General features: G+C 38.6%; 3 protein-coding genes and 1 non-coding gene across 5 annotated transcripts; 2 read left to right on the top strand and 2 right to left on the bottom strand.

Annotated features, from left to right (window-relative positions):
• The first annotated feature begins 419 nt into the window (after positions 1 to 419).
• LOC133880683 (3-hydroxyisobutyryl-CoA hydrolase-like protein 1, mitochondrial) lies at positions 420 to 16,906 on the top strand. 2 transcript variants are annotated; one of them, XM_062319672.1, is made up of 14 exons: positions 427 to 819; positions 905 to 985; positions 1,757 to 1,825; positions 1,937 to 2,000; positions 3,643 to 3,722; positions 4,256 to 4,339; positions 5,060 to 5,144; positions 6,004 to 6,089; positions 6,179 to 6,300; positions 6,737 to 6,797; positions 16,020 to 16,118; positions 16,213 to 16,314; positions 16,407 to 16,448; positions 16,582 to 16,906. In XM_062319672.1, the coding sequence occupies exons 1-14, from the start codon at positions 691 to 693 to the stop codon at positions 16,699 to 16,701; spliced, it is 1,224 nt and encodes a 407-aa protein (XP_062175656.1). In that variant the 5' UTR covers positions 427 to 690; the 3' UTR covers positions 16,702 to 16,906. The 2 variants fall into 2 exon arrangements, with proteins under 2 accessions (XP_062175657.1, XP_062175656.1); XM_062319673.1 differs by lacking the exons at positions 16,020 to 16,118; positions 16,213 to 16,314; positions 16,407 to 16,448; positions 16,582 to 16,906 and adding an exon at positions 14,048 to 15,969 and having other exon boundaries at positions 420 to 819.
• A 475-nt stretch (positions 16,907 to 17,381) lies between these two features.
• On the bottom strand, positions 17,382 to 33,383 carry LOC133880681 (elongation factor G-1, mitochondrial). The gene is made up of 20 exons (XM_062319671.1): positions 32,783 to 33,383; positions 31,591 to 31,812; positions 30,664 to 30,785; positions 30,422 to 30,572; positions 28,940 to 29,011; positions 24,540 to 24,635; positions 24,357 to 24,445; positions 24,157 to 24,223; positions 23,196 to 23,234; positions 22,832 to 22,892; positions 21,129 to 21,238; positions 20,959 to 21,033; positions 20,784 to 20,852; positions 20,520 to 20,641; positions 19,558 to 19,683; positions 19,256 to 19,376; positions 19,012 to 19,112; positions 18,864 to 18,924; positions 17,940 to 17,993; positions 17,382 to 17,842 (listed from the first exon to the last, which is right to left on the bottom strand). Exons 1-20 carry the CDS (start codon positions 33,194 to 33,196, stop codon positions 17,738 to 17,740), a joined length of 2,277 nt encoding a protein of 758 aa, XP_062175655.1. The 5' UTR covers positions 33,197 to 33,383; the 3' UTR covers positions 17,382 to 17,737.
• A 1,436-nt stretch (positions 33,384 to 34,819) lies between these two features.
• Positions 34,820 to 41,264, bottom strand: LOC133880449 (cell number regulator 6). Its single transcript, XM_062319397.1, has 5 exons — positions 41,113 to 41,264; positions 40,908 to 41,015; positions 39,677 to 39,791; positions 36,737 to 36,999; positions 34,820 to 35,297 (listed from the first exon to the last, which is right to left on the bottom strand). The coding sequence occupies exons 2-5, from the start codon at positions 41,013 to 41,015 to the stop codon at positions 35,064 to 35,066; spliced, it is 720 nt and encodes a 239-aa protein (XP_062175381.1). The 5' UTR covers positions 41,113 to 41,264; the 3' UTR covers positions 34,820 to 35,063.
• An 11,799-nt stretch (positions 41,265 to 53,063) lies between these two features.
• On the top strand, positions 53,064 to 53,172 carry LOC133880783 (small nucleolar RNA R71). The gene has a single exon (XR_009902402.1). It is a non-coding gene; the product is annotated as a small nucleolar RNA R71 (small nucleolar RNA).
• The last annotated feature ends 18,623 nt before the right edge of the window (positions 53,173 to 71,795 follow it).

Genomic DNA, 71,795 nt, shown 5'->3' on the forward strand with positions numbered 1-71,795 from the left:
CGGGTGGTCGTGGCGGCTCCGGTGGACAGGCTTTCTCATAAATCAACAATTGATCTCCCTCATCTCACAGTCTCTCTCTCGTTTTCCCTTCTCACTCAATCTCTCTCTCTGTGCTCTCGCTTTATCTCTCTGTGTGTCCTTTGAACGGAAGAGAGGAAAGGAAAACAATAAAGAAGGGGAAAGAAGAGCAGGGTGAAGGGAAGAAGTCTCTGGAGAAACCGAGAAAGTAGGGAAAAAGGAGGAAAATGAGGAAAAGAAAAAAAAATAATAAAAAAAGATTGGGAAATAATATTTAAATGAAAATAAAGAGTTGAATAGTAAATCTGTTGGATTGAATATAGGATAAACAGTAGTTAAAGTAGAGAGTTGGCTTTTTTCAATAGCTATTATAACTTTTATTGCTGGAGATGGCCTTAGAGCCGCGTCATGATGCATTTTTTTTTTAATGTCTGTTTATTCTATTTGTTTTGGAGCTTAATTTTTGGTTTGCCAGCCATTTTTTTGTTATTCTTGGTTGAAGTTTACTTAAATTAAAAAAGAAAAGAAAAGGAAAAGAAAGAGAGAAAAAGGAAAGAAGAATCACCGTTACCAGAGAATCGCCGTTACAGGCTTCAAGCGTAAGAAACGTTGTCTTAGCTTTGTTCACCAGAGACTGGGAGCTTGGCCTTGGGATCGACTAGAATTTGGAAGATGCAGAGGTTTAAGGCAGCCTTATTGCTGAAGCGCAGCCTTCACAGTCGTCGCTTCCTCAACCACTACAGAACCCTCTGCTCTGTTCCGGACAGTGCTCTTAGCGTTAACGATGACATTGACAACCAAGTCAGTTCCTGATCACCCTTTTGTCTGTTTCATTTGTTTAAGCCAAGCCATAACTCTCTCTGTCTCTGTCTATCTCTCTCTGCAGGTATTGGTTGAGGCCAAAGCTTGGTCCAGAACAGCGATTCTGAACAGACCCTCGGTGCTCAATGCTCTCAGTACAGCAATGGTGTGTGCTCTCATTTTACCTTACCATTATACAAGTTTTTTTTTTTTTGGGTGGTATCTTATACTCATGCAGTACTTGAAAATGGGGTTATCTTATTTCAAGTAGTCGGCACCCAAAGTTGAAACCTTGGAATTCAGGTTGTTATCTTATATCCAATTGGATCAATTAACGAATTATAATCTGAGTATTTGTTGTTCTATTGTTTGGTTTCCAACCATTATGTATAATTGGGTTTGGCACCTTCCGTAAGTCTCTGTAACAGTGTTGTTAATACCCTCTAGAATGCCCGATCAATTTCGATGCTAGGGGTGTGGGTTCTAGCAGAGTTAGAGGCAAGAGGTTGGGGGTTTAATGTAGCCTTTCTTCTGTCTTTTGGGTTTTTTCGGGTGTTCTTCCTTTTTTTTTTTCTTTTTTTTTTTTTTTTTTCTTTTTTTTTTTCTTTTTTTTTTTTCTTTTTTTTTTTTTTTCTGTTTTTCTTTTGTTTTGTTGTCCTTCTTGTATACTCCCTGTATGCTTAGGGGTGCATTTACAATTTTTTTAATGCTATTTCCTTTATTACCTATTAAAAAAAAAAATATACCCTCTAGTTGGTTCAATTGAAAGCCTCTGGCATTCTGTTTATGGTGTTTGCTTGACAACTATGATGCATGGTTATTAGCTTGACTTTGCTCCCTAGTGGCCCAATTGTATACTTTTTGTGATATGGGTTTTATGTTGTTCTATGAAACTAACAAGAAAGATATGTCTTAATGAAGCATCTTTGATTTCTAGGGGGCTAGATTACAAAATCTGTACACATGTTGGGAAAATGATCCTGATATCGGTTTTGTGGCAATGAAGGTAAAGATATCTACGCTGTTATTATCAGTTATTGGAGTGCGAATGATAATATTTAGTTGTCATTATTCTTAGCTGAGGAACTTCTCAAACATTTTTTTGCATTGTTTGAAGGGCAGTGGCAGGGGATTTTGTGCTGGTGGTGATATTGTGACACTTTATCATTTGATACATGCAGGTAATAGACTCTTCTAACTTTTCCCTTTAAAGTTTACTAGGAAAAATCTTTACACTAAAAGTAATTTTTACCAAGAAAAAGGCTTTGTTTTTCCTTGTGTATGATATGGAGAATGTTAGCCTTAAATAGAGGGAGGTGGTATGTGGTTGTGAGATACTATTGTTTGGGGTAAACCTATGCTAGAACCATGGATAATATATAGCAGCAAGCCAGTAATGGGATCTGCCATGCCTATAGACAAAAGATGCCGAATTGGAGGAAGTTACTTGTGGCAATCTTAAGGTTAGGATAAGCAAGAGTAAGATAACATATTAATAAATGGAGCTTTAGTAAATTGACAGGTAGATATATATATTTTTTTTTTGTGGGGGTGGTGGGGGGAAAGGACACAGAGAGAGAGTATAATGTATGGCAAGGAAAAGGAGATCCGAAATAGTTGTTTATAGGTGCATTGGGAGGGAAAGGATATAAAGTTTGAAACAGCTCCCTTGTACCATTGATACATTTGTACTATTCCAAAATTTGGTAATGCTGATTAAAGGAGATTTAGACTTTGATGAGCTTTTACAAAGGTTATATGGATATTGATGAAAATATAAGAAGATGAAACACAAAGTATTGTTCTTCATTGCTTTCTTGTCTTTGGGGTACCTTAAAATAGGCTTCCTAACAATGTGACCAAAAATTGTTTAGTTTTAAGCCACACGTAAGATATATACATAATTCCATCTTCTTCTTCTTTTTCTTTTTTTTTTTTTTTTTTTAACTTATCAAAAAAAAAAAAAAAGAAAAGAATTATTTACTGTCCTCCAGTCCTCCATAACAAAGATATTTTCCCGTATCAGTCCTCTTTGTGGTTTGTAGCTGTCTGGCTCTCACTTTGGAACCTAGACCATCACTATAGAATACATGTCCCTAGACTACAACTTGGAATGGATGGCTACATAAGTCTATGCTCCAGTGTAGGAGAGGACAAAGCTCGGCTCAATATGGGCACTGGTGAGTCAGCTTCAGCAGGGAGCGCACATCCATACCTAAATCACTTTAAATGCAAGAAGCCAAGAACACAATTGTGTCACTAGAGGCAGGATAGGCAGGGCAACAACTTACACACACGGGCATAATATAAACGGCTCCCAAGGACAAACGAATTGGTCGAAGGGGTGGAATGAGCTTAGCGCTTTTAGAGAAAGGGGAAAGGGTTTTTTTCTTTTTTCTTTTTTTCTTTTTATTTTTTTTTTCTTTAATTGTTTATAATAGAGGCATAGAGAGCATTCGATAAAATTAAGCAGTTCTTGATGAACCCACCAGTATTGGTCCCACCAACATCGGGAAGGCCTTGATACATGTCCTTGTTATATTAGTAAGAGTCTTTGGTCTTTGTGGTAGTTCCATGAAGTATAAAATTCGAATCCCTTTGGGTGTAAACAATTCTTTGGGGTTAGCCTGCCGGCGAAACCGGAGTATTATCTGATTCATGTAGAGGGGATGCTTTACACAAGTCTAAGGTTTACCTGAGGAGGGTGGATACACAAAGTGGCCTTACCTTGGAGGGGTTCCTCGTCGTTAAAAATAAAAAATAAAAAAATGAAGTCGATGCTTGGTTTTAGACATTTTTTAACCTTTGGTTCATTCTATGCAGGGAAGATGGAAGATTGTAAGGAATTTTTTAGGAAGATATATACTTTCATCTACTTTCTAGGTACATATTTGAAGCCACATGTAAGTGTTATTTTTCCCTCTCTTTTTCTAGTGGTGCATTAGTGGTTAATATGTTGCAGGCTTTTCAGTTTTGTGACTGCTATATTACCATCAATATGCTTTGGAGACTTTTCTTTGAGATACTTGGTTCTTGTTTCACTGTATTGTTATTTTGCTCCTACTTTTTAGTACTTGAAGGTTTCTCTTTCTGCTCTTATCACTGTGGTGTGACATTCCTCTTATTGTTGTTGGTGTTATTGTTATTATTTCCTTCCTTCTAGTAGTCTACTTGGATTTCCTAAATTTTTCCGCAAAATACTGCATTTGAGTTTTCTGTAGTTTTTTCTCTGCAGTTCAAATGAGTCACCGAGCTCTATTTTCTGAATTAAAGTCTATTAAAAAGTCTCATATCTGTTTTCTTCCCTGTTTTTTGGGTGCTGGTGATATTTATTAGTTCTAGTTCCTTTTGTTGGAATGGGACTTGAAATTTTCTGTTTGTTTTAACTACACTAGTCCATATACTCATATTAGTGCGGTAAGTAATCTCCATGCAGGTGGCTCTTTTAAATGGCATTACTATGGGTGGTGGGGCTGGAGTTTCAATCCCTGGGACATTTAGGGTTGCAACTGATAAAACTGTATGTAGCAAGATTGCACGTGCTTTTATTCTTTTCCCCCTTATCTAGTCGTTAGTTTTGATGATTGTTTCAATTCTTGTTCTCACTCACTCTATTTCTTTATGCAAGAAATTTTTTAATTATTTTGCACCCCTACATCAGACTAATTATTATTATTTTTTTATTATTATTATAATAATTATTGTTGTTGTTACAAGACAATCATTTCTGCACCATAGACTTGTCCTGTTTTGGAGAATGGCTCTATTGTGTTTAATGTGGTGTCTATGGAATGAACGAAATGCACGCAGTTTTGAAGATAGTGAGAGTAGTTTACTCAATTTTAAGTTGATGATAAAAACCTTGTATACGTGGAGAGTGACGTTGACTACATTGTCTGATTGTACTTTTTCTGATTTTTTAGGTTTGTGTTCTTTCTCTTTGGTTTAGGGGTTTGCTGTATACATCTTGTGTACTTTGGGTTGCGCTCCTCTGCGCTTTTTTGCAATATACTTTACTTACAAAAAAAAAAAAAGACTTGTCCTGTATTTCAGAAATGTTTTGTTGACTATAATGATGAATGCTTATTTTTTTTTGGATAATGAAGTGTATGACTTCTGCTTTCATTACCATACAATATACAGGAGTGAAAACCATAGTTCTTTTTGGCAGTGATGTGCTTATGAAAATTTGATATTCACTTTTAGATGTTCAAAATTAATTTATTCTTACAAATCACAGGTTTTCGCTACCCCTGAAACTCTAATTGGTTTCCACCCTGATGCTGGTGCATCATTTTACCTCTCACATCTACCTGGTCACCTGGGTATGCTAGCAGTTACATTATAGTTTTTCCCGTGCTATCAACATATTTTTATTACTGATATTCTTGCAGATAATATGTTTTATTTGGAGATATTAATGGAAGTCCCATGTAGTTCTATTTCTGGTCCTCACATAAGTCTGTGATGATAGCAATATGTTAAGTCATTTTTTATGTGATTAACATTCTGCCCCTCGTGAATTTACCTCAATCTTTTATGATTTCCCTGTAAATCTTTTGTATTCTTCCTGTGTTCTAGGGTTGCGCCCCTCTGCGCTTTTTAATGAATTCTTACTTATAAAAAAAAAAAAAAAAAAGGTTCATTAGAATTAATAAAATCTTCTTACTTATCAAAAAAAAAAAAAAGAAATCATTAGAAGAAATTTAAGGGACAGATGAACTTGAAAGCTTAAAAGGTCTCAGTAATTGACATCATACTTGGTTTCAGAAGAATGGAAGTGAATTTCGATGTAGTGCTTCTGCAAAAGATTTTTATTTAAAGTTCTCTTGTTTCTAGAAGCACACAGTGGCAGTGTTGGTTCAGCAATGTTATTGAAGTAAATTGCATTAGGACTCATGAATTATGATGATGTTGTTGTAAGGATATTGCATAGCAAACTCTACCAAAGTTTGTTCATTCATCCTTGAAATTGGCCTAAAGTCTTACTTCATGTGTTGAGGCACCATAATTGCTGGGTGACTTTAGTTCCATGTTGTTTTCCAAGTATTTTATGGGGCTAACTTTTTGGGCCCTTTCTGCACATCATAAAATGTTGACAATATAATTAGGAATTGATAACTAGGTGTTTGTCATTGATGAAGAACTATTTGCTATTGAACTAATGTACATCATTTTTCACAGGGGAGTACTTGGGTCTAACAGGAGAAAAACTCAATGGAGCAGAAATGATTGCTTGTGGGCTTGCTAGTCATTATGCACATACTGCAGTTAAGTTTGTTGGATCCTTATCTCTAGTGTTCCAATCATCTTTCCTGCTCATATAACATTAGTTTGTATTGCTTCTCTTTTGCCGCAGAGGCTTCCATTAATTGAAGAACAACTTGGAAAATTGGTTACTGATGATCCTTCTGTCATTGAGACTTGTTTAGAAAAATATAGTGACCTTGTCTATCCAGATAAGACTAGTGTAGTCAACAGGTATGTTTTATGAAACAGATTTGGATTAGGTTCTGTAAAAAAAACTACAACATATGTGATGTAGTTTTTTCAACGGCCCAGATTTAATTCCAATTTTTTATGAGAAAGAGAGTGTGAAGTTAAATCTGGACTGTTGAAAAAACTATCGCACATATGTTGTAGTTTTTTTACAGCACCTAAACTAAATCTTTATGAAACCGCCTTCTAATAGAGATTTAGTTACATTTTAGAGAACAAAAAGTTTCTCTCTTAAACAATCTCAATTCAAACTATTTAGAATGTCATTAACTTTGGAAGAAACTATCAAGATTAATACTTATTCCATCTTCATGATAATTGAACTTTCAATTGAAGTTTTGATATTAATATTCAATGCTCATTCCATCTGCATGATAATTTAAATTTGCTAATCTTTTTATTCTGCCATTTTGTCTAGATTTGAAACACTTGATAAATGTTTCGGCCGTGACACAGTTGAAGAAATTATTGATGCTTTGGTAAGCATATCTTTCTTTTGCATATATCCTTTTAGTTCAGAAATATTGACCCATTACAATATTTTAGTAGATTTTCATGGTCATATATGCATAGGACAGGATGTTCAACTTGTCTGACTTCATACTTACCTCTTTCTAGTATTATATTGGTTAATTGGAAAGAAAGAAAATAATAGAAAATTAGAGGCATCAGAAACCATACAGCTGGAGAGAAGGGAAAATGAAAGAGAAAAAATATCTATACCAACTCTTATTCAGAGAACTATGGATCATTTTGAAAGTTTTGCTACAGGTAGACAATTTTTTATTTTAGCCAATATTTATCTGAGTACCCTGGAGATGCTTCCTATCATCTTCATCTTTGTGAATTGCTCCAATGACCAAGTCAACCATATAGCCAAACTATTAAATTTAAAAATTACAACTTAATAACATTACCCCCAATGTCTTTAGCTACCTTAGTTTGGATTGAAAAGCATTGTAAAGAGATGCATTTATTTAAGGATAACGGAAGTGTGTCTCCAATTGGTTTACTTTACCATTTTCCTTTTGGCCGAAGTCTTCATATAGTAGTTGTTGGGTCTCTTAAGTTCTTACCTTAATTGATAGGTTTCTTATCTCTCTCAATTAAGAAGAACAATTTCTTGAGGTCTCTCAGAGGAGACTCCCTAGAATCTTATCGGATCACTTCCCCTTGATGCTTGATTGTGGTGTTGCGGTTAGGTGCAATAGGTATTTTAAGTTTGAGAATATGTGGTTGAAGTACGAGAGCTTTGTGAAACGGGTGAAAACACGGTGGATGTTCTACTGTTTTTAGGGCCCCCCCAATCTTATTTTGGCATGGAAGCTGAGAGTCTTGACAATGGATCTGAAAAAATGGAATGAAGAGGCTTTTGGCAAAGTTGGGAAGCAGAAAAAGGATCTTTCGGATAAACTCCATGACCCTGATATTATTGTAGAGGGAAGACCCTTATCTGATGATGAAAGGTTGAGAAAGGAAGAAATTTCTAGGGACTTGGAGAGGATTCTTCTCGAGGAAATGAGCTGGAGGCAAAAGTCAAGAATCTCTTTGGTTAAGAGAGAGACAAAAACACTAATATTTTCACTGGTGGCAAATTTGAATTAGAAGAAATAACACTGTGGATTATTTCATTGTTAATGGGTCCATGTCCTCAGATTCTACAGAAATAAGGGAGCATATTATGCAATTTTACAGTTAGCTTTATCTAGAACAATTTAGTTGGCGGCCAAAATTAGATGGTCTCTCCTTCAATTCCATTGGTGTTGATGAGGGTTTATGGTTGGAAAGAGCTTTTAAGGAGAGTGAGGTTTTTGAGGTGGTGAGAGCCCTGAATAGTGATAATGTTTAGGTCCCTAGTGGTTTTTTCATTTCGTTTTTCCAAACTTGTTGGGAGGTCATTAAAGAGGATACCGTGGATGTTTTCTATAGAAGATATTGATTTGCAGGTTGTTTACCTTGCTAGAATAGAACATAGGCTTGTGTATTTATAATAGAGGAATTACAAGTATATTGAAATACAACTTCTGCATCATGTAGCAGAAGATCTGATAAAGATAAAGTTTAAATTCAAACTATTTAAACCTATCTAGCTAACGAGAGATAGTCGACTATGATAAGACTTATCTCTTAGTGTTTGAGTTTTAGTATATGACTTAAAGATTAGATGTACAAGATCTATCTCTATCTTCAGTTGAGCAGTCGAGAGTCCTAGAGTCTTGAGTCTTTGTATTGGATTTAACTTTATCACTAACACGCCCCTCAAGCTAAACGGTACAGTAGTAATGTTGAGCTTGCTTCTAAGTAGACTGAATCGTGAGGATGAGAGCGGTTTGGTGAAAATGTCAGCAAGCTGGTCTTTGCTGGAAATGAACTTGATGAAGAGAGATATCCTAGCAACCACGTCCTGAACAAAATGAAAATCGATTTCAACATGTTTTGTTCAAGCATGGAATACTGGATTTGAAGTAAGGTAAGTGGCTCCAATATTATCACACCATAATGTTGGAGGTTGAGAGAACCAAATACCAATTTCTGAACATAGGGAGAGTAGCCATGATAATTTTGCAGCTGTGTCGGCTAGGGCCTTGTATTCGGCTTCAGTGCTTGACCTTGCAACAGTTTGTTGTTTCCTGCAACTCCAAGAGATAAGGCTATCACCAAGAAAAATACAATAACCACCAGTGGAGCGATGATCATCGCGACTTCTAGCCCAGTCAGCATCGGAGTAGGCTTGAATGGAGTTGACAGTGGATTTTTGGAAACGAAGACCATGTTGAATGGTTTGCTTGAGATATCTTTGAAGCCATTTTATAGATTGCCAATGGAGATGAGTGGGTTTCTGCATAAACTAGGAGAGTTTATAAACACAATAGGAGATGTCTGGTCGAGTGACGCATAAGTATTGTAGGGCTCCAACTGTGATTCTGTATAAGGTAGGATCATTAAATAGGTCTCCTTCAAAGGCGAAGAGATGAGTGGAAGAAGCCATGGGTGAGTTGACTGGTTTTGCTTCAAGCATCTTGGTACGTTTGAGAATGTCCAAGATGTATTGTTGTTGAGATAGTAATACTCCACGAGAGTAGGGCAGCACCTCTATACCCAAGAAGTTAAAAGATCCTGAATCTTTTACTGCAAAGTCACGGTGAAGAGCAGCAAGAAGATCACAAATAGTAGCATGGTTAGAGCATTAAATAAGTATATCATCAACATAAATGAGAACTAGCATGGTATAGTTGTCCCTTCGAAGAATAAAGAGAGAGCTATCCAACTGGGAGATGCTAAAACCAAGCTGGATCAATGTATTGCTTAAGCGAGAATACCACGCCCTTGGAACCTGTTTCAAACTGTACAAGGCCTTTTGCAATTTGTAAGTGTGAGTTGGGCATTGAGGATGAGCAAACCCGGGTGGTTGGGTCATGTAGACATCTTCGGAGAGGTTGCCATGCAGGAATGCATTTTGGATGTCTATTTGATGGATAGGCCAGCCACTTGAAATTGCAAGAGAGACAATTAATCGTACCGTTGTAGGTTTGATAACCGGGCTGTAGGTCTCACCATAATCAATACCCGGCTGTTGGTGAAATCCCTTGGCAACAAGGCGTGTCTTGTAGCAGTCAACCGACCCATCAGCCTTCCTCTTCAACCGAAATACCCACTTGCAGCCAATAATATTCTGATTTGATGATGGTGGTACGAGTCCAGGTCTGATTTTGTAGAAGTGCATCAAATTCTACATTCATGGCACGTCTCCAATTTGGATCCTTCATGGCTGAAGTATAACAGGTTGGCTCCACATCCTGTGTATTAGATTTAGCAAGAAGAGCATGGGGAAAAGGATAGCGGACAGTGCCATCAGTGAGGTGTCTCACTTTGAAAATATTGTTCTTGGCTCGGGTTACCATGGGGTGAGTAGAAACAGGCGGTTCTGGGTGTGAGGAAGAACTAGGAGTTGAAACAGGAGAGGTGGAAGGAGATAAATTAATTGGAGAGGAGATTGGAGATGATACCTGAATGGTGGGTGCAGGGGCAGGAATGGGACTTGGAGGCTGTGAGCCAGGAGCAGCTTGATGAGGAGAAGAGATCACGATCGATTGCAATGTTGCTGGAGGTTGAATAACCACAGGAGAAGAAATACCACGCACCTGGAGAGGAGAATTACCGTGTACCTGTAGAGGATAATGGGGTTGATCCGAGGGATTGGGAGACATGATTTTTAGTGGAAAAACACCCTCATCAAAGACAACATCCCGTGAGATGTAGAGACGTTTAGTGGGTAGATGTAAACATTTATACCCTTTATGATTAGTGTTGTATCCCAAAAATAAGCATTGTAAGGACCGGGGCTGAAGTTTATTAGAGTTGTAGGGACACAAATTTGGCCAACAAGCGCATCCAAACATACGTAAAAACGTGTAGTCAGGTTTGCAATTGAAGAGGAGTTCAAATGGTGAACGATTTTTGAGTAACGGGGCATATGATTTATTAAGTAGCATGTAGTGGAAAAAGCATCATCCCAATATTGAGGAGGAACGTGTGCATGGGAGAGAATAGCAAGACTTGTTTCTACAATATGGCGGTGCTTGCGCTCAACCGCACCATTTTGTTGGTGCGTGTGAGAACAAGATATGCAATGAGAGATGCCGAGAGAAATCAATAATTTGTTGAGAGGATGATATTCGCCGCCCCCCCCCCCCCCCCCCCCCCCACCCCCGCGAATTAGACTGAACAGATTTAATTTTGGATTCAAAGAACATAAGCTTGAAATTTGGTAAAAACAGTAGTTACATCAGCTTTACAAGAAAGTGGATATAACCACGTGTTGCGACTAAAAGCATCTAGAAATGAAACATAGTACTTAGAACCATTTGTGGAACAAACCGGAGATGGACCCCATACATCCGTGTAAATGAGATCTAAGGGGCACTTAGCTTGAGACTGAGACAAGGAGACGGATAGTTGCTTGCTTTTGGAGCCAAGGCAAGCATGACACAGCTCAGAGTACTTTGTGGAACTGACTGGTAGATTAAAAGAGGAAATGACTTGGTGAACTAGCTTAAAGGCTAGATGGCCTAGCCTAAGGTGCCATTGAGGTAGAGATACGCGCTAACCAACTAGAGCAAAGGAGCACGGTTTATTCGATGCTGATGGAAACTGGTAGAGATCATGGTTATTCGGGCCGCGAAGCAACACTTTCCCGGTCGACGATCCTTCAAGAAAAAATAGTGAGGATGGAACTCAAAGAAAGTATTAGTATCTTTTGTAAATTTGTGGACCGATAACAAATTTGTTGTAATCATAGGGACATGCAGAATATTATGGAGATCAAAATGAAGAGGGGAAAAAAGACGGCCTTTGCCAATGTGGTGTATAGGCAAGCCCTTACCATTGCTGATTTGGATATGATCAGTTCCTGATAGTTAGCAGCTGAGATGTTGAGGTTGGCTAAGTTTGAGGTGAGATGATGAGTAGCACCCGAGTCAGGATACCAAGCTGAATCAGAAGTGGATCTTGGTGTGGAGAGATAGGCCTGCATTGGAGATGAAGTGTCACTGGAGTAGGAGTTATCAAATCGGGAGTAGCAGGTGATGGCTAGATGACCAAGTTTATTGCATATCTGGCACAGTGGGCGGTTGCTGGAGTATCTGGGGCTGGATGAGCCACGGCCAGTGTAGGGAAAACCACGTCCCCTTCCATGATTGAACTGGGGTGAGTGGCGAGGAGGGGAGCCACGACCAGAGGAGTTGGGGGATTGGCTACGTCTGCCACAGTAGCTTCTGAATGAAGATGGTCCCCGAGATGCAACGTTGGCACCTGAAACAGCAAGGTCGATGGTCGTATTGTGGGATTCCAAGTGCAGTTCATGCGCTAGTAGGTGACCGTGAAGTTCCTCAATAGGTAGAGGTTCAACTCGTGTTTGAACCGAGGTGACAAATGGATCGTATTCAGACCCGAGGCCAGCAAGGAGAACATAAACCATCTCAAAATTACTGAGTGGTTTGTTCACGGCAGCCAGCGCATCAGCAATTTGCTGGAAGTGTTGATAATAATCCGTGATGGAGGAACTGCCCTTCTTGAGAGTGGCAAGTTGGAAATGCACGTTCATGGTTCGTGCATGTGATTGGGAAGCAAATAACGTCTCTAGAGTCCCTTTGATATGGGGAACAATATGTGGAATCCAATGATTGTCGTTGCCGGGTGTGAGTTTGAGAGGATTGAAATGGTTGAAGGTGATGAGGGTTGGGAGTGCAGGTGGGTTTGCAACTGGGGGTGGGTTGGCAACAGGTGGTGGGTTAGGAACTAGGGGAGGAATTCCAGTTGGGTTGACAACCATTTGATTGGTAGTAGCGGAAGAAAGATTGACGTTGGTCAGTATTGGCTCTGATACCATATAGAAGATATTGATTTGCAGGTTGTTTGCCTTGCTAGAATAGAGCATAAGCTTGTGTATTTATAATAGAGGAATTACAAGTATACTGAAATACAACTTCTGCATCATGTAGCAGAAGATAGATGATAAAGATAAAGTTTAAATTCAAACTAATTAAACGTATCTAGCTAACAAGAGATAGTCGACTATGATAAGACTTATCTCTTAGTGTTTGAGTTTGAGTATATGACTTAAAGATTAGATGTACAAGACCTATCTCTATCTTCAATTGAGCAGCCGAGACTCCTATAGTCTTGAGTCTTTGTATTGGATTTAACTTATCACTAACATTTTCAAGGAGTTTCATCTTCAAGGGAAGTTTGAAAAGAGCATCAATGCAACTTTTATTTCCCTGATCCCCAAGAAAGTCAGTGTTGTGGATATTAAGGACTTCCATCCTATTAGTCTAGTGGGTGGTGTTTACAAAATCATCTCTAAGGTACTAGCAAACAAGCTGAAAACAGTGTTGGAGAAGATTTTTATTTCTAGGTCTCAAAATGCGTTCATCAAGGGGAGACAAATTCTGGATTTAGTTCTGGTAGCTATTGAATGTCTTGATAAGCGAATTAGATCAGGGGAACCTAGTGTGTTGTGTAAATTAGACTTAGAGAAGGCCTATGATCATGTTAATTGGGAGTTCTTATTGTATTTGTTGAGAAGATGTGGCTTTGGGGAGAAATGGATAGCTTGGATAACTCATTGTATTTCTATGGTACATTTCTCCAGTCTCATTAATGGATCTCTCTCTGAGTTTTTGAATAGTTCGGTGGATTGAGACATGGGGATCCTTTATCTCTTCTATTGTTTGTGGTTTTCATGGAGGCTTTGAGTAGGCTAATGTCTATCATGGTGAATAGAGAGCTCTTATTAAGGTTTTTAGTGGGATCGAGGAATAATGACGAGCTTCTAATGTCTCATCTTTTGTTAGCGAATGATACCTTGATTTTTTGGGATGCAAATCATGAAACCGTCATTTGTGTTGTCTCTTTTTTATGTTTTGAAGTTGTTTCGGGGTTGAAGATCAATTATCTAAGTTAGAGTTAGTTCCCTCTCATTGGCGATGTGGATGATGTAGGAGGTTTGGCTTGTATCGTTGGTTGTAGGGTGGCCTTTTGCCGATGAATTATTTGGGAGCTTTGTATAAGGATAAATCTATATGAGATAGTATTGTTGAAAAGATGGAACGTCATTTAACTGGTTGGAAGATGCTTTATTTGTCTAAGGATGTTAGGTTGGCTTTGATTAAAAGTACTCTATCCACTTTGCCTACTTATTATTTGTGTCTTTTCCCCATTCTTGTAGGTGTGGCAAACCGGATTGAAAAACTTCGGAGGGAATTTTTGTGGGGTGGAGTTGGTGACGAGTTTAAGTTTCATTATTCAATTGGTCGAAGATTTGCTCTCCGATATATTTTGGTGGTTTGAGGATAAGAAATCTGATTTAGCTTATTCGAACTCTCCTGGAGAAATGGTTATGGCGTTAAGTTATGGAGAGAGGTACTCGGTTCCCATGGAAGTGTGTGTGGCGGTCTCAGGCTCCCCCGAGGGCAGCTTTCTTCACTTGGTCTGCAGCTCTAGGCAGAATTTTGACCTTGGACAATCTTAGGAAGAGGAACTTAATTATTGTGGATAGATGCTGTCTTTGCAAGCGGGATGGGGAATCAGTGGACCATATTCTTCTGCATTGCGATCTGGCTTCAGCTCTATGGAACAACATTTTCTCCCGCTTTGGTATTTCGTGGGTCATGCCTAGGAGTGTGCTTGACTTAGTTGCTTGTTGGTGGAAGTCTGGGAGATCTGGGAGAGCTACTTCTTGGAAGATGGTGCCTATTTGCCTTTTTTGGTGTATTTGGAGAGAAAGAAACCTTAGGTGTTTTGAGAATCTAGAAAGCTCCCTAGAGGAGGTGCTAGAGTTGTTTCTCCATACTTTGTATGTCTGGTCGATGGCTTATTTGTACCCTTTATCTATCAGCTTTGCTGAATTTCTTGCTTCTTTTTCGCTTTCTAGTTAGGTGTTTCCTGTTGTATACTTCTAGTGTACGTATGGGCGCCTTACGCTTTCAATAAAACTATCATTACTTATCAAAAAAAAAAGTTATGGAGAGAGGCTTCGTGGAGATTAGCAGTGGAAACCAAATTTGATAGCATGTGGGGAGGTTGGTGTTCCAAGGAGGTAATGGGGGCCTTTTGGAGTGGGAGTGTGGAAATATACTAGGAGGGGGTGGGGAGTTTTTTCTAGATGTAGTAGATATGAGGTGGGAAATAGATCTAAGATTAGGTTTTGACATGATTTGTAGTGTGGGAACTAGCCCCTGAAGGCAACTTTTTTGGAATTGTTTACTGTTGCGTTGTAAGGAGGCATGGGTGGCAGATCATGTGCAGTTCTTTAATGGAAATATTTAGGGGAATATATCATTCCAGATCAGCGCATGATTGGTAGGTGGAATTGGTCACTTCTTTCTTTCATTTTTTTTGCTCTATCAGATTGAGACAAGGCAATGAGGATAAAATCTGTTGGATCCCCTTCAAAAGGTGGAATTTTGAAGTAAGATCTTTTCATTGGGTTGTCCAATCATGTTGGCTCCCCATTTCCTTTGAAGAGCTTTTGGAAAGTTTACACTCCTCCAAGAGTGATGTTCTTTGTGTGGACAACAACTTTAGAGAAGATCTTTAACTTTGGATAACCTAATAAAGAGGAACATCATAGTGGTAGATTGGTGTTGTATGTGTAAGAGAAGTGGAAAGTCCATAGATCTTCTTCACTAAGAAGTGGCAAGAGAATTATAGGTTTCAATCTTTCGTCTTTTTAGTTTAGAGTGAGTCGTGCCTAAAAGGCTGATGAGTTGTTGGCTAGTTGGAGAGGTCAGTTGGGAACCCATGACATTTTAGAAGTTTGGAGGATGACGTCTTTGTGCTGAATGTGGTGCATTTGGAGAGAGCAGAACACAAGGAGCTTTGAAGATTGCGAGATTTCGGTGGTAGAGCTAAAGATTGTTATGTTCAAATCCCGTTTTGCATGGATGGCTGTATAGAAGTCCTCACTTTTCTAGTTTTTTTGAATTTTTGGATAAATTGTCTTCTTTTTCTTCCTAATATTGGGGTGCACTTTTTTGACCTGAAGGCTGGGCCATGCGAGTTGTAGTTGCCGAACACCAACATTATAATCTATATGATAATAATTTAAAACGAATATTTATGGGTATTTCTCTGAATTATGACATCCTATATTTTGGATAAAACTTGTGATTGTCCCATTAAAATAAACACTCTGTCAGGAGAGTGAGGCAAGTAAAACAAACGATGCATGGTGCACTTCCATCCTAAGGAGACTCAAGGAAACCTCACCATTAAGCTTGAAGGTTTCTTTGAAATCTGTAAGTCCCTCGTACTCATGACTTGGCCTTTTTCTTTTTCCTTTTCCTTTTAAGAAACAATTGCATTACGATCTGATCCCCCATACTGGCACAGATACGAGAAGGAAGATTTCAGAGCCTTGATCAGTGCTTAATCCGCGAGTACCGAATGTCCCTACAAGGAATATCTAATTTGATTTCAAGAGACTTTCGCGAGGTATAAAACCCCTTGATTTTCTTCTTAGGAGAACAAACTTTCGTAATCGAAATCGTAATTACTTTAATTTTGTTTTTATATATGTTCTTTAGGGGGTTAGGGCACGGATGATAGACAAGGACTTGTCTCCAAAGGTATCAGCTGCTTATATTCTCTTGTTGATTATCAGATTCATTGGTGGCAATATTGTTTCCTTACATTGTGTTTGAATAACTGTCTATTGATTACTTTTAAATTCTGAAACTTATTTTCTTAAATAATATGCAGTGGGATCCTCCGAGCTTGGAACAAGTGTCTGAAGACATGGTCGAGCGCTATTTTTCCCCGCTTAGCGAATTCGAGCCTGATCTCGAGCTCCCAACAAAACTTAGAGAAGCATTCTCATAGTTCATCTTGTTGCTAGTAATTTTTTTTAGCTTTTATGTTTACAAAAACTAATAAAGGGACAAAGGCAAAAGGCATTTGCCTAAATTGTAGCCTCTCATCATGGATAATTATCCATAGAAAGGGGAGAACTATCCCACCATTTTGTAGTTTATTGGTGACCTTGGGGTGAAAAGATGAATAAACAAAAAGAAACCGTTGGCTTTAAGACTCTTATTTTGCTTTTGTCATCATGGGTCCTTTTATATATGGGGTAATATTAAATACCATATTTTTATTTAACAACTACCCTACAATGCTGATTTGATAGTTTCTTTTTAATCAGGATCGATCTAAAAGTTGACTTAAGGGTTGATTGAAATTATCATATAATTGTTTTAGGATAAAAATATATTTTGTAGCATCACTCTGTTATATGAGAGAAGAAAGTGCCTCCGTGTAGAACATTGCTTGGAGTACATAAAACATGGCTCCAAATGTAATTGAATAAAATAGACTCACATTTGACTATGCAGGCATCACTTCCATGGAGAAGTTACAGCTTACTTGAGTGCTAAAATCTGTCCTCAGCACCCACTCAATTCAAAATAGTCTTTCCAGGCATCGACCAAAATACATGGAAGTAATTGAAACTTGTTTAGAATTTTGAAGTTAGTAGAAAAGAATTGCACAAAACACATGAATAAAGACAAATAGAAGCAGCTTCACTATAGATGCTTTCCCAATATACAAATCCAATATTTCAAGGAACATTATGTCTCTCTATGAAGAGAAACACTTTCAGCTATTATGATACAGATACATGCTTGTATGACTGGAAAGTACAGTAGTTTTATACATCCAGCTAAACCAAAAATGGGGGGAGCTTAAATTTATTTCTGCTTTTCAAAATTCGTTGATCGCCACATGATCAAACTTATCGCCTAAATAATTATCCCAATAAGCTTCTATATTTGAAAGAGAAAAAAATCACTATGACAAGACAAATTTTACACTACCAATGAATATAGGGGGGAAATGCTTCAATTGAAACCCCCATCTAGTCGGTTGCCTTTGTGCCCTTGTGAGCGTTTACTAATTGCGTCTGCACATCATGAGAAACTGCCGAATGCTCTTTGTACTCCATCGTAAATTCCCCTTTTCCCTGCACAGATAAGAGATATCAACAAGACAAATCTTGACACTTGAAACTGGAAAACAAGCAACACTATTTTCTATTTACTGTAGAATTTCTGCTTTACCTGTGTCATTGACCTAAGCGCCGTTGAATACCCAAACATATTGTTCAGAGGAACCTGGAAAGACAACAAAATGATTTCTGAGAAGCTTATTACTGTCAAAACCGCCAAAGATTTCAACTGCTACCAACATCAACAACAAAACTCTTTCAAAAATTTTTAGTCTTGGAATGGCAGCAAAGTGAAAAACACCGGCACAGCGACACACTGATTTGGATTCCTTTTCTACTAGTATAACAATTCCAAAGTTTTGAAGTAAACAATGCTTTGGATAAATTAACTGTTAATGAAACACATCAAGTGAACAGCACAATGGTAAAATAATCCTTCATCTGAAATTAATCAGCATACATTAATAATCCACATGGATGTTATTATGAATTAATAGGTCCCATGAACAGTGATCAGATGCTACAATTCACGGAAAAAATAAAAAATTGATGAGAACGAATAGGAAGAAGCAAAGATAGGAACTAAATACATATGAATTGGGAGAAAATTTGATGAATCCCTATGTTGTCTCACATACAAATATATAGAAAAACAATGTCATGAAAATAGCTAGCAATCTCCTATGAGCAAAAAATAAGCACGCATATTACTTGATGTCAGACTTCTAGAGCACAAAATAAGCACGCATATGCTGCTAAGCAAAGACAGACCTGATGTTTGTGGACCAGACAAGACAAATTATAGTTTGACTTGAACGTCTACAGACCAATCACAGAAACTATTTTCTCTATTCATTCAAGAACATGACTTTGATATTTCAAAATTTAGGTCTATAATAAAAATAAACCTGAGAATTGAAGACATGAAGTAATTAGAAAAAAAAAAAAAAAAAAAAGTTGTACCATCATTTTTTGGAAATATGGCAGGAATGCAAAAAATATGCATACATTTAATATATATATATAAAAAGCTTACGTTGGCAGCAATGACAGAGTCATCTCCATCCTGGTCATTTCCGATGATGACACCTTTTCTCCTATCATATGATAAATGCACAGATATTATCAGTTACAGAAGTCGTAAGAGAAACTTCATAATACTCTGGTCAGAGTTAAACGCTCACTTGTTAATATCACCAGCAACAGTGCCCTGAAATTCTGTAGGAACTTTCAATTCCACCAACATGATAGGCTCCAAGATTACTGGTCTAGCAGCCACATAGCACTGTTTCAAAAAATGGACTTATAAACATATGAAAGTAAACAAAGCCTAGCAGTTAGAAAAGGTAAGAATAGCCCAAAGCATCAAAAGACAGAATAATTTCATTTACAAAGAATTACACCCTGAACACAGGATACGAGAATGACCTGTCTAAATGCATATATTGAAGCTAACTTGAATGCAAGTTCACTGGAATCCACGGCATGGGAAGCACCATCTGTTAAAACAACACGAAGATGTTCGACTGGATGTCCAATTAATGAACCCCTGTACATGAAAGAGGAAACAGGTGCATCACAAAAAGCACATACCAATTCATATTCACAATGAAATTAGGCCCATGATATGATAGAAAACCAATAATACTATTACAAAAAACAATAATAAAGGGCTAAAATAACCTTAAAAAGAATTCCTGCAATATCATAAAAAACATGATAGTACTCACGAATTCGCTGCTTCTTTAAAACCTTTCTCAATTGCTGGAATGAAGTTTGATGGTATAGCTTGTCCAACAATCATGTTATCAAATTCAAACTTAGTTGATGACCCCGGAGGAAGTGGCTCAATGTATCTGGCCAATATATAAAAACAAGGAGAATAAATAACCAAACAACGGAGAAAAGCAAGCTATTTACAGCTACCTCACATCAGAAACAGCTATTCTTGCCAAGGCATTGACTTTATATTATGGTAATTTTGGAATGGTGAAGATGCAAAGGGCCAAAGGCATAGCCCAGGAAAATCTCAGGTTTACCCAGGCATTGGTGTGGGTACAGAATGGCCACCCAATTTATGTGCTCATAAATCATACCAAATATAGTACACCTGGTATTGATATTTTGACCAAATTTAGACGTTAATAAATAAGTTTTTTTTTTTTTTTTACTGAAATTTTTTATGGGCAAACTAATTCAGCATAAGTTCTCTAGCAACAGAAGAGATAACAAGAAACACACTTCATCTCTATTATGCATTGGGGGAACTATCAAGGATATAAATATTTAGTCATTTAAACATCAATTCCATTACAATAAGCAAGGTGATTTTACAATAATTTTGAATCACTCATCAAAGGGAAACTTTTGTTTGCTAAGTATGCTCAGAGAGAGAGAGAGAGAGAGAGAGAGCTTAAGAAGAGAATCCACCACTTCTAATAACAATTATTTTTGGTCTTCAAGTAATGCTGACATTAAGGGGTAATACCCCATGATCAGATAATCCTCTTTGTTACATTAATACCTTGAGATGGATAAAGGTTTATATAACACGCCATGTCTAATATGGGCATTTAACTGGATCAGCCACGGAAAAAGGAAAACATTAAACAAGCTAGACAAATGACAGATAAAAAGAAATGAAATTCACGAAGTGTCTTAAGTATAAGGATAAACCCAAAACAGTTCTTACCCACAAACACGTCCATATTGACCTTGTCCACCAGTTTGCTTCTTATGTAAATAATCAAATTCAGCACGTTGAGTAACAGTTTCTCTGAAATTTACACGTGGCTTACCAACAGTTGCATCAACCTACTCAAGGAAATGTGAAAGAAAAAGATTAGAACCATGAGACAGGACTGCAGAATTCCAGTAATAAACAAAACTGAAAAAAAAAATACTCAATTTCTACATTTAAAAAAAAAAAAAAAAAAAAGACAGAAAGGATGGGCACCTTATACTCTCTTTTAATCCGCTCAACATATATGTCCAAATGCAGCTCTCCCATCCCAGAAATAATTGTCTACTTAGGATAAAAAAAAAAAAAATGCCAAGGTAAGGCATCATAATTGCTGTGTAAGCTCAAATTATAGGGGAAAAATGTGAGAAAACATATTTACAAATTAGACCTGCCCACTCTCAGCATCCAACCCAACTCGGAAAGTAGGATCTTCTCTCTGGAAACGATTCAAAGCCTTCGAAAACTATCAAAAAGAAAAAAAGAAAATTGTCATGTAACGTGGAATACTAACAAATACACATGCATGCATACAGACACACTTAACTAAAAACGACTTACCTGTCCTCCTGAATCTTTTGAAACTGGTTGAACAGCTAAAGACATCACTGGCTCAGGGACATTCATAGAGGTCATGGTGTACTTAACTGACCCATCAGTAAATGTATCTCCTGTTAACACAAGAAAGCATATAAATTAAGGAAAATTTAGAGAGGCGAAACAAAAGAAACAATTAAGAAAATAATATCATAATCATCAGGTTTCAAAGCTTCAAACCCAACTATAAGCAGTATACGCTATTAAACCTACTCCAAATGCCAGTATTTCAAAAGAAGTGTCTTATAGCTACATTAAGGAAATCAATAACTTTTACTTTTTTATGAATAATAATTAATTAAAAGGAAAAAGTAAAGCCTTGTCCCCGAAAAGTATAAAAGAGAGATGACCACCCTAAAGGCATCTAAAATCTAAAAAGTTAACAAGATCTAAAAGATTCAAAGAGGAAAAATTAGGAACAAAGAATATAGCCCAATCTAAGAGAGATCTCAAAAAGATTTTAAATAGAGCAAGTTGGACTTGCAGTCCTCAAAGAGGTAGCAATTTCTTTCTCTCCAAATACTACAAGTTAAGAACGCACAAATAACTTTTCAGATAGTTTTTTTGGGATGTCCCCTCCCTTCAGTCTTCCAACAATATAGTAGCCCTAGGATGTTGCTAGGCATAGCCCACAAAACTCCGAATAGGTTGAGAACCAAGTGCCAAATATCACTAGTAATACTCACAATGCACGAGGAGATGATTTACGGTCTCCTCATTCTTTTACATAGACAACACCAATTTACAAGAGTAAAAGATTATCGACTGTGAGGATTCTACCCAAAGCTGCCATCCATGTCAAGGAAAGCAATGTGGGGCGAGACCTTAACCTTCCCAATGCTTTTATGAGGGAATAGACAAGGCTCTCCAGTCTATAAAGTTTTATAATAGCTTTTCACTTCAAAGCCGTGATTAATAGCTAGGGTCCACAACATTCTATCCGCCTCCACCGAATGAGTTTTTGAATATAACAAATTGAGGAAAGAGTCAAGAGATTCCAGCTCCCAATCCTAAACTGCCCTAATGAAATTCGAATTCCAATGGATAGAAGTGCCAGAGGAATCCAGTAATCCGAAACCAATGCCTCTTTGTCACAAGCTATCGAATAAAGCTTTGGGAATGAAGACTTGAGGGCAGCTTCTTCGCACCAAACATCATGCCAAAAACAAATGTGAGATCCATCCCCAACCTTGAAGGACAGAAAGTTTGAGAAATTACCTCGGCCATTCCTAATATTCCTCTAAAGGCAACACCCTGTAGGGCTCTCGAGCTTCTTCTGAGACCAACCCCCTCTTCGGACCCCATACTTCTCAACAATCATCTGTCTCCATTTTGACATTTCCCTTTATCTTTTAGAAACTTCAACTTGCACTAGTTCCTCAATGTATGGTTCAGAAGGCAGGATATCCCGACCCTACCATCATTATGCCTTTTCAATTTCATTTGGCTCAACTCTATTTGTGACATTTTTCAGATGTGGGACTCCTTATCTTCTTTGGTAGATGATTGTCATTCATTTTGATAGTGAGTAGTTTTTATAATAACAAGTCAAAACAAGAATAATAAGAGAGCTGAGGGAGGCTACCCACATGCTAATCAGACAACTAAGGAAAACAACACAGAACTATAAAATATCATGTGCACATATACAAAGGGATGAGTGGGACCTGATGCACACTCTACACCAAATACAGCAACTATTTGCCCAGCATGCGCCTCTTGAATATCCTGTAAATAAAAAGACCACGAGAAGAAGGAAAAAGAAGAAGAGTAAATTAACTGGAGTTAAAACCATAGAACTCAACAACTCCAATCTATTATCTAATCTAAAAGAGTTTTACTCTGGAAGATTAGAATGAGACCTACCCCATTACCCCAGCCCCACCCCATTACCACCTGAGGCATGGCCCAGGAACTAACAGAAGACATCATATAGATATTTGATTTCTGAAATTTTGATTTCACATATAGAAAGGCCCAATCTTATTATTAGCATTAACTACTAAAATGAATGTCAAAGCAAAAACTAACCTCCATCTCATCAGAATGCATCCGAACCAAGCGAGGAACCTGCAAGAAGAGGATAATACAACCTTATCCAGTAAATTTAATTTAAAAATTCTCTTGAGTGCTGATAGCATGAAAAACAGACATGCCAGAGAATTGAGTAATGAAATCAAATTATTTTCCAAAAGTCAAAGGATTTAGTGCTCCAGCTTATATCATTAACAAATGCAGAAGTCTAAAACACACAAATGACACATCTTACCATAATGAACTATAATTATAAGCCTTGCAATCACATAAAAATAAAAATATCTGAATCACCTTGCATTTCATACTGTAGCGGTCATAATATATGCAAACACCAGACTGTCCTATATACTCTCTCCATCCCACAATGTTAGTCCCTTTCCCATTTTAAGATGTTTCACAATTGATCTCCAATTTCAAATTTCATATGTAAAAATCTTCTAGTTTCTTAGATTACCCACTTGAGGGAAAATTTTAGAATATTTTACAAAAGTTGCTACATATAAAAACAGGGTTATTTTAGGAATTTTGTCATTTTTACACGGGAACATTTATGTTCTCGTAAAAAAGCTGGATTCTTGAAAAGGGACTAGCAAAGTGGGATCAAAGGATTATCATATTAGCTGACTCAACAGAATTCAAATTTTCCCAAAAATTTTCAAAATGATCATAAAAGAATCTCATATTGAAATATTTCAGAAAGGAAATATTCTGGAAGAATGATTAGTTAAACAACATAAACTTGCTCACATTCACATCTCATTTTCTTTCAAATGACTCTGGAATATGTAAAATGGAATAATTGATAGCATATCTGCATCTCATTTTCTTTCCAATGACACTGGTATATGTAAAATGGAATAATTGATAGCATGAATCAGAACAGATGATCTCAAGCCCGTAGGAATAACTTGAATTGGAAACTACCAAGCTAATACATCACATGTCTTGAACTGACCTTAATCTTCTTTCCTGTGTTTATGTTATGTATAAAATCACCCTTCCGAATAACACCCTCGTAGATTCTTCATTAAAAAACAAAAATTGTTAGCATAACCGCACATCTACATGGCTGAGAACTAACACAGCCCAGTACAGGACTGCAATAATAATAAAATTGGACTAGCATAGAATAAAAGTACCATCTCCCACGCATACCTTAGATATGTCAACTGACCAAAGCGCCCTTCCTCCAATTTAAAAGCTAACGCCACAAGAGGTCCATCAGGAGTTCCAGACAATGTAACCTACACGAGAATCAAATATATTAGTTCCCCAGACAGGTTTTATAACAAATAACAGTACACAAAATTCACAACAAAATTTTTATCAACCGAATACCTTCTCTTCATTATTAGTTTGGTCAAGAGCATAGTTACTAACTTCAACTGGACAAGGCAAATAGCTAAGTACACTATTCAGAAGTGGTTGTACTCCCTGTAGTCCAGAAAGAGCAAAAGATGAGGAATATAATAGACAGACATCTGATAGTTGCACAAACAAGTAGTATATATAATTCCGTTACTATGCAAGACCACAAATACCCTAGTAGGGCATTTAGAATAAAATAAAATGCTTGGCTACATCTAATAAGCTTCCACAATAGCAATAACAGCCTCAATCATCGCCCACATAGACTGCAAATAGTCTCCACAAAGGCATGCAAGAAAATATAACTTGACAGGTCACAACGTAATCTATCTAACCAGCATTACTTCATAAAAGAACCAAACAACTATTGAAAGAAAGAAATTTCCCACTATAACAACATCAGAGCTAAAAGACGAGCATAATACAGCTACTGTGTGCACTGCCAACAGCTACTGCTAAATGGAGAGTGAAGGAAGGTGAGCTGTGCTTTGTCATGGGTTAAAGCAAGTCTGGTAAGACGGACGTTTCTCCAACAGTACCACGGCAAGCTGCTGCGAGCACAGTAGCTCAGGTGGGATGTGATGATGGAGCTCCGTCAAGGGTGGTGACCGCTCAGATGAAGATGGCAAAAGCTGCAGGAATTTCTGGGTCTTATATAGACAAGGCTGAAGGAAACAGGTGTGCTGGTGATGAGGGAGTTAGACCAGGGATTTCTTCGGGCTTCAACTCTGATGAGGGTTCAGGAAAGTAATGAAGGGTCAAGGTTGTGGGTGAATGGGTCTTTGGAAGTGGGTATGTTCTTAGGAAGTTCTTAAGTACAGAGGTTAGATTCTTACTCCGTTGAGAGAATTAAGGTGGCTAAACAGTTTATGCAATGGGCGTTAGATTGTGGAGAAGGGGATGGAGTGCCTATTTTGAATTGTTATTCTGAGACCTCCCTGGTTTCTTTGGAGAACAGGAAGGGGGAAGGGTCGTAGTGGAGAAGTTTTTTGCCGTTGTTCCACAGCAGGTAGCCTTGGGTTGCTCTTTAGTTGCTGTTCCGTCGTTTTCTGCAGCTGAGCTCCTCTATCCGCCGCTGATAGATGTGGGTTTCTCGATGGGGTGCTCGTCAAGTGTAGGTTTGGCGCCTTCTGTGCAGTGGAACTCCTTTCTCTCCCCGGAGGAGTTGTCTTCAACGTCCTTGAATGCTTCTCTCAGGTCTAAGGGGTTTTCTCCGGAGCTAGTAGGCATTGTTGGTGTGTCTAAATCTTTCGGAGCCACTTTTTCAAGGTCACCTCCCTTGGGTGAAAGGCTTCACTTGTCTTATCCAGTGATGCCAAAGTGAGGGGCTCCCATCTACCCGTCAGATTCCAAGCAGGTGCAAAGATATTACCGGTAAGCGAAGAAAGGCAGTGTAGCACAGCTGGACGCTTCTCTGATTGCTGAGGCTGTGGCGGTGATCAATGCTCTGATAGCGCAATCTTTGGGTGTTCTTTCTCAGCCTCCTATCAGGGCCGTGGACCAGTCCTTGACGACGCTAGGTGGGGGAGGGTTTTCAATTGCCCAGCCCTTGTCTGATACTGTTGGGCCTACTTTTTTGTATCTGATTGGTGTGGGGGGGTTCCCTCCCTCTTTTCAGTGGGTTTTGTTTCCACCGAGGCCGTTCTCCTCGGTGTATAGGTGTTCTCCCCAGTTTTTACCTGGTATGTCTTGGAGTGACCAGCAGTCTTCTTGGGTCTTCAAGGTGGGTGAATCTTCGAATGGGGATGATCCTAAGGGAGGGGTTATTGCATACCCCAGGGTAGTGCAAGATGCTAGATCGTGTTTTCGCACGATAGGGATTTCTTTCAAGAGGACTAATAAGGGTTTTCTGAATTTCTTGACTTTAATTGATGAGGAGCACACTATGTCTCTGCTCCAAAGAAAAAAGGGAAAAGAGAGATCAAGAATCTAGAATGCTTGATCAATTTCGATGCTTCGGGTGTGGGTTCTAACCGGGTTAGAGGCAAGAAGTTGGGGGTTTAATGTAGCATTTCTTCTGTCTTTTGGGTTTTTTCGGGTGTTCTTCCTTTATTTTCTGTTTTTCTTTTGTTTTAATGTCCTTCTTGTATACTCCATGTATGCTTAGGAACAACTTTACACTTTTTTAATACTATTTCTTTTCTTACCTATCAAAAGAAATATTTTGTGAGGCAAATTGTGAACAACTATGTCATCTACAATGTATATTCTTATGTTTTGAAGCGGTTTGGAGGTTCAAGATTAATTTAGCTAATTCAGAGCTAGTTCATGTTGGAGATGTGGGTGATGTAGAAGGTTTGGCAAGTATTCTTGCTTGTAGAGTGGCATATTTGCCAATAAAGTGTTTAGGTCTTCCCTTGGGAGCTTCTTGTAAGGCTACATCTAGTTTGAATTGTATTATTGAAAAAATGGAACGTCAATTTGCCTACTTAGTATTTGTCTCTCTTCCTATTACTGTAGGCGTGGCTAATAGGCTCAAAAAACTTCATCTCTTCCCTTTTCTTGCAGTGTGGCTAACAGGCTTGGAAAATTTCAGAAGAATTTTTGATGGGGTGGAAATGGAGATGAGTTTAAGTTCCATTTAGTTAAATGGTCAAGAATTTGTACTCCAATGAAATTAGGTCTTTTGGAGGTAAGAAACCTAATTCAATTTAACCGAGCTCTTCTAGGAAATAGTTATGGCATTACGCTATGAAGAGGTAGGCTTTGTAGAGATCAATTGTGGAACCTAAATGTACTAGTTTGAGAGGAAGTTGCCAAGTTGGTGTTCCAAGGAGGGAGTGGGGCCCTTCGCAGTGGGTGTGTCGAAATATGTAAGGCTCTGGTTGGGGAGTTGTTTTTTAGTTTTATTAGATATGAGGTGAGAGATGGGTCTAAGGTTAGGCTTAGGCATGATCTGAGGTGTGGGGAACAGACCCTGAAAATTTCTTTCCCGGAATTGTTTAGTATTGCACATTGTAAGGACACGTGTATGGCCAATCATATGCAATTTTGAAATGGAAATCTTCAATGAAATATATTTTTTATGGCCTATGTATGATTTGGAGGTGGATTTGGTTTCTTCTTTCTTTTAGTTGTTCTATTCTATCGGATTAAGGAAAAGAGGTGATGATAGAACATGTTGGACCCCTTCCAAAAGGCGGAAGTTTGAAGTGAGGTTCTATTATCATATGTTATTCATGCTAGTTCCCATTTTTCTTGGAAGAGTATTTGGATAGCTAATATTATGGTCCGTTTGGGTGTTAGATTTTTGAAATCAGAATTGAATTCTTATTTCATTTATGAATTTCGATGCAAAGAAAATGCATTTGGGTGATGAGTAGAATTTAAATTCTTTTTAAAATTGTGTTTGAGTGTTAAATTTTTTAGATTGAAAAGTAGTGTTTTTTAATGGTAAGAAATGATTGGAAGTATGAAAAGTTGTGTATAATGAGTAGTGTTACGAAAAGTAGAGTGAAATAATGATTGAAATAATAATTATTTATTATAAAAAAAATATTAAAAACTATTATTTAATTTAAATAATTATTATTTAATTATTATTTGTGTGTAGTGGGTGTACTGTGCAGACATGATGTGTGGGACCCACAAGAAATCAAGCAATTTTTGAAAAATGGCTGCATTTCAGATTTTTTCCCGGGTTGGATTCAAGCACCTAGTTGGAAGGAAAAAACCCAAAGAGAATTTAAATTCTCTTTGGTTCCCAAACGAACCATAAAGCTCCTTCGAGAGTGGCATTATTTGTGTGGATAGAGGTATTAGGGAGAATCTTGACTTTGGATAATTAGAGGAAGAGGAACGTCATAGTGGTGGATTGGTTTTGTATGTGCAAGAAGAGTGGGAGTCCATTGATCACCTTTTTTTTTCACTATGATGGCAAGAAATTTTATGGAGTTTCTTTTCCCATCTTTTTAGTGTTAATTGGGTTATGCGTAGAAGGGTAAGAGACTTATTTGTGAGTTAGAGAGGTCATGTGGGAAGCCATAACATTTTGGAAGTTTGGAGGTTGGCTCCTTTGTGTTTTATGAGGTACATTTGGAAAGAGCGGAATGCAAGGAGGTTTGAAGATCTCGAGACTTCGGTAGTAGAGTTAAAAAATAGTGTTCAAGTCCTATTATACATGGACAGCGGCGTATCATAGTCAACAAATTTCTAGTTTTTCTGAATTTTTTGGTCTTTTGTTCTTTTTCTCCCTAATTGGGATTTTCTCTTGTATATTTTTTGTGTATTAGACTTGCGCTCTTCCCCACTTTTTAATGAAATTAAATTACTTATAAAAAAAATTTCCTAGTGGCATTCTTTAATTACCTTGAATTAAAAAATATCATCAAAATACAATATTGAAGTATATAAATATATTCTCATGTTACCTTGTTTTTAAATGCACTACCCATGAATACAGGTACAAATTTCCGTGATATAGTTGCTCTACGAACCGCCTCCTACACAATGAAAAAATAAATTTCCCTTAAACAAACAGTGACAACAAAAAATTGGTAGTATTTAGCAATGAAGTAGGATTATATAAAGAATAATGTTAAAATACAAGGGATATTTTATTTACTTATCATAAATAAAAATAAATTAAATTAAAAAAAAAAAATCCTGAATCCACTTCCAAATTCGATGTTAACTTTTTATTTTTAGCTGATTTCACATTTAACATTTTGAGACAATAACACATCAAGTGATATCATCACTACCGAATAAGTTGGTTTTTGTTTTAATGCACACGTGTCCACCCTGACATGTAAGGGCTATATACTAAGTCTATGAACTATTGCCAACAAAGAATTGCATATAGAATTTTTTTTTTTTTTTTTTATAAGAGCAGATTTTATAAATAATAGCGCAAGGCGCTCCTAGTACACACGGAGAGAATTGCATATGAAATGTTACTGTTTCAAAATCTATTTTTCTGGAAAGCATATCTGATACAGCCATAGAATCAGGTAAAGATGATTCCTCTGATGTGACTTTCAGCATTGACAACTTAGAACTTTTCATGTGTAGCACCAACATGCAAGTCCAGTTGAAGCAAGGACTGTGTGGAGATTAGAACTTTCCAAGATTTTCTAGGTTAGATTAGTTCTTAATAAGGGGCAAATCTACAATTTTTGCAACTCCTGCAATTAAGATATTTTGAATTTGTGTGGGGTCTGGAACTCTCTAAGAGTTCTCTAAGCGTTTTGGGCTTATTTTCATTCAGTCCAAGTTATTCTTTATTTGCAATCTATTAGCTTTTTAGTTTACTAGCCAAATCAGGGGTCCTAAGTCCTAGTAGGTTGAGTAATCAATCAGTACATAGTATTCAAAGAATTCAGACTTTGATAATACAACATTGATTTTGCATGTTAAGGAAAGATTGCCAAAAGTGTTCTCTTCTTTTTCTTCCTACAACTAACTGCTCTCTTTTATTCTTCTTTTATAACCCCAAATCAGATCCCTTTTCCTATACCCTTTGAAACCTTAATATCCTAAAATTCTTCAAACCTTCAGATCACAAAACATCCCCCTAAACATCCTTAAAAGCACAAACTTTTATTGCTGCCAGAAAATTCTAGCAAGTTGTTTCCCTAGTTTCCAGCTTCTTTTTACCCATCAAAACTCAATTTTCTTTTTCTTTTTTCTTTTTCTTTTTTTCTTTTATCTCTGTTCTTTTTTATTCTTTTTATTCTTTTCTTTTTTTTTTCTTTTTTTTTTGAACCAATCTAGTCTAGAAACCCTAAACCTTTGTTCTAAAATCCTAGATCCTACACTCACAAGTTCTCCTCACCCTAAGTCCACCACAAGAACATGCACGGATTTCCTAAATCTGTCTTATGTCAATATCATAAAGTGTACTGACACACCTCAAGTTCAGTAGATGATATAGGCTCATCATTAAGAAATGCTTCAGCAAGTTTATCATCAACTTCAGAAACAGTCTCTATTAGTTCACGTCTCTTTTCTGCAACTAAAGCCTCCATATTGGCAGGTATTTCTTCAGTAACCACGTTTTCACTGCAATATGCAACAAGATAATAAGCGGTAAATATTGGGAGAAAAAAGACAATTTCCATTAGAAAAAAGAACACCAGTCTTAGAAACAGACCCACTGGAACCATGAAAATAATATGCTTTTTGTTGCACAAGGTCAACAAGACCCTTAAAATCATCCTCCAACCCAATTGGAACTTGCATGGCAGCACTGTGATGCCGGAGCTTAGACCGTGCCTACAAGATAAATCAATCTAATCAGCATATTGTTAGTGAAGATTCAAATTTATGATCATTGAAAACCAGCTTGACTAAATTCCAGAGTAAAACGGTAACACTCCTGTCCCACATTGGGAAGATGAGGAGTAGCCCACATAGAATGTGTGGTTTATAAAAATAGTCATGAGTGCTAAGTCTCACATTGCCTAATTATTATGTGAAACTGAGCTTTATAAGTGATTCTAAAAAAGCTTCAAATTGAATAGTCATTTTGGAGTGATAACACATGTGGCTAGCGCTTTTCCCCGGGTCGTTACAGAAACAAGGGCAATCTACTATGTTGCAGATTATTGACCAAAACTGTCTTTTGAGAATGTTGAGTTCCATGTAAGAAAAATGAAAATTAATTATGTAAAGTCACTAAATAATGTTTGTACAAATAATAACCATGCATAAAGTATCATGCAACAAAATTAGATGATAAAATTATTTTCCCATCCCTAAGAAGGATAATTTTAATTACTACTACAGATTTGTATCCCTGATTCCCACAGGATTTTGTTATCAACATAACTCTAAGCATTCAAGCTCTCGAACATGTTACAGGGAAAGAAACTCATTAAATGAAGTTCTTTCATGAAATTATGGAGGGAAACTAAATACATATCTAGCCAATAAAAACATGCTAAGTCTTCATTATGAATAAATTGTAAACTAGATGCCCCACTTTCTGCTTACAATAAACATTAACTAAAATGAAAAAAGAAAAAAGAAAAAAATTAAAAAAGATATTTTAACGATGTATCATAATTCAAGAACATACCTGGTTCAGAACTTTCCATGGATCTGCTCCCATTCGATCAAGCTTGTTAATAAATGCAAGTCTTGGAACCTCATATCTTCTCATTTGCCGATCAACAGTAATTGACTGACTTTGCACACCACCAACACTACAAAGGACAAGAATGGCACCATCAAGAACACGCAAAGCCCTCTCAACCTCAATGGTGAAATCAACGTGACCAGGGGTGTCAATAATGTTAATCTGCAAATAGTACATTTTCCAGATGCATGAGAAATCCAGCAAAGAGGGCAACAATTTTTTCATGAGCCAGGTATATCAATAATTCACACAAGAACAAACTTGAGGGCATCAACAATTGAAATTCAAACACTTAATTTTAATCCCTCAATTTCACAGCAACCAAAGAATAAAGTCTCTAAATATCTCTTCGACATTTTGTCACGACATGGGGATGCGCTAATAACGTTTGCATGATACCAAAATGACTACTCATGATCGAGACTCCCTATACAATATTCAATACAGGTCCACACAATGCCCTCATGATCCAAAATCCTTGGTATCACCTACCATGACGAGGTACCAAAATCTCCCACTCAAATGCCTAATGTCCTCATCAAGGAAATCCACGCTATGTTGCAGTGCCTGAGCCACTTGGTAGTACCCGGTTAACTCTAATATCGTTTGTCACAACGTGCAAGCTACATTGGCATGATACTTGACAAGACTGGAACCTATTCCTCTATATAAGCCTAACTCAAAACTCAACCTTCAACTTAACATTTTTATACCTATCTAGTGCCTCGGGAATCAGCCATCAGGTCCCAACTAAAGCCAATGGTGGTTAACTGAACAAGACCCAAAATCTCATTCTACTTTCTTTCCCCACATTTTCTCAGCCACCCAAAGTAAACCCTGCGTTACAAATACAATCAGTAGCATTTCAATAACATCTCCTCAAGCTTTACGTAAAAAACTTGTAACTTCCAATTTCATTTCTTTTCCTACATTTCCACGGCAACCAACCAAAACCCTCTTTCCTAATATTAAATAGAAAAATAAAAAGAGCAAAACACAATTGCAGCAACTCCTTACATTTTTTTCCCACCATACAGACCGAAAATTCCACAAATTTCTTTCCAATTCCTTATATTTTCCTACATTTTCTCACCAAACCAAACAGAGAATAACAGCACCGCATATTTGATACCTGATAGTCATTCCAAGTACAGTAAGTGGCGGCGGACTGGATAGTGATCCCCTTCTCCCTCTCCAAATCCATGGAGTCCATTTTCGCACCGACCCCATCTCTCCCTCTGACCTCGTGGATCTCGTGGATGCGACCCGTGTAGTAGAGGACGCGCTCGGTGAGCGTGGTCTTGCCGGAGTCGATGTGCGCCGAGATCCCGATGTTGCGGAGCCGATTCATCGAGTCCTTCCACCAGGGCTCCTCACCTTCCTTCGCGGCGCGTGCCAAGTTCCCCGACGAGAATCGGCGGAGTTGGAGGTTGAGGTTGTGGCTGAGAAGCGCTGCCGTTGGGGACGAGGAGTGGGCCGTCGTCGTTTTGGTGGAGTAGAGAGTGTAGAGAAGGCGTGGTGTGTGGGGTCTAGGGAAGCGAGCCATGGTGGTGGGTTGAGGGGGGTGGTCAGGTTAAACCCTAAACCCTGGGGGGGTTTGTGTTTGTGTTTGTGTGTGTGTGTGTCAGTGCGTGTCTGTTACAGTTGGAGAGTTGGCTCTGGGGTTTTTGATTGGAAGGAGACTCAAAGACAGAAGAAGATGGTGAGTTTGGTCGGGGAAAGTTTTGGCGACTTGTCCGGTACAAGACAATAGAGTTAAATGGAATTAACTCGCTAATTTTATACAAAGTTTGTACTGAATTTATAAGTCGTGTAAAAAATTATCAATAATAAATATCGGTTGTCAGGTTCTAGTCGTATTAAGATATAAATATAAGACTATATATGTCAACTTTAATCCAATTCATTTAACTAAATGAGTCAAACATTTCAACTCTAACTCGCTAATTTTATATTAATTTCATATTGAATTTACAGATTGTGTCAAAAATTACTAGCTTTAGTTAGGGGTGTATAACCGGTTGCGATTATTACCAACCGCCTGTTATTTGGTTATTAATCGGATAACCAGTTTTTATACATTGTTGATTTTTTAAAAAAATAAAAAAATAAAAAAATAAAAAATAATTCAATATTTAATACTACTGGACGTATATAATTTCATTTACCATTCACCATTCATTCATTTCAATAAGCTCACAATCAAGTCCATAAATTAACTAAAATGATTACAAAGAAAATCAAACAAACAAATAACATTAAAATCCAAAATCAGGGAAAATGATTAAATGGAAGAGGGAAGAAATGTCATATTCAATTATTAACATGCGTTTTATTTCTCTGAAGTCTTAAGAATCTGTATTAGGGCTTTTTTGCCGAAACTTCCAACCAAGACAATGAAGACATTGTCATTTTGCCCTGCAGATGGGTTTCTCACGAGCACTGCACAGCTTCATGCTTTCAAGACCCATATTTGTGTTGGATTTGTCTCTCTAGATTGGAGCTGTTGAGCTTCATGTCGTAATGCATTGGTTAAAATATTTGATTAGAGAATCATATAATAATTTTATTAATACTACTACTAGAAGAGAAGAAGAAAAGAATAGAAACTTAGAATTATGTTATATATTTTTAATTATTTACATTTATTTTTTTATTTGTAATATATATATATATATATATAAAAACCCGTTACTAAGTTATTTACCAGTTTCTTAAAACCTTATAACTGGTAACCGCAACCGGAGTACCCAGTTATCCGGTTAAAGTTATTTTTAATTTTTCAGTTTTTCACTTAGCGGTTATCAATTATTTAGCGGTTAATAACCGTCCCGCTTATACGCCCCTAGCTCTAGTTGGAGAACGATCATTAAACTAACATTTGTCTTTGGACACGTGATTCTCACATTTATTTTAAATTGTTGAGATAATTTGATTGGAAACAAATTTTCCTCCAAATTGCATTTGAAAAATATTAAATTTGACATCCGTCTTTAGAAATTGTAAGGACACTGTCTATGCTTTCTCCATGTTGCAAAGATGGGAAGCAAAGGGGCGTTACCTACGGGGAAAGATTGAGAGTTAATTAGACTGCAACCAGAAGAAGAAGAAAAAATGATGACAGATTTGAGGCAAACCAATTGCCTATAACTCTCCCATTCACTAAAGAAGCTGCTAAACTGTGGCTTGATTAATTGATGTTCAAAATCACTTGCCAAATATATATATTGGTGTTACATTGTTGCTACCATGGTAATCCAGTCTCGTTGATGTACAATATTTTTCGAACACCAAAACACTTTGCACTCTGATGTAAGGCTCTGCACAGGTTGATCCACTTCTCACCCACAAAAAGAAATAGAAGTACGGGAAAGAATTTCTTTTGGGTTCTGTATTAAACAAAAGTGAAAATCCTACAAAGGCTGAATTTCCAAATTGGTTTGTTCGCCATTTCCAGACGATGCTGCTGCAGACGGTTCGGTCTCCTTATTCTCACCGGTGCTCATCTCTTGAACTGGTGGAGGGTTAACAACGGTCATGGCCACAGCGGCGTTATCCGATAGATGATTCTTCATCTCCCTGTGCTCCTGACATATGGCACACCAGTGCATGGTGCAGTGCACTAGGCAGGGGTCACATGGTGAGTTCTGCAGACAAGCAACATGATTAGTCAGCACACGGCCAGCAGAACGTCTACAAATGACGCTAGAGAGTAATGCTATATATTATATTTTAATTCTACAATACTGACGTGACAGTTTCAATTAACTCTTAGATTTTTTTAACAATGACTAATCTAAGGATTGGTTGGGATTGTCACGTCAACATTGTGAGATAAAAATGTAGTTTATAGCATAGTAATGCTATAACATTTACAGATGCTGCCATGTGAAATAAAAAGTTCCACTAGCTTTTCTGTGTCATCTAAACGCATAACGGTCAAGAGCAAGTTACTCCTTCAAGTAAGTGATCGCATTAAGCACATCAGGGTGGATATAACTACAAGTTTGTTTGCATATCAATCTATATCTAAAGAGTAACCTGGATATCTTGTTTCCCTCGGGTTGAAATTGGTGAACTTCTTAACTTCAAAGTCTTTGGCCATTTTTTAGAAATAAGCATATTTCCTGACAGGACACTATAAGACATGAAGAGGTCAAATCTATTGTGCCACCAGCGCTGGCAATGGTGGCAACCAGCTCAGGTGCAAGGGCCTAGGCAGCTCCACACACAACCCCAGTAGCTCAGTTTAACCCTCCTCTCACTTGGTTACCACTCCTATGTTCCACATAGGTAACTCAATTGCACTTGATTTAAAAAGTGATGGTTAAATCTTTGCTGAAAATGAGTAATCTTGGTAAAAAGTTGCATACTCCTTAAATGAAAAAGAGATTTCCTTGCTAACAGGATGAAAGTCGCACCCACAGAAAAGTAATTCAACCAACAAACCGGCTTGTTTACACTATTCCACAGCAATAAATTGCAATATTCCTAGACAAATAATTCCAAATGCGCTCACATTTTCCAACAACAGAATCATTATCAAATTGAAAAATATATAGGCAAACTATTATGCTCTATGAATATATTTTAGTTTCAGGAGATCCAAAAAGCATGAAATATCTCATGTCCAAATGCACAAGCAAAAATCTCAAAACCAGTCTTTATGTAGAGAAACTCAAAATTAACTCCCGTTGAACATAAGTCACAAACACGCAGACTTGACAGAGTGATTATTTCAAAGACAAACACCTAAATCAACACTGGTAAAACAATAAATTTCCCATAAATTCATGGTACGTAGAGGAAAAACTCCTAACATATTCTTGCATATCATATCGGATATAAATGATATTTATTGAACTAACAAAAAAATTTCCAGGTATAATGAGAAATAATGAACAGAACCTCATGAATAATGAGAATCAAAATGCTGAAAGATACCATGCCAGCAATAATTACAAAAGAGGAAAAGTGAATCGAATCTTCCAAATGTTCACAGGTGATTTAAAGTTTAAGACCATACCTAATCTGCGCATTTGCAACCAATGCAATCCAAGATAATAATGAGACAAAATGAGATTACCTTAAGATGATATTTCTTCTGCAATGATTGTCGAAACAGACCAGTGTAGATGCCACACATCCACCAAGCAAATAACAGGCCCTCACAAATGAGAAATGATGTCTTAGGATCAATACCATGGAAGAGAGCTGTTGCAGCTGCAAGTGCAATTCCACCTTCAACACACATGCCATGACAAACGCATGCATTGGTCCAAGGAATATCATGCAAAGCTTCAACATTACGCCCAAACAAAACACATGGGCAGAAGAGCCCAGTCCAGCCTGGAACAGAACCACAATGATTTTAGAATGATCAACAATCATGAAAAGAACAGTGACAAACCAAAGAGGTAGTTACATTTCTCTTCTGTTTCTAGTCCTTTTACTTCCTGTTCTGAAATCCAGGCAATCTATGATATAAAACAATTGAGTGGAAATATTAACATCAACAAAATGCCTTTCCGTGGAAATATTAACAATCATGATTTAAGAGCTGTCAAAGATATGCTTGGTGTCCATTAAAAGGGAAGTGGAAAGACGTTTAGTTATACTGGAAGTGGGCCAGATTCCATCTGGGCCCGTAACTAAGCTTAAACCTAACCTGCAAAGTAATGTGACTAAAGGAGGGGGTTATAAGGTTTTGGGCCCATGTGATTCTGGGATTGATATGGGCTTATGTGCTTTAATAAGTCTGACGGGCCGGAGGGAAGGAAGGCCATTGGAGAAGGGGAAATTAATCAAGGGCCGAGAAAGGATGAGTACAACACTAGGAAGCCTAGAGTTTCTCAAAGAACGTTGAAGGGCCTAGCTTGAAAAGGGGGGCTGTTTATCAACGGTGGCTCAAACCAATAGATAACATTATATGGAGAGTGAAGGAAGGTGTGGTGGGTTTGGTCACTGGTTTGTGCAAGTCTAATAAGAAGGAAATTACTCCGACAATAACACAACAAGCCAAGGCGAGCTCAAGAGTTAAGGAGGGATGCGATGATGGAGCAATGTCAAGGTGGTGAATGCTCAGCCTTCTTCAGATAAGGTAGAAGGAAGCACAGGTGTACCGACAAGGGTGGTTAATGCTCAGACGAAGAAGACAAAAGCTGCCAGATCATTTTGTTTTTTTTCAAACAAGGTCAAAGGAAGCATGGGTGCTCTGACAAGGGTGGTTACTGTGTAGAGGAAGTAGAAGTTGCCGAAATAGCTCGGCCTTCTTCATACAAGGTTGAAGGAAGAATGGGTGCACCAACATGGGTGGTTAATGCTCAGGCAAAGACGACAAAAGCTGCCGGATCATTTCTGTCTCTTTCATACAAGGTCGAAAGAAGTATGGGTGACCCGGCGGGGGTGGTTATTTCACAAATGAAGACGGTAGAAGTTGCTGAAACATCTCGGTCTTATACAAACAAGGCCGAAGGAAGCATGGGTGACAGAAATGAAGGAGCAGGCAGGAGAATGGGTTTATGATACTGGGGATTTCTTCGGATGCAGATCCTAAGGATGGGTCAGGGATTAGTAATGGAGAGACTCAGTTGCGGATAAATGGGTGTATGAACGGGACAGAGTTTTCCTCCAAACCAGTATATAAAAATGCTATCTGTCCCTTTTACATGTGAGAAACACATACTTTTTAAATAGCAAGGACAGAATTAAAAGAAATTTTATTAAAAAAGCATGTGTCTCTTCCAACTTTGTCCTCGTTATTTAAAAAGTACGTGCTTCTCACATACAAAGTGGACAAATGACATTTTTATAGATTGGGTTGGAGGAAGTGGAGGAAATCTTTGTCCATATGAATGTGGGATTGTCTTCAAGAAGTTCTTCAGTTCAAAAGAAAGTTTCCTTCTCCGTTGGGGAAGTTAGGATGGTAGATCAGTTTTAGCAACAGATATTAGATAGTGGAGAAGGGGATAAAGTGCCTATATTGAGTTGGTATCCTGGAACCTCCCCGGTTCCTTTAGATAACGAGTTGGGGGAAGGGAGAATAGAGGGTCAGATTTCAAAGGTGGTGCAGGCAAATGATTGGAATGGAAATGAGATGGATAACAATTTGCTTTCCCAGTAAACTAATAGGGAAAAGAGAGATGCAACTTTTGAATCCCTTATCCCAAAGAAGGTCAATGTTGTGGACATTAAGGATTTATGTCCTATAAGTTTAGTGGGTTGTGTTTATAAAATTATTTCCAAGGTCATGGCAAACAGGCTAAAATCAATTTTGGGAAAGATTATTTCATGTCCACAGAATACGTTCATCAGAGGTAGACAAATTATGGATTTAGTTCTGGTTGCTAATGAATGTTTGGATAATCGGATTAGATCTAAACCTATAATGTTGTGTAAGTTGGACTTGGAGAATGCTTATGATTATGTTAATTGAGAGTTTTAATTATATTTATTGAAAATATGTGGCTTTGGGGAGAAATGGAGAGATTGGATAGGGAATTCTATTTCTACGGTGCAATGTTCCATTCTTAATTATGGTTCTTTCGTCTTTTTTTTTTAGTAGTTCTCATGGATTGAGATATGGGGGATCCATTATGCCTTTTTTGTTTCAACCCTCCACCGTTAAAATTTTTCGTTAAATTCCGTCAAAAATTTTAAAATACCCTTCTGTTTTGTTTTAAAAAAAATTATAAATTTTTTTAAAGATTCAGGCATGAGTATTTTTGTAAATTCCATTAAATTTTGACCAACACCTAAATCCTTGCATTTTTTTTTTCCTAAAAAAAAAGGGGGTATTTTTGAAAACTTTGGTAGGATTTAACGGAAAATTCTAACGAATGGTTGAAAGTGAAAAAAATTGAAAGATGGATACCTTAATATGACACTTTTTAAAGTTTGGGTAACTTATTTCGAAAGTGATGAAATATCAGGGGTTATAAGTGAAGTTCTTCCAAAAAAAAAAAAAAATTGGATAAGTCAACATGTGAATGCCAACTCGAAATCATATAGCAGATGAAGCTCTTACAACTTTCAGAATCTTCAGTACAGCCACAAATTCCTGTTGTCCAATCTTCATCTGCAGGTGGATGGTAGCTTTCAGGTAGCGGTTGCCCACATTCATTACATCTATGAACGACTAACTGTCCAATAGGAGACAAAATCAGTGATTAAAAAGTAATAAATAAACAATAATCTTTTTTTATCACATTATAATCAGATAAACCATGCAATGGAATCACATGTTCTGCTTTGGCACATTAAAGTTAAAAGAGAACTTTAGTATTGGGAAGAGAGGGGGTTGCAGAACTAGGGGACCCTGTAAAGCTCTCTTTTGTTCTAATTGTTGTTGAGTATTCACTTATCAAAAAAAAAAATTGTTGTTGAGTATTCAAAGGTCAAAAACAGAACACGCAAAGTTCTTAGCAAACAACTCTGTGTGTGTGTAAAAAATGATATCTACCCAATTGCATCTCCATGAACTTCGAATAATACAAAAATAAATAAGAAATTTATTTGAAGTTATGAAATTCACATTCCATGTGCAAACTAATTTTCCATATCTAATGGTAAATGTAAAAGAAGAAACAAGAATATGCCTAACACATATACAATCATTGGAAACACTACACAAATACGGTCAAATTTACAAACCGAATCAAAACAAGTTCTACATTCTCCAACATTCCACAGTCGAATGCCTTTTGCCACTCCAGGATACTAACTATTAAACTACACACACAAAAACACGTGATTATCCATCAACCAACACTGAATCGGGGACGGAAATTTATCCAGATAACAAACCCTCTCTATTCGGCTGGCAAGAAAAGTGTAAAAATGGAACCAAAGCTATAAATTCAACCACCCAAATCACATGTTTTCAACCCAATCGGGGATGGAAATTCATCCAGATAACAACACTCTCTATTCGGCTGGCGAGAAAAGTGTAGAAATGGAACCAAAGCTATAAATTCAACCACCCAAATCACATTGTTTTCAACCCTTCCCCCAAACACCTTTCCCTTCCATTTTCTCGGCAACCAAACAGAGCAAGAGCAAACTCCAATCCAACACAACGCCAACAACCCAACAATCGGAGACAGAGAATCAAAATTCAAGTAAAAGCCGTGCCGTTGACTAAAATGAACAAATACAAACCAATACATTACACACACACACACACATACATATTGGAAATCAGCATATAGAGATTCTAAGAATCGAATTACGATCCGAAAATTGAGAGGGAAAAGAACCTGAGGGACTTGAATGGGTTGGTTGAGCTCTCCGGGGGTGATCTCCTCCAATGGCGCTTGATCCTTCGTCAACTTCACGTACCGCGAGTGCGCGTTCCCATCAGCCATCTGATCCCCACAAAAAAAAAAAAACAAAATCAAACGGATGAGAGAGAAGAGTGTGAGATTAGAGAAACGGAGAATCTGAAGAGAAGAGGAAATGGACCTTTGGAATGAACTGAAATGAATATTCAGTTTCTGAGAGACTCTCACTATTTGTATCATCCAAATCTGGAGCAGTTTCCTAACTCCGAAACGCCCCGTACCCACGTTGACGATTTACATTGAGGGACTGAAACGACGTCGAGATGGATTTATTTTTTTATTTTTGTACTCTTAGTCATATTGGATGCCATGGGATTGCTTTTTCACAACTTGAAAATAGATCTACAAAGAAAAAATAAAATAAAAAATTCTACCATGGGCTTTCTTTATTAAAAATAAAAGGCTTTATTCACATAACAGTTTATGAAAGCAATAGGATCAGTACTGTAAAAAAAACAAAGGTTAATTTTTATTTGTCACATCGCCCAAGTTATATGATAATCATGTACAACAGTTTACTAAATAGCATTATTATTTTTGTTGGATAACGAGAAGAACCCTGTGGGTAAAGGTCAACCCCAACACTCATAAAGCGACCCCTTACCCATAGAATAATGCTATTTAAACCCTGAGTGATCCACATCACTAACGATACTGTTATTGTGACCACCAATCAAATGTGATTGCGGTGATTACCTATAAAACCTTTGGATCCAAGACCAAACATTAAACATAAATCTCTAAACCATGGGATCAAGCCTTTATAACTGTATGTCTGCCATAAATACATGACGATCCATACCATATGTTTAATTATCACAATTTATTAATAAGTTATTATTCTTCTCAATGCACTTATAAACATTTGTTAGAAACCTTAGGCTCATAACATAATTATTTAAGAAGCATGTATTTAAAGAATACAATGTTTAATAAACATATGACATGATAAAACATCCAACCATTCCGTAAGCGTTTACTTACCTTGAACGCTCATCCTCAATCTCAGACATCTTAACTTCATGTCATGGTACTCTAATATTAGACATAATCCACACTCGGAACCATAATTTTACATATGAAACCCCAATCATGCGTTAAAACCCTAATCACGAGTCTAAGATTTAGGGTTTTAACATATTGGAAAAATAGCTAAGTATGTTTAGGTACGAGATTAAACAGTAAAAGTACGCATGAAAATTGAGGATTAGAGATTTGGTTAATTATTAACCGAAGGTAGAAGCTCTCCAAACTCTAAGAAACAAAACCTCTTGTTAGAATATATTATTGCCTTTCCTATTAAGATTGTTAGAATATATTATTGCATTTCCTATTAGAATTTATTCCCTACCTTAATTACTCTAGGGTTTCTTGATCATTACTCATAGCCTCTTTATATATAGAGGTCTCTTGTAATATGTTATGAATATCAAGAATCAATACAATATAGTCCTTAATATATTTCTGTTCATTCTCTTCCACTCTCTCTCTTTCACATATATTCTCTATTTCATATATTTATTTAACATAGTATCAGAGCTATTTAACATGGTATTAGAGCCATTGTTCTTTGGCCTTCAATAAACGTCCTTGACGTTTCCAAGTGTCCTTCACGTTTTCTACGACTATCTCATAATTTCAGTCGTCCACATGTCGCCTCCTGCTTTTAAAATTGCTGTCAATCTCTTCCACGCCTTCATCGCAGCCACATCTGGAAAAAAACAATCCAGAATTAGGTCTGCAAGGTCCAGATCTTATGATCTGAGGAAGATCCACTGCTGACGACAGTCGCACGTGCTTGCACGTGCCCCTCTAGCACATTGTCTGTGCTGTCACGCACCTCCATATTCGGCCAATTGCCTCTGTGACAGAACCGATCGACAGATCAGGAGCCGCCCAGTCTAGAACCGCCGATCCCAGCCTCATCGGAGTATCAACGCAATATGTTAGAATATATTATTGTCTTTCGTATTATGATTTATTTCCTACCTTAATTAGTCTTCTTTCTTACCTTAAATATTTTAGGGTTTCTTGGTCACTACTCATAGCCTCTCTATATATAGATGTCTCATGTAATATGTTATACGAATAACAAGACTCAATACAATGTAGTCTTTAATATATTTCCGCTCTTTCTCTTCCGCTCTCTCTCTCTTCCATATACTTCTTCAATATACTTCACATAGTATCAAAGTTATTTAACATGGTATCAGAGCCACTGTTCTTTGGCCTTCAATAAACGTCCTTGACGTTTCCAGGCGTCCTTCATGTTTTCTACGACTATCTCATAATTTCAGTCGTCCACATGTCGCCTCCTGCTTTTAAAATTGATGTCAGTCTCTTCCAAGCCTTCATCGCAGCCACATCTGGAAAAAACAAACAAACAAAAAAAAAACAAACAAAAAAAAAAACAATCTAGAATTAGGTTTGCAAGGTCCAGATCTTATGATCTGAGGAAGATCCGCTGCCGACGACAGCCGTACGTGCCTCCACGTGCCCCTCGAGCACACTGCCTATGCTGTCACGCTCCTCCATATTCGGCCAATTGCCTCTGTGACAGCACCAATCGACAGATCAGGAGCCGCCCTGTAATGACCCCAACTTCCTTTTGAGGGTAAAATAGTCTTTTACTACCTATGAGAATGGATGACTGGACAAAATACATTAATATATATATATATATATATATATATATATATATATATATATATATATATATATATATATATATATATATATATATGATAGAACAAGAATAATTTGGCTATTAAACCGTGCTCCTCTATGTGAGTTCTCATTGATATATATAGAAGGATACAAGAGAGGTTGAATAACAATACATGACTGCATCTGATTCCTATACAATAGGATTAGAATTCTTATCTAACTTATCTCTTATCTATCTATCATAGAGTTTGAATTCTAATATAACTGAACCTTATCTAGCTTAACACTAGAGTTTGAGTAGAAGTCGATTTCCTAGGTAGTATCTTTAATACCCTCCCGCAAGATCAACGGGGAAGATCGCACGTTGAGCTTGTAACATAGGTGCTGAAAACGTTGGGAGACTAGTGGTTTAGTAAGAACATCAGCAAGTTGATCCGAACTAGGAATGAACCGGATTTCCAAGGATTTATCAGCTACCCGATCACGAACAAAGTGAAAATCGATCTCCACATGCTTTGTACGAGCATGAAAAACCGGATTAACCGACATGTATGTAGCCCCAATATTATCACACCAAAGTGTTGGTGGAGAACGTAAACTGATTCCAAGTTCTTGAAGTAAAGCACGAATCCATAGGAGTTCGGCAGTAGTGTTTGCAACGGCTTTATATTCTGCTTCTGTTGAGGATCTAGAGACTGTAGGTTGTTTGCGTGAGCTCCAAGACACCAAGTTAGAGCCAAGAAAAACACAATATGCACCTGTGGATCGGCAATCATCTGAACATCCAGCCCAGTCAGCATCCGAGTATGCTTGCAATTGAAGAGAAGAAGTACGGCTAATAAGAAGTCCATGAGAAATCGTGTGTTTCAAGTACCTGGCTTTGATACCATGATAGAACAAGAATAATTTGGCTATTAAACCGTTCTCCTCTATGTGAGTTCTCATTGATATATATAGAAGGATACAAGAGAGGTTGAATAACAATACATGACTACATCTGATTCCTATACAATAGGATTAGAATTCTTATCTAACTTATCTCTTATCTATCTATCATAGAGTTTGAATTCTAATATAACTGAACCTTATCTAGCTTAACACTAGAGTTTGAGTAGAAGTCGATTTCCTAGGTAGTATCCTTAATAATATATATATATATATATATATATATATATATATATATTAATATTGAATACCTCTTTTACACTTAATAATTTATATTAATAGATAATATCTAATTTTTAATCTTACATGTAAAATTTTAATTGTCAAAAACCCTTGTAGTCAATAGTCACTGAGTGATGAAAACCCTAGACCTATAAAGATACCTCTTACGCGTCAGTCACTCTTCTCATCTCAGAAAATTTTAGAAGCCATCTCTTTCCCCCACTGTTTTAGCCACACTTCCCTATCTCCTATTCGGTTCTCTGTAGAGGTATAATGCATGTCTCTTATCTCTTTTCTTTAACTTTTTATGTGAAAATGTAGCAGGTACTTCTTATTTTATTGATTCAATTATTTTCTCTTTCCTCTGTTAAAGTTGGTTTGAACATTCATTTATTTTATTTATTATTTATTTTTTTTCCGTTGTCCCCTCGGTCAGCATAGTAATAAGGCATTGGATTGCTGCTTTTCTTTTAATCTTCTTCTTTTCAAAATGTGTGCCTTGTGTTTATATATATATATATTGTTTTTCTCTTTTCTAACCATGTACTGTAGCATCACTTATCATTCCTCTGTTGACCACCGTAGGATATAGCCTAGTATTATCAACTTAGCTTGTCCTTTCAGGTTTTCTCCTTTTGTGTATATATATATAGATTTTTTTTTTTTTTTTTTTCTTCTTCTTCTTCTTCAGTCTATGCTCAACAGGTCACAGGAGATGCCTTCTTGTGTTCCTTTTCTTTTCCTAATCCAAGACATCATGGCCGATTTGTGTGTTAGCCTTATTGTTTATATTTTTCTTTTCTTTTCTTTTTTCTGGGTGTCTTAAATATATGGAATAGAAAAAAAAAAAAAAAAAAAAAAACTGTTTTTAAGTCAAGTGTTTCTAACACTCCTATAAATTGCTTAAAAATCACGGATAATTTTTATAAATTATTTTGATTGAAGGTATAGTTTGTGATATCGGAATTTATTAAATTCTATGATTATAAAAGAAAATGTTTCTTACGACAATTGCCTTTATTGAGTCGTATTTCTAATATCAATAAAGAAAAACGTGTTATTTCTTATTTAATGATTTAAATACTATTCGAGTAATTAATGTCATTAAACATACCTAGGAAATCCATTCTCAATAGGCTACCAAGACGAACCTTAGTGATGTCAGTGCGTTGTCTAGTGACTAGCATGTGGTATTAATTTATTTAAACCTGTACCAGGTGATTAGCTAGCTGTCGAAATATTTCAACAACGTACTGCGTCCAGAGATGTAAGGGATCCTCTACCCCTTCTAAAATTGTTTTATGTCATATTATTTTATCCATTGATTTTAGCATATTTACGAATAATTATTCTTGTTATGTATTTCAAATTTATTTTGATGCATGAAGGATTGTTTTAAAATAGTTTTGAGATGAAAGTTGTTGGTAGAAATAATATTCTTGAAATCAGCCGTTTTAAGAAAAGCTTTAGTTATAAAGGATTTTCTAATTATAGTAAATTGCTTAGTTGGTCCCAAGATGAGAAGTTACTACTTTTTGAAATTAATGAAAAGATGAGTGTAAAAACCCTCCCACACGTTGCCTCAAGAGTTACCAAGCATAGTGAAAGGGATAATAATAATTTGTGAGAAGGAGAAAGATTTTTATAAATGAGGCACGTGTGTAGAGGAGACTATTATTTTGGCCCCAGAGATATTGACAGAGATTCACAGAGGATTAAGCTCGATACCGTTGCTTGAGATGGAAGCACAACCGCTGAAGGACGTTGAGAAGGCGAAAATCCGTCTCCAGGTCATGCTAAGTGCACTTTGATTAATTAGCTGACAGGGCAGGCCTGTGGCCACAGTTACTTGCCATGGTCACAGCAAAGACCGTGCAACCCTAAGTACACAGGGCGTAATAGTGTACATGGGCCATAAATATGAGAAGTTTATTTATCAACTAGTAATTTTATGCTTTACAAAAAATGACGAATTTATATTTTATATTATGGAAATTTTTGATCTCAAGTGTGATTAATAATCGTTTTGAAGAAAATGAATTTAACTCAACCGTTTTATGGTTGAGGATTACCTTACTGAGCATTTCTCGCTCACCCTTATTTTGTTTTGTTTTCAGATTATGAGCAGAGAGACCTAGGTGGCCGGAATGGGATCTAGGCTTGCATTAGGATGTTGCATTTCAATTATCTTAATAAGTGCACTTGCACGATAAATTTAGTTCTCTGGATTTTCATTTATTGTATCAAACATAATGACTCTTTTCGAAATACTCGTTTCCGCATTTTTTTTTTGAAGCCTTGAGTTTAATTTTTTTTTTTTTCTAGAAATTTATTTTATTCAGCATATTAGCTAGGTTATCTGACAGACCTTATGAATCTTTGCAGTTTTGTGTAAGGAAATGGAAGAACCTAACCCTTAGCGGTTTGGGGGAGTTACAGTTTTGGTATCAGAGGAAAGGTTATAAGGTTCTGTAGACTTGTAGAAGCCAGATCATCAGGATAGACTTAGTGGGGGTAATGGGGAATCACATTCCGGCCTGGTAAAGTCAGTCCTTTTTGTCTTATATTCAGTGCTAGGGAACCATTCCCTAATTTTTACACTAATGCTTATAACATCAATTGTATAGATTGCACCCCACACTCGCAACCGAGAGAATCTCCATGAGAATGAGAATAGTGGAAACGTGGGGAACCCGGAGCCGAACGGAAACCTCGAGACTTTGACCGCATTGGCTGCCTGTTGACAACTTAAGTGTGCGAACCCAAGTGCAGTGCAGGTTGTCGCGAAGTAGTAATTCTCGGAAGTCCGAGTGTCGAACCACTGGGATTTGGGAAACAAAGAACACTAAAAAAAATAAAATTAAGAAAAATATATGAAAGATGATTTAGTTGAATGATGCAAATAAAATATATAATGGAAATAACAATTAAAAGAAATCGCTAAGGCATTGGGGTTTTACTTTTAACAAAATTATAATATTTATTTCGCAACTTATGTGATAATTAAAAAATAGATCAGTGAATACCAAGAGAAAATATCATTAAAAGATTAATCTTAAAATTGATTGATTTTATTACGCAAAATTAGTTATTTGATTCGCAGGGAATTCAAAGCATTCACTGTACTCGTAGTTAACAATGAATCAAGGAATTTTGCAGAACAAAAACCTTTTTCTAAGAATAAATCATGCAATCAATTAAAAAGATCATACATTAAAAACCATAAAAGAGTTGGAAAATAAATACTACAATCTTATTAAAAGTTTCACCCCTAGCCTCAGCTTGAGATTTAGCTAGACATGATTACGTAAATAAATTTCATTGTTAAAATTCTAAGCATCATGCTAGCAAAATAAAATAACTAAGAAGAAAATAAAAACAAATCTTGAACCGTCGTCGTTGTCTTCTTTGATTTTGAGCTGAACGTCTTCTTCTCTTTTTCTGCAATTTTCGGATCCCTTGTTTGTTGCCGTGTTGCTTCTCTTATAGAGATAAGAGTCATTCTTCTTTTGGAATTCGTACAACTATAAGAATCCAAGTCTTCTATTTGTTCCATGTCTCTCTTTTACACTTGAAATAAAACTCTACTTCTTCTTTTTATAAGAGCCAAATACATCTTTTTCTTCTTGGTTTTGTTATGTAGCAGTATTAGAATGTTTATCCAATTCGTGGTCCAACAGTTTGGTTTCACCTCTTCTTGTATGACACATTTGACTCTATCTTGAGCATAGGATAGACTTCTTCTTTTGACCCACTTCTTAGCTTTTACTCTTTGATTACTTTTGTAATTCTTACATAACACAATTTCTTGCATTAATATATCATTTAATCTTAATATTAATATTTGAACAATATTCCACAATTAAATATAAAATGCAAGAATTAAATAATAATAAAATATGATAATACTTATTTTAATATAGAAAATAAGTACTTTTAAGCTATTATCACACCCCTCAACCAGCCTATTGCTAGTCCCTAGCAATTCAAGCGACTTAAAACACAAACTAAAACAGACTCAAGAAAAGAAGAATTTTTTTTTTTTTTTTTTTTTTTAAATGTAGAAATAAAAGTTCTAACTACACCACTTTAGCTGGCATTCTCGATTGCATTTAGCGAATGCAATAAGCCTTTAAACCCCTAGGTGTCCCTAGTGAACGAGTTATAGTCTCGTGAGGGCTTACCAGAAGCGATACCCACAAATGCTATTTTATTTCCAACAACCTACTCAGTCTTAACTTCAAATTAAATAAATGCCAAACTATGTTATCTGTGAGAGTGGAGTAGCACAAAATATAGTTCTTATTCATTAACAAGCTTAGAAGCACAAACTTCATTTTCACAAGTTTAGGACATCCAAAATAGGTCACATCACCTATAATTGGCTACTGAAACGCCACAAGTCCTCTTTTGGTGTAAAGTGAACTATCACACAATCATGGGGCTTCAAAGTAATTCCTATATACATGATTCAATACCCCAAAATTCATTGGAATCTCCATTAGATGAAACAACCAAGGCAAAAATTAAGTTCCTTTTTCTATTTTTTTTTTTTTAACTATGTGTGGACTGTGCAATGCTTAGCTCCCTTAAGTTTTCTAATTGACCCATGTATTGAGTTTTAAACCAATGATTCCCAAGCCAGAGGGCTTTAGGGCATTAGGTGTAGAAACACCCCTATGGGTTTACTAACTCAAGTCAAAAAGACTACGAAGCTAAACTAGCCACAACATGATATCAACCACTCCAAACTTCTCACCTTTTGACGCGAACACTCTCAGCTTACTGAGGCAAGAGGCCCGGTTACTCAGTAAAAAACTCAAAGTGGTCAATAACTCTTTTTTTTTTTTTTTAATGATATATATATATATAATATAATATGAATTTCATGCCAAGGTCTCTCATCCAATGAATCAACCAAATGAACTTAAGATATAAAAAAGAGAAATGCTAGGGGTACAAAAACTTTTACAAAAAGAATTTTACAAACTGACATGGAGCTGTATGAAAGGCTCCACGTCATCTTAGTATTAAAATAAGTTAAAACAAATTTTTGGTACATAGACAAAAATACCCTTTCATCTCTTGTTAAACCCACTTCCCCGACAACCATCGCACCGTCGAAAACTCACGCCGGCCACCACGACTCCGACCCCGACCACCGAAAAATCAGCACCCCAACCCACCGGAAACTCAGCACCCCAGACAATCTCGGACTGGACCGCGACCCCGACCTCGCTTATGGTCGGGGAAGGGCCGGATCTCGGCCGGCTTGGCCAGATCCGGCCGTTCTGGCCGAGGATGGGCCGGATCCCAGAAAGACGACCGAAATCTGGCCGTTCTGGCCGGTGTTGGCCTGGATCCCGGACATACGGCCGGGGTCCGACAGTTGTGGCAGGGAATGGGCCTGATCTGGACATACGGCCGGGGATGGCCCGGATCCCGGACTGACGGCCGGGATCTGGCCGTTCTGTCCGGGGGTGGGCCTGATCTCGGACATACGGCCTAGTTCCGGCAGTTGTGGCCGAGGATGGGCTGGATCCCTGACAGACAGACGGCCAGGATCAGGCCGTTCTGGCCGGGGGTTGGCCGGGACGATGACAATATTGCACCACTGGAGTGATCCGTTCGTGGCTGGACGGGTATTTTGCTAAAAGTGTATTTTAGTCTTTAGGTATAATGTCATGTCAGTTTGTAAAGTTCTCTTTGTAAAAATTTTTGTACCCCTAGCATTTCTCTATAAAAAATGCATATTTGGTTTCACATTTCATACCCCACGACTATATGCTAGTGTGCTTGTGCTAAGTTCAAAGTGAAACGAGTGAGATATTCAGTAGCTAAAAATAAGCAGCAAAATTCAGATTTCCTAGTCCTGTAATCATGTATTCGTGAATTTAAGCTTACCAATGAACTACGAATCAAAATTAAGGTTCCACGACACTCTCAAAAATGACTTACTCAGGTTTTTGAGCTCAACATAACCATTGAAGAAGTCAAGACATCATTGCAATTTTTTTTTCAATCACATCAACTCCTCCCCCAACCTAAAACTTATATTGTCCTCAATGTAACAAAAGGAAGCAAAAAGTATGGGTTAAGAAGAGTACCTTGAGTTGATGACAACTAAAGACACTTTATTATCTGCAAAATGGGTTAGAGAAAAAACAAAAAAAACAAAAGCAAAGACAAAAACGAAGACAAACACAAAAACAAAAACACAACCTAAACTAACACTACTACTACAATTTCCAATCACATTCAGGTGTTTGGCAAATCCTTATAAATGGATCCACTAGATCAAAAGACTCATTCTTAAGCTCAAAATCTTCAAAAAAATGATTTCAAATATTTTTCTTTAAAAGCATTGTCATTTTTTGATTTTTCAATTTTTCGGTGCTATGAAATTAGATGGATGAGTTTTAATGGGACTATACAAGTTCTCAAAACATGAGTTCCATCCATTAGCGTCCATCACTGGATTAGCATCCAAAATATCACTAGCCGTGTCCAATTCTATATCATCACTGTTGGGATTTAGTAAACATGCCTCGATAGGATCAGAAATCATAGAATGAACAAATTTACTTTCCACCAAATTTTGGATCATGTCTACTTCAACGATTTCCTCATCATCATCGATGGCAGGTTGCTTATAAATGTTGAAGATGTTCAACTCAACGGTCATATTTCCAAATGTGAGCTTCATGATTCCATTCCTGCAATTAATCAAAGCATTAGAGGTAGCTAAAAATGGTCGTCCTAAAATGACAGGAACGTCAATGCTAGTTGGTGCAACAGGCTTTGTATCTAAAACAATGAAATCCACAGGAAAGTAAAATTTATCCACTTGAACTAAAACATCTTCTACTATCCCTCTCGGTATAACAACAGATCGGTCGGCAAGTTGCAAAACAACTTTGGTGGGTTTTAATTCACCAAGACCTAATTGCTCATAAACTGAGTAGAGTAGTAAATTGACACCAGATCCTAAATCAATCAATGCTTTATCAATCTTAGAATCACCAATGATGCATGGGATAGTGGGTGATCTAGGGTCTTTATGCTTGAAAGGGATTTTCTGCTGAATTATCGAACTTACCTGCTCTGTTAAAAATGCCTTCTTTTGCACAAAAAGCTTTCGCTTTACAGTGCAAAGATCTTTCAAAATTTTTGCATATGATGGGATTTGTTTGATTGCATCTAACAAAGGGATATTTATCTTTACCTGTTTGAACACTTCCAAAACATCTTAATTTGTTGTCCCCTTTTTAGGTGCAAGCAACCTTTGGGGGAATGGGGCAACAGGCTTATACACTCTTTCCTCAACATCCTCAACCTTACTAGGCTTGTCATCATCCTTGGTTTTTAAATTTCCCTTGGGTTCTGAGACCTTTGTTGAGATTTCTTTGTTAATCTCCTTTCCACTCCTAAGGATAGTGACAGACTTAGCATGTTCCACTTGAGTATTTTGGACTTCATTTACCCCATATCGAGGGTTAGGTTCAGGTTAAGATGGAAACTTTCCTTTTTCTTGAATGCTCATAAATGAGGTGATCTTGGTGAAAGTGTTTTTTATGTCATCGATGGCTTGTGATGTTCGACTATTGAATGTGTCTTGCCCTTGCATAAATGTTTGCAACGTATCCTCAAGAGTCCTCTTATGTGTTGGAAGATAAGGAACAAAGTTAGAGGGCTCTTGAGGTGATGGTGGTGCATTATTCTCCTGTCTTCAACTAAAATTGGGGTGATTCCTCCACCCCGGGTTGTATGTCTCCGAGTATGGAGAATTAAAAGGCTTTTTGTAAGTGTTTATGACATTTGCTTGCTCATGCAATACTTCTTTAAAAGCTGGAATAGTTGGACACTCATGTGTTGTGTGTCCACTGACTTCACAAATGCTACACACTTCCTCTTTTTGCACAGATTTGATTTCATTATCTTTCCTCAATTCCATGGTTTTAACTTTTCTAGCCAAACTTGAAATTCTAGCATATAAGTCATCCCCTTCCCTAAGGTGATATATACCCCCACTAGATGTAGTGGTAGGAGGCTTGGTCTTACTAGAACTTTCAGGGGCAGTGTGTCCCAAGATTGAGCATTTTCAGCTAGGTGGTCGAAGTATTCCCAAGCCTCATTGGGGTCTTTGTTTAAAAATTCACCATTGCACATCATTTCAAAAAATTGGGGCATTTGGGGCATCAAACCCTCATAGAAAAATTAATGGTGCGCCAAATTTCATAGCCATGATGTGGGCAAGAGTTTAACAAATCTTTAAAATGTTCCCAACACTAATAAAATGTCTCATTTTCCTTTTGAATAAAATTCATGATTTGTCTTTTAATAGCATTTGTCCTATGAATAGGAAAAAACTTTTTGAAAAATTCAGTTTGCATCTCTTGCCATGTGCCTATTGTCCTAGGTCTCAAAGCATTAAGCCAAGTCTAAACTTTATCTTTTAGAGAGAAAAGAAACAATTTAAGCCTAACTAATTCTTCACTACAAGTTTGGTCATGAAAGGTGAAACATACTTCCTCAAATTCTTTTATGCGCAAATAAGGATTTTCAGACTCAATACCATGGAATTTGGGAAGTAATGGAATCGTACCTGGTTTGAAATTAAAATTATTACCTTGGTGAGGAAAAATAATGCATGAAGGGGTACTACTGCGAGGGGGTTGCAAATATTCACGCAATGACCGCATTGGTGGATTATTATGATTCAAATTCTCATTCTCCCTATGAGAATGTACTGAAGACTCAAACAAATTTTCTAAACACACTTCAAACTCTATTTTTATCAAACGACCACTCTGATCACAATACCAAGCATTCAAACACCAACAAACACACAATAATAAAATAAAATAAAAGATGGAACGAGTTTACTGGATACGTGACGAATCGCAAATCGAAGCAAAACCTCATTAAAATAGTCTGGTGCTCTTTATCCACGCCAAAATCCCCGGCAACGGCGCCAAAAACTTGTTGACAACTTAAGTGTGCGAACCCAAGTGCAGGTTGTTGCGAAGTAGTAATTCTCGGAAGTCCAAGTATCGAACCACTGGGATTTGGGAAACAAAGAACACTAAAAAAAATAAAATTAAGAAAAATCTATGACAGATGATTTAGTTGAATGATGCAAATAAAATATATAATGGAAATAACAATTAAAAGAAATCGCTAAGGCATTGGGGTTTTACTTTTAACAAAATTATAATATTTATTTCGCAACTCATGTGATAATTGAAAAATAGATCAGTGAATACCAAGAGAAAATATCATTAAAAGATTAATCTTAAAATTGATTGATTTTGCTACGCAAAATTAGTTATTTGATTCGCAGGGAATTCAAAGCATTCACTGTACCCGTAGTTAACAATGAATCAAGGAATTTTGCAGAACAAAAACCTTTTTTTTCTAAGAATAAATCATGTAATCAATTAAAAAGATCATACATTAAAAACCATAGAAGAGTTGGAAAATAAATACTACAATCTTATTAAAAGTTTCACCCCTAGCCTCAGCTTGAGATTTAGCTAGACATGATTACGTAAATAAATTTCATTGTTAAAATCCTAATCATCATGCTAGCAAAATAAAATAACTAAGAAGAAAATAAAAACAAATCTTGAACCGTCGTCGCTGTCTTCTTTGATTTTGAGCTGAACGTCTTCTTCTCTTTTTTTACAATTTTCGGATCCCTTGTTTGTTGCCGTGTTGCTTCTCTTATAGAGATAAGAGTCATTATTCTTTTGGGATTCGTACAACTATAAGAATCCAAGTCTTCTAATTGTTCCATGTCTCTCTTTTACACTTGAAATAAAACTCTGCTTCTTCTTTTTATAAGAGCCAAAGACATTTTTTCTTCTTGGTTTTGCCATGTAGTAGTATTAGAATGTTTCTCCAATTCGTAGGCCCAACAGTTTGGTTTCACCTCTTCTTGTATGACACATTGAACTCTATCTTGAGCATATGATAGACTTCTTCTTTTGACCCACTTCTTGGCTTTTACTCTTTGATTACTTTTGTAATTCCTACATAACACAATTTCTTTCATTAATATATCATTTAATCTTAATATTAATATTTGAACAATATTCCACAATTAAATATAAAATGCAAGAATTAAATAATAATAAAGTATGATAATACTTATTTTAATATAGAAAATAAGCACTTTTAAGCTATTATCACTGCCCAACTGGTGGACCTACTGAAGATGGGCGCAAACACTAACCGAGAGGTGAGACAGAATGTAGAAGAGCAACGGGGTTGTACGTTTGAGCAATTCAATAAGCAACACCCCCTAGTTTTGAAGGACTACCAGATGAGATGGCTGCAGAGAACTGGGTATTGCAGATGGAGAAGCTAATGGAAGTTATTTGTTTGTACGGACGAACAAATGGTCTGCTATGCTACCTTCAAGTTGACAGCCGAAGCAGAACATTGGTGGACATAAAAAAAGGACCACCTACAACAACAGTTAGGCGAAGGCGTACCAATCACCTGGAAGAACTTCAAAGATGCATTTCTGGAGCGCTTTTTTCCTCAGTCAGTTCGACTGGCTAAAGCACAAGAATTCACAGACCTCATGCAAGGATCGTCGACAGTGGAACAATATGCAGCAAGGTTCATAGAACTATCACGGTTCACCCCATACCTAGTGCCCACGGAAGACTTAAAGGCAAGAAAGTTTGAAAGGGGTTTACAGCCAAGGATCATGAATCAGGTGGCCGGCTTCGAAATTGGAAATTTGACGGACCTTGTCAACAAAGCTGCAGTGATTGAACGGACGTTGAAAATCAATGCGGAACACCTCAATCAAAGGAAGAGAAGTGCTCCATAAGGGAGCCGATATGGGGGACTTGCCCACGACCACAACAAAAGGAGATTCAACCCAACCGCTGGAAGAAACACAGCTTCTCAATAGCCCCATCATCAGGGAGGAGGTGGTCAGAGCCCTACGTGTCAGACCTGTGGAAAAATGCATTATGGGAGATGCCGGCTCGGACAGCCGGGTTGTTATTGGTGTGGTGGACCAAGACACCTCGCCAAGGATTGCAGGGCCCCTGCCAACAACCCAACCAATCAGAATCTCCCAAGGGAACAACGAAATACTGCGCCTGCACGTGTGTATGCCTTGACTCCAGGTGATGCGGCAGCGTCAAACGAAGTAGTGACAGGTACACTTTTGATTTCATCCCGCAATGCTATTGTGCTTTTTGACTCTGGTGCAACACATTCGTTTGTGTCATACTCTTTTTCTCGAGACTGTAACTTGATGTCTAAATGGTTGGATGTAGACCTAGCAGTAGCTTCCCCAGTAGGGAAAGTTGTAGTATGTACCTCCATAGTTAAAAACTGCCCTATTTTCTTACAAGGTCATGTCATGTCGGCTAATCTTATTATATTTGAGATGAGCGGGTTTGACGTGATCCTAGGAATGGATTGGTTGTCCATGTACCATGCTTGCGTTGATTGTTTCTGCAAGGAAGTTGTGTTCAGACCACCAAGAGCGGCAGAATTCAAAATTCAGGGGAATAGAGGTTTCAACTTACCAAAGTTAGAATCAGCAATGTAGGCGACTCGTCTTTTGAAGCAAGGGTGTTCAGGGTTCATGGCATGTGTGACAAAAGAAGCACTAGAAGCAAAACTCGAGGAGATACCTATTGTGCGTGCTTTTGTAGATGTGTTTCCGGAAGAACTACTTGGATTACCTCCAGACAGAGAGATTGAGTTTACTATAAACTTATTACTAGGCACGGGACCTATATCCAAAGCACCTTACTGGATGGCACCATTCGAACTCAGAGAGTTGAAATAGCAGTTGTAAGAACTCGTAGATAGAGGATTCATTCGCCTGAGTGTATGTCCTTGGGGAGCTCCCATTTTATTTGTGAAGAAAAAAGATGGGTCGATGAGGTTGTGTATCGACTATAGGGAATTGAACAAGGTAACCGTCAAGAACAAATACCCACTACCAAGAATTGATGACCTTTTTGATCAATTACATGGTTCCCAAGTATTCTCTAAGATCGACCTAAGGTTCGGATACCATCAACTCAAAATTAAGGAAGAAGATATCCAAAAGACAACATTTAGAACGCGTTACGGGCACTACGAGTTCATGGTAATGCCGTTCGGATTAACCAATGCCTTGACCGCATTCATGGACATGATGAATCGAACCTTTCGAGATTTCGTCGATAGGTGTATGGTGGTATTTATCGACGACATACTAATTTATTCGAAGAGCCGGGAAGAGCACGATGAGCATTTGTCTACGGTATTGAATATCTCGAGGAAACATAAAACTTTTGTGAAATTCAAGAAGTGTGAATTCTGGTTGGAAGAAGTAACATTCTTGGGGCACGTCCTATTGAAGGAAGGAATTTCTGTGGATCCTAGTAAGGTAGAGGTCGTGGTTAATTGGGCAAGGCCTACGAGTGTCCATGAGATACGAAGCTTCTTGGGCCTCGCAGGTTATTATGGGAGATTCGTTGAAGGATTTTCCAAGCTAGCTGCACCCTTAACGAAACTTACCAAGAAGAATGAGGCATTCATTTGGTCGGAGGATTGTGAAAGAAGTTTTCAAGAACGGAAGCACCGACTGGTCTCAGCACCTGTTCTCACTCTCCCATCCAAGACTGGTGGATTCGTAATTTACAGCGACACTTCCAACAAGGGATTAGGTTGTGTTCTGATGCAAAACGGGAAAGTGATTGCCTATGCCTCAAGGCAACTAAAAGTGCACGAACGTAATTACCCGACTCACGATCTTGAGCTCGCTGCAGTGGTTTTTGCCTTGAAGATATGGCGACACTATCTTTACTGGGAGCATTGCGAAATTTACACAGATCACAAGAGCTTAAAGTATTTCTTTACCCAGAAGGAACTCAACATGCGCCATAGACGATGGCTGGAACTCCTCAATGATTATGACTACTCCATTAACTATCACCCAGGGAAAGCAAACGTGGTGGCCGATGCCCTCAGCAGGAAGACTACAGTAGGAAGAGTGGCAGCGATGTTTATAACTCAAAAGGAGTTACTTCTAGATATGGATAGAGCGGGCATTGAACTGGCAATAGAAGAAATGCGGTCTTAACTCGGAAAGTTAACCTTGGAACCAACCTTACTAGAACAGATTAGAGTGGCCCAGCTAGTGGACGATGAACTAATTAAGATTTGGGCGGAAGTCGGTAAAAGTGGACAGGAAGATTTTGGTATTTCTGAAGACGGGGAGCTAAGGTACCGGAATCGTTTATGTGTACTGAAAATTGAAATTGGCTTCTAAAATAAACAACAAGTGTGTGCACAAAGTGTCAACAAAAATAATAATGTGGAAATTAAATGACACACAGATTTTTGTTGATGAGGTGGAAACTCAATTAAGAGAAAAACCACTCCGAGGCAGCCAAACCCAGGATATCCACTATTCAGAAGACAAAGCTAGATACAAGATAGTAACACTCACATATACCCGATGCAGTGGTCGTACCTTGCTCTCTAAAGTGTAACCCAACACGAACGCTTCCCAACTAGGTCTCCTACCTGAAGGGGTCTTCAATCGAATCCTTTACCTTAGGGCCAACACCTAAGATAGACTTCAGTTGTAGCGCAGCAACAGCACACTTGCAATGGCTTCAGAGGAAACTAAATCAGCTCAACAATCTTCAAAATAACTTCTCTGAGCACTTGTGGAATTCAACACCGAATTCTTGCAGTTCTCAATGCCCAGGGGCCTCTATTTATAGGCTGAGGTGCAGAATGGCTGACTGCTGTAATATGTATAGACGCCGTCCGGACGGTGAACCTTGGCCGTCCAGACGGACAACAGTGCGACAAATGTTTTTGAGATTTTCGCTGAAAATCTTTCCTGTTTGAGAGCCGCGTCCGGACGGTAAGACACAGTCGTCTGGACGGTCGCACATCCACTGCAAGTAACTTCCTTATAAGGCTTCGCACGTCCGGACCATGGGGGATGAGCGTTCGGACGGTTGAACTTCAACACGCAATTTCCATATCTGCTATGCGGGCGTCCGGACCATGATAGGCAGTCGTCCGGACGGTTGAAGTCGAATCCACAATTTCCTTAACTGATGAACGCGCGTCCTGACCAAGGCTGACTGTTGTCCGGACGGTGATATTTGAATTGCGATTCTTGCCTTATGTATGAGCGCGTCCGGACGGGAATCCACGTCGTCCGGACGATTGAAGCAATTTCCCTTAAATTGAACATGGAAAGAATCTGAAGCTGATCGATCACTGAGAGACGTCCGGACGGGTTGCTGAGACGTCCGGACGGATGTAAGCTGGAACAGTAGCTTCTCGAAACAGTGAAGGTTCGGACGGGAATGCACGTCGTCCGGACGGATGATGCTTGGTCTGTCGGGCATCCGGACGGATGGAATAGTAGACAGATGGGCGTCCGGATGGGATGGCACGATCGTCCGGACGGCTGACAGGGACTTTGAAAACTTCTGTCTTGAAAGCAGTGCAGAATCACTCTGAATAGTGGAATCCCTGATAAAAGCATCTTTACAAACAAGTGATTTTGTCCAAACACAGAATGAGGCCAATCACAAACTAACAAACTCCCCCTTTGGCCATTATGGGACAAAAATCACTTGATTGGTTTGGAAATACATTCCCGGTCCAAAAAATAAAAATTACTCCCTCTTTTTGTCACAAAGGGACAAAGGGTAAAATCGAGTAATAAAACACCCAACTGTAATAAAAATTACTCCCCCTAATGGTCTCAGAAGGACAAGGGAAACAGAGTAATATTAGTTCAACAGTTTACAAAAGTAGCTAAATATAACACGAATGTCACAAAAGAAAACTGAAAAGATAGCTACCAAAAACAAATTACAGCCAAAGAGACTTAATCATCTACTGCCATAGGTGCATCCTCCTCATCATCACTACTGCCTGGATGATGGTACTTGAGGCACTCCTGGAGATCCAATTGATTCTGCTCTACCCGCTTGTTTATGGAACGCACCTCCTGCTGTATAGAAGTGATGGACTGCTGCATGGTGCTCATGCCTCCCTGAATAGCAGCTAAGGCCTCCATGATTTGTGAAAAATTGATCTCTGGCTCTGAAGGCAGGACTGTCTGAGAGGATGAGGCCATGTCTGGAAAGTCTACTGGCATGGTAGTAGGAATGGGCACCTCATCATCGAAGTCATCTCTCTGCAGTTGTGCATTAGACTTCATCAAAGTCTGCTTGCCAATAGGCTGCTGAATCTTCATCTTCGATTCTCCAGTAATGATGATGCCGGACTGAAGAATGATCTGAGTGAGCAGGCATCCAAAAGGGAGACCGGTATTACCCTCATCACAGGCCTCCAACATCACGATCATAATATGCTTGCACAGGCAGAAAGGTAAGCGGAGGTGGATGGCATACACGAACTGGGCCTTCTTCAGAGTCAAGTCACTGCGCCTGACAACTGGCCATAAGTTGTGCTGCATTATCTTGGCCAGCAAGCGATGAGAGGGAGACAGGGCATCGATCCGTATGGTGGTAGCACACTCTTCTCCTTGTGGGACTGCATGGAAGAACTCTCGAAGATCGTCCATAGAGGGAGGAAGCACCACCTCATTATAGGCACTACCGGGCAGCTCAAGGACTGGTACCCCAAGGAAGTGACTGATGATCTGAGGATCAACAGTTATGATGTGCCCGTCAACGGTGGACTGCAGTACCAACCCACGCTCATCGTCCTGTGCCACCTCTAAGTTGGCATAGAAGAGTTTGACCAGCTTGGTGAGGATGATGCAGGCACAGGTGTAGAGGTATCCCCAGTGGTAAGTCTGGATAGTCTCATAAATACTATCCAGCGGAGGCACCATGATGTCTGATCGGACCATATTGCGCTCAGCAATGACTGTGCGATCCATGATTTTGGTCTGGAGTGCGCTCCTCTCCTCCTCAGTCCTCTGATGAACCTTGCGCTGGGAACTGATTGCAGACATGATTCTGCACAAAAAGACCAACAAGATTTTGCCAAGAATAATCCAAAAAAAAAAAATGCTTGTTAGGTCAGGATGAAAGAAAAACTAGGCAGAATAATGGCAGTAAAAAGGACTTTTGTAAAAATAAAGACAGAAAATATCACAATTAAGTCCTAAAAACATCATCACAATTAATCCCAACATGGCAAATACATGCATCTCATAATCTAAAAACATTCCAAAAAAAATTCTAACAGTTTCAAAATAAATAAACTGACAAGAGATTTCTAGAAGAATACCTGGAATGTGAGAGAATTGTAAAAGGACAAAAAGGAGCAAGAAGAAAAAAAAATCCAAAAGCTCACTTTACTCACAAACTGCCAAAAAGAAGGATTTTATGGGTAGGATGGAGTGAGCGACAAACTGGGCTCTATATATAGTCTCTGTGGGTCCCTTGTTCGGATGGTATATTAATGCTGTCTGGACGCGCGCTGCCTCGGAAATGAGCAGACTGGTCGCCCACGTCCGGATGATTAATCTTAACCGTCCGCCCAATGCTGACCGCGTGCGTCCAGATGTTAAACAACTCGCATCCGGACGTCTAAGCTCCATCCCCGTCCGGACGCCATGAGACTACCGTCCGGACACTCCACACTGAAACAATAGAAAACTGAGAAAAATTTACAGAAATCAAATTTTTCCCAAGTCAGTTTCAGAACACGCATGTTTAAACTACTGATAACATAATTAGAGAGCATCTCAAAACTAATCAGAGATATAAAAGAGAGTTGAGAGTTTAATCAACACAAATAAGTTCCTAAACATGCAAAATTCAAATATCTAACTCAACTCATGTAATGCGTGTGTGTGTGAAGACAAAAACCCGCAAGGTAAGACTTTCAATGACATGACAAAGAGCAACCAGATTTCCTAGACAAGAGAGAAAATCAGTGACAGATTAGTCAAAAGTCAAACCTTATAACTTACTAGGCCTAGCCACCCTCATCTGATACACTCCCCTGAGATGCAGCACCTAATTTTTTTACTTGTACCATGAAGGACAAATTAAATTTTTTACTTGCACGTAAAGGGCAAGGCATATAGTAATTTCAGCACATGAGCAGTAATTATAGAATTTAAAGCACAGAATTCATAGGCATGACTGCTTGATTCTTATGGTGCTGCAATCTAGAGGGACTGCCAGAGTTTTTAGGTACTAGGTTCAACTAGCATGGGGTCAATTTGGCCATCTTGTCATAAACCACTTCTCTTATCCAGAAATTCTAGAAACAAAAAGTCAGAAAAGGAAAGATATACCTTTCGGGGAGACTTGGATAGTGCACATTTTCATCGCATGAGAAAAGAAGCTATCCTACTTTTGCATAAACAGGAAAACACTTTGCAGATATAGTCATAAACTCTCAAGTATATCTAAGCAAAGTAGATTAATACACAAAAATTGAGACATCAGGTGAAAACACGCAATATTTGATATGCCAAGAGAAAAATAAAAATCCTGCAAATTCTCCCCAATTTTTTTTTTTTTTTTTAAACAAAAAACAAGAGAACAAAACATGCAATATGGAAATGACATCATATGCGAGGCAAGATCAAACCTGTGAATACTCAATGATGTCAATACAGAAAAGCAATCGCTTGACCTGCTTTTTCTGTCTTCCCCAACAAATACCTGCACAATTCTCTCAAAAGAAATTGGGGGCAAAACAAAAAAAACAATGGTTCCTAGATTGCATACAAAATATAACAAATGAGATATGCAATCAAACCTGATGCAACAGGATTAGGAACCAAATCCTAGGCATAAACACCTGATCCTGCTAGGTGCGTCTGTTTCCCATCATGGGGTGACTGTCCTTCTTAACCCAAGCTTGCCTTCCTGTGGATGACTGCTGATAGGACTGCATCATCCACTCCATCATGCTCTGCATCCAGATAGGTGGTCCATTGTGGTATTGACCTTCTTCCACCTTCTGAGGCCTTCTAACTTGCCTGGATTTGTTCTTGAAGTTGCCACTGTGATTGGCTGGTACAAATCGCTGCTGAGGCCGCTGATGCTGAGATGCCTGAACCTTAGGAGGATGAGACCAAGGGGCTTGATATTGATGCCTCGGTGCTTGTCCCCACGATGCTTGGTAAGGTGCTTGATGCCATGGAGTCTAATGCTGGGCTGCAGATTTAGTGCCATTAACCTGCTGGGGCACTTCTTTCTTGGCCTTGGCTTTCTGTGCCTTCAGGAGGGAGCACTGAGGATGAACATGCCCACTTAGGCCGTAATGATGGCATATGGGAGCTCTTCTAATGGAATGAGGCTTCTGGATGCCTGGAACATCATCATTGAGCTTGTCCTTCCCTTTATCTTTAGCAGTGGGAGGAGGCTCTGGGACTGTAGGTTTCATAAATATAGTCTTTGAAGTAGAGGGATCATCAGGAGGGAGCTACATACCCGAGACCAGTCTTGTCAGTTGGGCTCTTCTGGATAGACAACATACGAGTCAGCTTCTCATCAATGACTCGTTCTAACTGGAGCTGAGTCTCTAGCAGCTTCTCCTCGAGCTCTTGTATTCTGAGCAACAATGAACTCTTCTCAGTCTGCAAACTGTTCAGATCATAGAGGTGCTGCTTGCTACCTTCCCTCAGCTTCTCATACTCTATGTAGAGTGTCTTGTAAGCCTCTTTGAGCTCTTCTCCATTATCACTGTGCTCCGAGTAATATGAGTCCTTTTCTTCAATGAGCGGAGCCACAAAGGCTAGAAACTTTTTGAACTCTGGAGCTTCTTCTTCTGACTCATCACTGAGAGTCACATTGTATGCCTTCCCCTTGCCCTTCTTAAGATTCCCGCAATCGGCCCGGATATGCCCAAAGCTTGAGCATTCAAAACATCGAGGTCCTCTTGGATCTTTCTTCTCTTCTTCCTCAGGTTCAGCTTCTCTGGGAGGTTTCTTTACTCTTTCAGAAAACTTCTTCTTGAACTGATCATCTTTCATCAGTCTTCTGAAATTCTTGGCTAACATAGCCACAACTTTTTCTTCATCCTCAGAGTCATCTTCAAATGAGGCTTCTACCTTCTTCTTGGAAGCCTTTAGGGCAATGGTCTTCAACTTCTTGACTGGGGGCAGAGACAGCTCATATGTTTGAAGAGATCCTACCAGCTCTTCAATCTTCATCTCCTCAAGATCCTTGCTTTCCTCAATGGTAGTCACCTTGATCCTGAAACGCTCAGGCAAAGATCTTAGAATCTTTCGGATGAGTTTTACATCCGAGATAGGTTTCCCAAGACTCACCATGGAGTTCCTCAGGTCACTCATCTTGGAGTAAAACTCTCCAAAGGTCTCTTCTTCCAACATCTTAATTTCTTCAAATCTCGAAATCAATATTTGAAGTTTGGCAGATTTAACAAGTTTTGTGCCTTCATATGTTGTTTCCAAGATTTGTCATGCTTCTTGGGCTGATTCGCAATTTGAAATTTTTTGCGAATTCAGATGGAGAAAGTGCCTGGCACAGAGCATGGAAGGCTTTATCATTTGAAAGGCGTGCGTTCTTCTGAGAGACTAGTTCAAGTGTTGCATCCTCTGGTTTAGTCCAACCAGTTTCAACAATACTCCAACAGCCAATAGATTTCAGAAAGAAACGCATACGTGCTTTCCAATTGCCGTAGTTCGTACCATCAAAGGCAGAAACAGAATTAAGAGTTTGAGACATTATAACAAAAAGAAGTAAAAAATAAATAACACTCAATAAATTAATCTTCACAGAGTGTACCAAGCTCTGATACCAATTGAAAATTGAAATTGACTTCTAAAATAAACAGGAAGTGTGTGCACAAAGTGACACAGAGATTTTTGTTGACGAAGTGGAAACTCAATTAAGAGAAAAACCACTCCGAGGCAGCCAAACCCAGGATATCCACTATTCAGAAGATAAAGCTAGATACAAGATAGTAACACTCACATATACCCGATGCAGTAGTCGTACCTTGCTCTCGAACGTGTAACCCAACACGAACGCTTCCCAACCAGGTCTCCTACCTGAAGGGGTCTTCAATGGAATCCTTTACCTTAAGGCCAACCCCTAAGATTGACTTCAGTTGTAGCGCAGCAACAACACACTTGCAATGGCTTCAGAGGAAACTAAATCAGCTCAACAATCTTCAAAATAGCTTCTCTGAGCACTTGTGGAATTCAATACCGAATTTTTGCAGTTCTCAATGCCCAGGGGCCTCTATTTATAAGCTGAGGTACAGAATGGCTGACTGCTGTAATATGTATGGACACCGTCCGGACGGTGAACTTGGGCCGTCCGACGGACAACAATGGGACAGAATTTTCTGAGATTTTCGCTGAAAATCTTTCCTGTTTGAGAGCCGCGTCCGGACGGTCACACGTCCGCTGCAAGTAATTTCCTTATAAGGCTTCGCGCGTCCGGACCATGGGGGATGAGCGTCCGGACTGCTGAACTTCAACACACAATTTCCATATCTGTTATGCGCGCGTCCGGACCATGATAGGCAGTCGTCTGGACAGTTGAACTCGAATCGATGTGGTTTTTTCTTCAATAATAATACCACTCGCAATAGAACGAATCGTTGTAGGATAATGTCTATATTGAGGGTGTCGATCCACAGGGAATGTATTGGTTGCATGCATCAAGCTTTAATAAAATCGGTCCTAATTTATCCTTTGGAAAGTATGTTGTTTTTGTGATTTTCAAGTTGTAAACTACTAACAGAAATTAAATTCTACAAAGTAAATTAAAGTTGTATGAAATGATATGGGAAACTAGGGAATTGATTTCACCGCTATCCTTGTACCAATGGCCATCACATTAACATGGGACATTCTTTCTAGGCATGATATTACCCGTGTGCGGTTGTCAAGCGCTCAACAAGGTGTCAAGAAAATACCATCATTAAAAATAAGCATACCCCATCCTAAGATTAGTACGGATCATCTACCTAAGCTATGGTGTAGCATCATCCATCTATCCTAGGCATGAGGTATCAAATTATTAACTTAGTTACATGCAAACAATGATTAAGTGTAGCCCATCCTAAGATTAGTACAAATCATCTACCTAAGTTAGGGTGTAGCATCATTTGTCTATCCTAGGCATGAACTATCAAAATCTCTTGTTGCATGTTCAAAATAATACCATTGCATAACCATTACATTTATCATCTTTTGAACAATAAACATAATTTGAGCACAATCAAAATGATAAGCTTTCTAGATAAACATTTCATCATGATTGCATTTAACTTTAAAACCAACTACGAAAATGTAATTCTCATAGTTATACAATCATCAATGCCCAAAATAAATATTCCAAAATAAAACACAATTAAGCCATTGATACTTGGATAGGGTTTATCAAAACCCTAGGGAGAGCTTAGCTATGCATGGAGAGCCTTTGAGAATTTGGTGTTGAAAACCCTTCCATCCCCTTGCTGTCCACCGAGAGCTCCTCTAGCCCAATCTCCCTCCCTGTTTTTTTCTCTCCGGATTGGTTCCTTGGAACAAGCTCTCCCCTCTCCTTTTGTCCTTGCTGCTAGCTTGGGTAAAATCGTGCAGCCCATGCTGCTTTGCTGTCCTTGGTGCTGCTGCCCTGACGTGGACTGCTGTCCTAGGAGCTTGGAGCTGTTGCAGGTGGCGTGGAAGAATGTTGCCCAGCAGGTGCTGTCCCTTTCAGGAGCTGTCCAAGCCCATGCGTCCTTGCCTTGAAGATGTGTGCATGCTGTCCTGGGGTAAGCTGCTGCCGAAAGGTGCATGCTCTTGCTGTCCTTGGAGAAGCTACCGTGTGGAGATGGTGATGAGCTGCTTGTCCAGCAGCTCCAGCTTTTTCATTCCATGTTGCTGCCCTTCATGTGCATGAGTTGCTGTCCAGCTTTTGTGAGCTGCTGTCCAGCAGCTTTGCAAGCTGCAGGCCTACTTTTGCTAGCTTTGAAAGGGGGGACACGCAAGGGGAGACAAGAGGGAGAGGTGCTGCCCATCAACTTTGCAAGCTGCTGTTCAGCAGCTTTGGAGCTGCTGTCCAGCAGCTTTTTGCTGCAGGTTTGGTGCCTCACGTGTCTTGCCTTCAACAAAAACCTGCACCACCTCATGCTTTCAACAAAATCCTGCACCACCTCATGCTGAATTTCCACAAAATCCTGCAATAATGACTTCAATTTCCAACGTCCAGCACATCATCTAAAGCTCCTAGCCACATCATGATTTAGATTAAGTTGCACACTCAATTTTTTTTTCAATTCAGTGCTGACTTCTTCTTCAATTTAATGTTCGGTTTCCTTGATGCATTTATGTGTATTTTTCTTTAGGACCTAAAAATAAGATAAACACTAAAACAAGATAAAATGTTAAATTACAATGTGGTTACGGGTTTAACAATAGCAAATTAAAGGGCTTGAATGTGTAACATTCAAGACCTATCATCCGTTGCAAGTAATTTCCTTATAAGGCTTCGCGCGTCTGGACCATGGGGGATGAGCGTCCGGACGGCTGAACTTCAACACGCAATTTCCATATCTGCTATGCGCGCGTCCGGACCATGATAGGCAGTCGTCCGGACAGTTGAACTCGAATCGGCAATTTCCTTAACTGATGAACACGCGTTCGGACCAAGGCTGACTGTCGTCCGGACGGTGATATTTGAATTGCTATTCTTGCCTTATGTATGAGCGCGTCCGGATGGGAATCCACGTCGTCCGGACGGTTGAAGTAATCTTCCCTTAAATTGAACATTTAAAGAATCTGAAGTTGATCTATCACTAAGAGGCGTCCGGACGGGCTGTTGAGATGTCCGGACGGATGCAAGCTGGAACAGAAGCTTCTCGAAACAGTGAAGGTCCAGACGGGAATGCACATCGTCCGGACGGATGATGCTTGGTCTGTCGGGCGTCCAGACGGTAAGGCACGTCATCCGGACAGATGGAATAGTAGACAGATGGGCATCCAGATGGGATGGCACGATCTTCCGGACGACTGACAGGGACTTTGAGAACTTCTATCTTGAAAACAGTGCAGAATCACTCTGAATAGTGGAATCCCTGATAAACGCATATTTACAAACAAGTGATTTTGTCCAAACACAGAATGAGGCCAATCACAAACTAACATGTACCTAAGGAGGACAATCTAAAAAGGGTGATCTTAGCAGAAGCTCACTAATCACTGTATACAGTACATCCGGGACGCACCAAAATTTATCGGGACTTACAGGAGCACTATTGGTGGAACGGCATAAAGAGGGAAGTAGCACAGTTTGTAGAACGTTGCCTGACCTGTCAACGAATCAAAGCAAAACATCAGAAACCAGCGGGGATGCTCAAACCATTGGTCATTCCAGAATGGAAGTGGGAACATAATGCCATGGACTTCGTCACAAGTTTACCGAATACAGTGATTGGACTGGATGCAGTATGAGTAGTGGTCGATTGTCTGACGAAGTCAGCACATTTTCTTCCCATTAAAACAACATATGACATGAGTCGTTTGGCAAAAGAGTATGTGAGTGAGATTGTACGACTGCACGGTGTGCCAGTGTCAATCATTTCAGACCGTGATCCATGCTTTACTTCTCAATTTTGGCAAAGCCTGCAGGTTGCAATGGGAACAAAGCTAAACTTTAGTACCGCATTCCACCCTTAGACAGACGGACTGTTAGTATTTTGGCATCATTCTGTGTTTGGACAAAATCACTTAAGTGTAAAGATGCTGTAAACATGGATTCCACTATTCAGAGTCTGCATGGTGTGCCCAAGTATATTTTGCCTGACGCTCATTTGAGCCCCCAGCCTATAAATAGAGGCCCCTGGGCACTGAGAACTGCAAGAATTCGGTGTGAATTCCATTAGAGCTTAGAGAAGTCATCAATCCTTCTGAAGCCATTTTACAAGTGTGTTGTGCTATAAACCGAAGTCTATCTTAGAGGTCGACTCTAAGATAAAGGATTCCATTGAAGACCCCTTCAGGTAGGAGGACCTGGTTGGGAAGCGTTCGTGTTGGGTTACACGTCAGAGAGCAAGGTACGACCACTGCATCGGTACAAGTGAGTGTTACTATCTTGTATCTAGCTTTGTCTTCTGAATAGTGGAATTCCTGTGTTTGGCTGCCCCGGAGTGGTTTTTCTCTTGATTGAGCTTTCACTTCGTCAACAAAAATCAGTGTCATTTATTTTCCGCTGTGCTTTTGTTAGTATTTTGGCCTTATTCTGTGTTTGGACAAAATCACTTATGTGTAATGATGCGGTAAACAGGGATTCCACTTTCAGAGTGATGTCAGAAGATTCTGCCTGCAAGTCAGAAGAATTTCAAGTTCCCTGTCAGCCGTCCAGACGATGTGTCTTCCCATCCGGACGCCCATCTATCTACTGTTCCATCCGTCCGGACGACGTGTCATTTCGTCTGGACTTCAGACAGACAAGTATCATCTGTCCGGACGACGTGCTTCTTCCGTCCGGACACCTACATCATATCGAAAAGCTTTTGTGCCAGCTTGCTCCGTCCGGACGTTTCAGCAACACGTCTGGACGCCTATCAGTTCTTGAACGGTTCACTGATTCTTTCCAAGTTTCAAGAAAGGGAAGATCAATCAACCGTCCGGATGATGTGGTATCCCGTCTGGACGCGTGTCTCCGTAAGGCAAGAATCACAGTTCAAAATTGACTGTCCGGACGTCTGACAGCTGTGGTCCGGACGCTGGTGCATCGTATATGGTAACTGCCGATTCGACTTCAACCGTCCGGACGTCTTCCCCTCATGGTCCGGACGCACGAGCATCAGATATGGAAACTTATCCGTCCGGACTCTCCTGCCCCATGGTCCGGACGCACGAAGCCTGTTATGGAAATTACTTGCAGCGGACGTGCGTCCGTCCGGACGATCGAGCCATCCCGTCCAGATGATGTTCTTATACAGGAAAGATTTTTCCGCGGAAATTTTAGAAAATCTTGTCGCATAGTTGTCCGTCCGGACGGCCATGGTTCACCGTCCGGACGGCTCCCAGGCATATTTTGCCTGACGCCCATTCTAACCCCCAGCCTATAAATAGGGGTCCCTGGGCACTTAAAGCGGCAAGAATTCGGTGTGAATTCCATTAGAGCTCAGAGACGTGATATTTCCTCTGAAGTCGTTTTTACAAGTGTGCTGTGCTATAAATCGAAGTCTATCTTAGAGGTCGGCTCTAAGGTAAGGAGTTCCATTGAAGACCCCTTCAGGTAGGTGAACCTGGTTGGGAAGCATTCGTGTTGGGTTACACGTCAGAGATCAAGGTACAACCACTGCATCGGTACATGTGAGTGTTACTGTCTTGTATCTAGCTTTGTTTTCTGAATAGTAGAATTTCTGGGTTTAGCTGCCCCGGAGTGGTTTTTCTCTTAACTGAGTTTCCACTTCGTCAAAAAAAATCTCTGTGTCATTTATTTTCCGCTGTGCTTAATTTTTGTTGACACTTATTGCACACACTTTACTTTTAGAAGTCAATTCAATTTTTCAGCTTTAATTTTTGTTGACACTTGTGCACACACTTTATTTTTAGAAGTCAATTTCGTTTTTCAATTGGTATCAGAGCTTGGTACACTCTGAGAAGATTAATTTCTTGAGTGTTATTATATTTGACTTCTATATTTTGATATGTCTCAAACTCTTAATTCTGTTCCTACCTTCGATGGTACGAACTATGGCTATTGGAAAGCACGGATGCAATTCTTTTTAAAATCTATTGACTGTTGGAGTATTGTTGAAACTGGTTGGACTAAACCAGAGGATACAACTCTCGAAACAGTCCTTTTGAAAAATGCCTGACTTTCCAATGATAAAGCCCTTCATGCTCTGTGCCAAGCACTTTCTCCTTCTGAATTCGCCAAAATTTCAAACTGCGAATCAGCCAAACAAGCATGGCAAATCTTGGAAACAACATATGAAGGCACGAAACTTGTTAAATCTGCCAAACTTCAAATGTTGATTTCAAGATTTGAAGAAATTAAGATGTTGGAAGAAGAGACCTTTGGAGAGTTTTACTCCAAGATGAGTGACCTGAGGAACTCTATGGTGAGTCTTGGGAAACCTATCTCGGAAGTAAAGCTCATCCGAAAAATTCTCAGATCTTTGCCTGAGCGTTTCAGGATCAAGGTAACGACAATCGAGGAAAGCAAGGATCTTTGAAGAGATGAAGATTGAAGAGCTAGTGGGATCTCTTCAAACATATGTGCTGTCTCTGTCCCCGGTCAAGAAGTTGAAGACCATTGCCCTAAAGGCTTCCAAGAAAAAGGTAGAAGCCTCCTCTGAAGATGACTCTGAGGATGAAGACAAAGCTGTGGCTATGTTAGCCAAAAATTTCAGAAGACTGATGAAAGATGATAGGTTCAAGAAGAAGTTTTCTGATAAAGTAAAGAAACCTCTCAGAGAAGCTGAACCAGAGGAAGAGGAGAAGAAAGATCCCAGAGGTCCCCAATGTTTTGAATGCTCAGGATTTGGGCATATTCGAGCGGATTGTGGGAATCTTAAAAAGGGCAAGGGGAAGGCATACAATGTGACTCTCAGTGATGAGTCAGAAGAAGAAGCTCCAGAGTCTGAAAAATTTCTGGCCTTTGTCGCCCCACATGTTGAAGAAGAAGACTCATATTACTCGGACCATAGTGAAAATGAGGAAGAGTGATGAGTGCCAAATATTGTGTATTTGGACCATAGTTTTTGTGTTTTTATATTTTGTAGGTCAATAAGTGAGGAATGGCAAAATTCATGTGGAATTGCTTGGAAAATTCGGAAGTTCTGAAGAACTCGATCTATCGAACTTAAATTCGATCGATCAAATTTTTCCCGAAGTCGATCGATCGAATATTAATCGAACGATCGAAATTTCCCAGAACTTACTTTCGCAGAAGCGCGCCAAAACACCCAATCAGGAGCTTCTCCATGACAAAAAGCAGTTCTCCCTCTGATTTTCATAGCAGAACACGCTGGTTTCGTGACCTTGGTTGTCTCTAACAAGAG

Source organism: Alnus glutinosa, chromosome 10 (assembly GCF_958979055.1).
Source record: "Alnus glutinosa chromosome 10, dhAlnGlut1.1, whole genome shotgun sequence".
NCBI lineage: Eukaryota > Viridiplantae > Streptophyta > Magnoliopsida > Fagales > Betulaceae > Alnus > Alnus glutinosa.

Coding starts and splice junctions, on each gene's coding strand:
- LOC133880683 (XM_062319672.1), top strand. CDS start 691: ATGCAGAGGTTTAAGGCAGCCTTATTGCTGAAGCGCAGCCTTCACAGT. Junction 3,723..4,255: donor GTACATATTTGAAGCCACAT/GTAAGTGTTATT, acceptor ATCTCCATGCAG/GTGGCTCTTTTAAATGGCAT. Junction 6,798..16,019: donor AAGAAATTATTGATGCTTTG/GTAAGCATATCT, acceptor ACACTCTGTCAG/GAGAGTGAGGCAAGTAAAAC.
- LOC133880681 (XM_062319671.1), bottom strand. CDS start 33,196: ATGGCTCGCTTCCCTAGACCCCACACACCACGCCTTCTCTACACTCTC. Junction 24,446..24,539: donor AAACTAATAATGAAGAGAAG/GTATTCGGTTGA, acceptor ATTCTCGTGTAG/GTTACATTGTCTGGAACTCC. Junction 17,843..17,939: donor CGCTTAGGTCAATGACACAG/GTAAAGCAGAAA, acceptor TTATCTGTGCAG/GGAAAAGGGGAATTTACGAT.
- LOC133880449 (XM_062319397.1), bottom strand. CDS start 41,015: ATGGCTGATGGGAACGCGCACTCGCGGTACGTGAAGTTGACGAAGGAT. Junction 39,792..40,907: donor AACCCATTCAAGTCCCTCAG/GTTCTTTTCCCT, acceptor CCTATTGGACAG/TTAGTCGTTCATAGATGTAA. Junction 37,000..39,676: donor TACTGAAGATTCTGAAAGTT/GTAAGAGCTTCA, acceptor GTTCTGTTCCAG/GCTGGACTGGGCTCTTCTGC.